General features: G+C 40.3%; 1 protein-coding gene across 1 annotated transcript; it reads left to right on the forward strand.

Moving 5' to 3' along the window:
- The first annotated feature begins 551 nt into the window (after positions 1-551).
- On the forward strand, positions 552-12,490 carry LOC132099260 (tripartite motif-containing protein 16-like). Its single transcript, XM_059505698.1, has 6 exons — positions 552-1,124; positions 10,196-10,291; positions 10,386-10,619; positions 11,043-11,202; positions 11,429-11,476; positions 11,946-12,490. Exons 1-6 carry the CDS (start codon positions 552-554, stop codon positions 12,488-12,490), a joined length of 1,656 nt encoding a protein of 551 aa, XP_059361681.1.
- The last annotated feature ends 59,599 nt before the right edge of the window (positions 12,491-72,089 follow it).

Here is a 72,089-nt window from a genome sequence, read left to right on the forward strand (position 1 = left end):
AATATATGTACTGTAGAAAAAACATGGGTTATTTTGTAATGGTTCTACTGCAAATTCTGTTTTTGCATTTTGCAATTACTGTGGCTTTCTACAAACATTATAGATAAATCATAGTTACTGCAGTAAAATCATGGTTAATTTTATACTGTAGTTACTATGGTTTTACTATAAAAATAGTAAAACCATGGTTAGTACAAGAAAACCATGGTTAATTTTCTTAAGGGTTTGTACTAGCTGAATGTTTATTGTTAAAAAAACAGACCAGTTTTTCTACTTTATTTGGCACACACCAGTGACTTGACAAATACACTTTCACATTATAATCATTTCAGATAGTACCTGCTCCACCAATAGTCCAAATATCCCAGTTATCATTTATTTAATCTTAGATCAATTATCAATCCTTCTGGTGTCAGAAAGTTTTGCTTGTTTTTATAATTGACACCAGCTAACAGCAACCTACAAACCAATGCACTCACAATATAAGAAACATTTGCTGAAGGATGCAGTAAATATCCTTAAGTATTCTTAATAAGTATTCTTGCAGTAAAATGGCAGAAGCCAGATTTTCTCAGGATGAGTTCATGTGTCCAGTGTGTCTGGATCTCCTGAAGGATCCAGTGAGCATCCAGTGTGGACACAGTTACTGTAAGAACTGTATTACAGGTCACTGGAATCAGGAGGAACAGAAGAGAGTCTACAGCTGTCCTCAGTGCAGACAGACCTTCAGTCCAAGACCTGCTTTAGCTAAAAACACCATACTGGCTGAAGTAGTGGAGAAACTGAAGAAGACTAAACTTCCTGATGACTGTGACGCTGGAGCTGGAGATGTGCAGTGTTACGTCTGTACTGGAAGAAAATACAAAGCCGTCAAGTCCTGTCTGAACTGTCAGGAATCTTACTGTCAGACTCATTTTGATCATCATGAGGAGTTTCATTCACGTAAACCACACAAAGTGACAGAAGCCACTGGACGACTGCAAGAGATGATCTGCCAGAAACATGAAAAGCTCCTTGAGGTTTTCTGTCTCACTGATCAGAAATGTATTTGTGTGCTGTGTACGATGGATGAACATAAAAACCACAACACTGTATCAGCTGCAGCACAGAGGACAGAGAAACAGGTATGAATCAGTAGTTCACAAAAAAAAGGTTCTTCCAAACTCATATGATGTTTTTTTCCTGAGGATCAAAAGGGAAGATATTCTAAAGAATGTTTTGTTTTCCATACATTGAAAGTCAACAGGGTTCAAAACATTCAATCTAAATAAAAGGACATCATTCATACAACTCTGGAGCAATACAATCACTTTGTGAAATGAACAGTGAAATTTCAGTAATTATTCACTCTCAAATCCAATTATTTTGGCATGTTTAGTCATGTGAGCCAGTGAGGTATGATTTTGTTGACTCGTGTGATTTGGCCTCGGGATACAGAGGCATTACAGAGTTTGGAACAACATGAGAATGAGTAAATGATGACAGAATTCCAATTTTTGGGTGAGTTATCCCTATAAATTACTGATAAAATAATGGTGGCACTTATGATTGAACCTATAACCTTAATACACAAAATCTTTAACCCCTCGGACTCACCACTTCACCAATTATGATTTAGTGATTGTAGTTGTGTTACGTCCATAGGGACATAAGTTATTCTGTCATATGATTTAATTAACAATTGTGGTTACTCTGTGTGTGTGTGTGTGTGTGTGTGTGTGTGGTAGACTGATCTTGTCTCTTTTTACTCCTCCTGCTCTCTCTGCTTGGCAGGCTAATGAGTGTCACCTGATTCCTGTTTTGAGCTCGTTAGCTGGAGTATAAAGGAACCGGCAGAGCTGCAGCCCAGAGAGAGAGGCTGAGGTGTTCCATCCTTGCAACTGCCATCTTCCAGTCCCAGCGTTGCAGTTTAAGCTCTGGTTTAAACTCTTGTCTCTGTGTTTGTTGATTGCTTCACCTATAGATTTGACTTGAAGTTATTGAGATCTATCTCTGTGTTTGTTGATTGCTTCACCTATAGTGTTAGCTTGAAGTTATTGAGATCTATCTCCGTGTTTGTTGATTGCTTCACCTATAGTGTTAATGTGAAGTTATTTGGAGTAGCAGAGTGTTTCAGTTTTATTTTATTTCTTTTTGTAACTGTTTAAGTGGATGTGGAATATCTTTTTTTCTTGTAGGGAGGTGGATGTCATTTTATTTTAGAAATTACCCTTTTTTCTCCTGTGTTTAAGTTAGAGAGGAAGTCAGGGAAGCATCTCTGTAATTTATTTTTATTTTCTTTTGATAGGTAAGTTACTTCATAAAAACTTAGCCAGAGGAATATATATATATTTTTTTTGTTGTTTTGACCTTTCCCCTCCTGAAGCCTTAAGTATTTTTTTTTTCATATTCTGTTTAATAAATACCTCTGTTTGTTTGCTCAAACTGGTGTTACTGAGCTTTCTTGTGTATCAGCCCTGGGACTTGGAGACGGCAGTTCTCTCAGTCTCTCCCCACCGTTTATTTGTTACACCCCTTTCACCCCTAGATCTTTTTTTTTTAAAAAGGGGCACGTAACAAGTGGGGGCTCGTCCGCCCGTTTTTTTTTTTTCTCTTTCTATATTCTTACGGCTGCGTTGATTTGGTGAGTACATTGCTCTTTTCTCTCTTAACGTCCAGTTCTCGCTGTCTTTGCTTTAGAGTGGGGGGGGGGAGAAGGAAGAGAGTCTCTGTGGTGGTGGAAATGGAGTTTGATTTGTTGGCGTTTACTCGGTCTCCCTCCACAGAGGTCTTTCAAAAGTGTAGAAAAAAAGATCTGATTTTGATTGCAGAATTCTTTAATATAGAAATACTAAAAGAAGAGAAAAAGCAAGTGATTAAGAATTATTTGTTTGAGCAGCTGGTAGGCATTGGTATTTTACCAGAAGTTGACGAACAACCTGCGGTTGCAACAAATGCAGTGACTGAAGAGCTTGCTTCTGGTATTGAAAGTGCGAACTTTGATCCGGCCATATCCATTCGTCTAAAGGAATTAGACCTTGAAGTTAACCCTCTGGAGTCTAAGGGTATTTTTGGGGCCTGGAGAAGTTTTGTCATGCCCTGACATTTGTGCTTTTTTCAGTTTCTTATAAATATCTAAATGGGTAAAGTCTAATCTCACTGTAATCAGCACAAACTGGGCTATAATAATATAAGAAATGCATGTATGTACATGATTGTGTTTTTGAGAAAAAAAATATTATGCGTGGTTAGTGAAAAACTAAAAATGTTAAAACACTTGAATAAGGCAAAAAAACACATAAAGAACAATGGTTCCCGGGATTTTTGAGAACTGGAGCTTGTAGCCTAGAATTTTTCTTTCTAAATGATGTGAAAATCATCTTGTTTACTCACTCACAGAGAACAATATATTGATTTAAATTTTCTAAGACACTTTTTGTTGGTAAAAGTCATATGCGAGTAGGCGTCAACTACCATGAATATCATTGTGATTTACACCTGAGAAGACAAAGGCCTGCATAATGAGCTGCATAATGAGCCATTCAGTCATCTGTGCCACTGTGAGTGAGGAGTTACAAGAGAGAATGTGAGAACAAAATAAATCTATATAATTTTATGTTTGTAGTTTATTTAGAATATATTTAATTATCCCACAACATAATTTAATATCCACTTGGGGGAGCAGTTAAACAGTTTATTAGAAACAATCAAAGCTGACTTTCAAACAAATTGTTTGGCATCCTTACTCCAGTCACACAATCCTTCAGAATCCTTTTAACAATCTTATTTTCTACAAAAAAAAACATTTATTGTTATTATTATTATCATTATTATTAATGTTGAAAAGAGCTGAGAATATTTTTCTGGGTTTTTAGGGGGAATAAATTGAACGAAAAGCATGTTTTTACATTTGTGACAGTTATCTATTTGTTACATTTATATTATTTACATCAAGCTTTTGAATGGTATAGTATTGTATATTGTTATTGAAACTTCATAATGTTTCACTTGATTACTATACATTTAGTCAGGAATTATAGTTTGGAAAAAGTATTTGGAAAAAGTCTAACTAGTAAAATGTTTACACGTTATGTATAAACTAGTACAAGTATATAAATCAATAAAAAGAGACTTACTCATGTTTATGATCTCTGCTGAATAAAGTGCTGCATTCTTTTTTTCTGAGGAAATCCATTTCTCAAATCCTCAACCACATGACATCTTTTTGGGGTGAATTATGTCTTATTCCTCTCATCGCGAAGCAAACAGTAAAATAAACACTTGAAGAACAGGCTCGCTGCTTTTTCTTCTGTTATGGGCGTATTCAAGCCGCGCGCTTCAGTTTGAATCTGAATAGCGCGTTCAGCGCGGGGGCGTGGTCACATTAGATATAATGAAGGGAGACTTGAAAAACAGACATCGCGTTGTTTTCATATGGATTACTTTATCACAGAATATCTGTTTTCGGCGGCACTTGTTTAGTTTAAAAATAGACATGTCAAGCTTTCTATAGATATCTCCCCCATGTATTTTCGTTGAGTATTCACGGAGTTACAGTTCATTTTAATGACTTGTTTGTAAATGAAGATAAGCGCAGACAAAGGCTGCAGACAGCACACCTTGTTTGTTATCTTTATTTTATAAGTGCACAAAGTTTTGTTGTTATTATGTCTGTATCCAAAAAAAAGTAGACCCTTTACAGATTCGATTGATGTATTGCTCTTATCTGTACGATTAAAACTGAAAGTGTAATTTAAGGTCTTTTCGGGGTTATCAGGAGAAAATGACTCAAAACGCGTATCCGCGTTAATCGACTCGAAAGGGTTAAAAAGCAAGAGAATGAGAATTTACGGTTAAAACTCAGAGTGGTAGAGGCAGAAACCGATAGAGAGGTTAAACTCCGTACTATAGCACTACGGTCGGCGGAGGTGAGCCGGAAACCTATTCCCGCTCCGCGCTCAAGAACTCCCTCTGTTTCTTCTCCTCCTACACCCGTATTCTCACACATAAGGGGTGCTCAAGAGTTTGATGTCAGCAAATACATCAAGCTTGTGCCTCCCTTCCGCGAGTCGGAGGTTGATGCCTACTTTGTCGCTTTTGAGCGCGTCGCAGGTAAACTGAAATGGCCGAGTGATATGTGGGCATTATTGTTGCAATGTAGCTTAACGGGTAAAGCTCAAGAGATTTGCGCGTCGTTGCCAATTGAGCAGTCTCTCGATTATGATATCCTTAAAACCGCTGTTCTCAGAGGCTATGAACTAGTTCCTGAAGCGTATCGTCAAAAGTTTCGAGTGCATGCAAAGTCAGAGAGACAGACGCATGTGGAATTTGCGAGAGAGAAAAGAGTAATGTTTGAAAAATGGTGCCTCTCCAGTAAGGCCACTACTTTTGAGCAATTACAAGAATTGATCTTACTGGAGGACTTTAAAACCTGTCTTCCCGAAGGTGTCGTCGTTCATTTGAATGAACAAAAAGTGAATTCGTTGTTGAGTGCTGCTGTGTTGGCAGATGAGTTTGTTTTGACGCACCGCAATGTGTTTCCGTCTGCTCGATCCTCAAACATGCCGTTTGCTAATAAAAACACTATGCAAGATTTGTCACGTGTAGCTCCCTATACGGCAAAAAGTAACGGAAATAGGGACAAGTCCACCTCTTCAGGTGGAAGAGACAAACGTTCACGTTTTTATTGCCTTGACGGAGGTCATTTAATTGCTGATTGTCAGGCTTGGAAAAAGAAAAATTCCGAGGCTAAAACCAAAAAGGTGGCGTTAGTGCAAACCATGTCTGTAATTAAGGATGAGTCTATGAAACCTTTTCTTCTTTCTGGCACTATTTCCTTGTCTGATAATGCGCAGCAGTCTGTTGTGATTTTGCGTGACACTGGCTCGGCACAGTCCTTTGTCTTAAAAGATTTACTGCCCTTCTCACAAAGCTCGTACACTGGCACGGATGTGTTAATTCGTGGTATTGAAATGGGGTGTGATAGTGTTCCTCTACATCGAGTACACTTAAAATCTGATCTTGTGACTGGATTAGTTCATCTCGGGGTGCGGGAGCAGTTGCCATTTGAAGGGGTGGGTCTCCTACTAGGAAATGACCTGGCAGGTGGTCAAGTTTTTCCCAGACCTATAGTAGGGAACGACGGTAAAGCTGATGATACTTCTAGTCTTTTCCAACAGTTTCCGTCTACATTTTCTGTGTGTGCAGTGACCCGAGCACAGTCCAAAAAATTTGAAGACGTTGTAAATCTTACTGACTCATTCTTACAAGTGCCCTTTGAACCTCTCAAATGTGAGTTAATGATAGAACCTAAGTTTGGGGAAGGTGTTGATGTAAATAGCCCACATGAGACTATTGGCGTTGACCGAGCTCAGCTAATTGCTGCACAGAAGGCAGACCCATCTATTACTGCATGTTTTGATGCTGCCCTTGCCTGTAAGAAAGTGCCCGAAGCTAGAATTGCCTACTACTGTGATAACGGGGTGTTAATGAGGAAGTGGAAGCCAGAGGATAGTGATTCTGACTGCCATGAAGTCCACCAAGTCGTCCTCCCTGCTGCTTATCGTCCACAGGTCCTGAAGCTTGCTCACGATAATGTACTTGCAGGGCATTTAGGTGTCAATAAAACCTTTCACCGTGTAACCAAGTACTTCTTTTGGCCAAAGTGCAAGTCCTCAATAGCTGAGTTTTGCAGAACTTGTGAGATATGTCAGAGGACTGGCAAACCAAACCAGAAGGTCCCCGTTGCTCCTCTGCATCCAGTGCCAGTGATGGCTGAACCATTTGAAAGGTTGATCCTAGATTGCGTAGGTCCACTGCCTAAAACCAAAAGTGGTTACCAGTATGTGTTGACCATCATGTGCACCGCAACCAGGTTCCCTGAAGCTGTTCCCTTGCGTACAATTAAATCCCCTGCTGTGATTAAGGCCCTGGTGAAGTTTTGTACTACGTTTGGGTTACCCAAAGAGATCCAAACAGATCAAGGATCAAACTTTACCTCAAAGAAATTCAAGCAAATGTTAGTTGAAATGGGAGTGTCGCACCGCATGTCAACTGCATATCATCCTGAGTCGCAGGGGGCCCTGGAGCGGTATCATCAGACCTTAAAAGCCATGATCCGTGCATACTGTGTTGAAACTGGGAGAGAATGGGATGAGGGGCTTCCTTTTCTTCTGTTTGCCACTCGTGAGTCTGTGCAGGAGTCAACTGGATTTAGTCCTGCAGACCTTGTGTTTGGCCACACAGTTCGCGGCCCGATGAAAATGCTGAGTGAACAGCTGCTTTCTCAGAATCATTCGCCTGTGTCAGTGTCAGAATATGTCAGTTCTTTCAAAGAACGCCTGCATTGTGCCTGGGACATTGCCAAAAGGCATTTAAGTGATACCCAAGTAAAAATGAAGTCACGCTTCGACAAGAAAAGTGTTACCCGCAAGTTCAATCCTGGTGATCTTGTCCTAGTCTTTTTACCCGTTCCAGATTCTGTGTTTGCGGCAAAATTTTCAGGCCCATATACTATTGAAAGAAAACTGAGTGACACTGATTATGTGGTTGCCACCCCAGACCGGAAAAGACGTAAACGCGTCTGTCACATAAATATGTTGAAAAGATATCTGAAACGTAGTGAGGAAAATTGCAAGGCTAATCCAAATGTTACCCCTGTAGCTGCGATCTCAACTGCCAGTTATTGTCTTGCTGAAGATGGCTTGGTAGATAAAGTTCCTGTCAGCTCATGTGGAAAACTTAAAAATTCAGTGATTCTGAAAAACTTGCCTGATACTCTTCCCTATCTTACAGTCTGTCAACGTAAAGAACTGCTGCAGCTGATAGCCAAGTACCCTTCACTGTTTGCTGATGTACCAGGCAGAACTTCAATGCTGACCCATGATATTGATGTGGGTGATTCTTTGCCAGTAAAACAGCATGCCTACAGAGTGAACCCAAAGAAACGTGCAATAATGAAGGAGGAGGTGGAGTACATGATGCGTTATGATATTGCAGTGCCCAGTCAGAGCCCGTGGAGTTCCCCCTGTTTACTGGTGCCAAAGCCAGACTCCTCTTTTCGGTTCTGCACAGACTATCGCAAGGTGAACAAAATCACTAAGGCAGACTCGTTCCCGTTGCCACGAATGGAGGATTGTGTAGACCGGGTGGGCTCCGCTAACTTTGTATCAAAATTAGACCTCCTTAAGGGCTACTGGCAAGTTCCCCTAACTCCCCGTGCCTCTGAAATTTCCGCCTTTGTGACACCAGATCATTTCATGCAGTACAACGTTTTAGCGTTTGGGATGCGAAATGCCCCCGCTACATTTCAACGCCTGATGCAGAGGGTCTTGGCCGATGTCACACATTGTGAGGTCTACATCGACGATGTTGTTGTCTATTCAAGCACATGGGAAGAGCATGTTAAAACACTTGAGAGTGTGTTTGATAAGTTGGCTATGGCGTCACTAACTTTAAATGCTGCCAAATGTGAATTCGGAAAAGCAGCAGTCACTTATCTGGGAAAACAAGTGGGTCAGGGATGTGTGAGACCTGTGGTTGCCAAAGTGGAGGCTATCTTACAGTTCCCTACCCCCAGCAATAAGCGCGAGTTGCGCAGATTTCTCGGAATGGCTGGTTACTATCGAGGGTTTTGCAGAAACTTCTCTGCATTAGTTTCTCCACTCACTGACCTCTTGAGTAATAGCCGAAAGTTCATCTGGGGTTGTGAATGTTCCCTAGCTTTTAATGCAGTGAAAGACCTGTTGTGTAACGCACCTGTGCTTCTAGCCCCCAACTTTGAAAAGTCATTCAAATTGCAAGTGGATGCCAGTGCCACAGGGGCAGTGTTATTACAGGAAGATGAACGTGGTATTGGTCATCCGGTGTCCTATTTCTCAAAGAAGTTTGTGTCATATCAGAAGCAATATAGCACCATCGAGAAAGAAGCTCTTGCTCTCTTACTTGCGCTTCAACACTTTGATGTTTACGTAGGAGGTAGTGCAAACCCTCTTCTTGTGTACACCGATCACAACCCCTTAACTTTCCTAGCCCAGATGTCTAACTCGAATCAACGCTTGATGCGATGGGCATTAGTTGTTCAGGAGTATAATCTTGACATTCGTCATATGAAGGGGGCTAAAAATGTAATTGCCGATGCGCTGTCTAGGACAGGTGGTACTGAAATTTAAGTGTTATGCAAGTTTTTTTTTTTTTTTCCCAAGTCAAAGGAGAAAAGAGGAAAAAAAAAAATATTTAGTGGTGGGGGTGTTACGTCCATAGGGACATAAGTTATTCTGTCATATGATTTAATTAACAATTGTGGTTACTCTGTGTGTGTGTGTGTGTGTGTGTGTGTGTGTGGTAGACTGATCTTGTCTCTTTTTACTCCTCCTGCTCTCTCTGCTTGGCAGGCTAATGAGTGTCACCTGATTCCTGTTTTGAGCTCGTTAGCTGGAGTATAAAGGAACCGGCAGAGCTGCAGCCCAGAGAGAGAGGCTGAGGTGTTCCATCCTTGCAACTGCCATCTTCCAGTCCCAGCGTTGCAGTTTAAGCTCTGGTTTAAACTCTTGTCTCTGTGTTTGTTGATTGCTTCACCTATAGATTTGACTTGAAGTTATTGAGATCTATCTCTGTGTTTGTTGATTGCTTCACCTATAGTGTTAGCTTGAAGTTATTGAGATCTATCTCCGTGTTTGTTGATTGCTTCACCTATAGTGTTAATGTGAAGTTATTTGGAGTAGCAGAGTGTTTCAGTTTTATTTTATTTCTTTTTGTAACTGTTTAAGTGGATGTGGAATATCTTTTTTTCTTGTAGGGAGGTGGATGTCATTTATTTTAGAAATTACCCTTTTTTCTCCTGTGTTTAAGTTAGAGAGGAAGTCAGGGAAGCATCTCTGTAATTTATTTTTATTTTCTTTTGATAGGTAAGTTACTTCATAAAAACTTAGCCAGAGGAATATTTTTTTTTTTTTTGTTTTTGTTTTGACCTTTCCCCTCCAGAAGCCTTAAGTATTTTTTTTTTCATATTCTGTTTAATAAATACCTCTGTTTGTTTGCTCAAACTGGTGTTACTGAGCTTTCTTGTGTATCAGCCCTGGGACTTGGAGACGGCAGTTCTCTCAGTCTCTCCCCACCGTTTATTTGTTACACCCCTTTCACCCCTAGATCTTTTTTTTTTAAAAAGGGGCACGTAACAGTTGTGTGTGACATTTCCCGTTATTGGTTTGTCCTACAGCACCAGCTGAAGGAGACTCAGAAGACGTTCCAGCAGAAAATCCAGCAGAGAGAGAAAGATCTCCAGCAGCTGAGAGAGGCTGTGAAGTCCCATAAGGTGAGTCTGGAGAAGAAGAGAAGTTTAATCATCTCAGGACTCTTGTCTTTCAGTACCATTGAAGCTCACTGTGATAGTGATGTGTGTCTAACAGCGCTCCGCACAGACAGCAGTGGAGGACAGTGAGAGGATCTTTACTGAGCTCATCCGCTCCATTGAGAGAAGCCGCTCTGAGCTGATACGACTGATCAGAGATCAGGAAAAGACTGCAGTGAGTCAAGCTGAAGAACAACTGGAGCGACTGGAGCAGGAGATCAATGATCTGAGGAGGAGAGACGCTGAGCTGGAGCAACTTTCACACACACAGGATCACATTCTGTTCCTGCAGGTAACACAGATCTAGAAGAACAGGATCAGAGTGGACTTGAGCCAGATCCTGCTATGATGTGACTCACAGAGAAGCATTTCATTAAAGCATTGTTATAATATAATCATGGAAGCTATATATAGCTACCAAACACCACTTGTTTCACCAACAGTACAAAACTAATATATCCTATTATATTTAATATATTACCTATATTGTCTTTCAGATTTCTTATTGCATGGTGAACTCAATAGTACCAAGTAACATTTATCAAGTCTTGATTACACACACACACATATGGATGGATGAAAGAATGTACACATTTGATGCTGTAAAAGTGCTGGATTTAGGTGATGCTAAAGAAAAGTCAAATCAACTAGTCACACAAATCTGATAGTAGTGCAGGTTATTGGGTTTAATAGTTTTGATTTCCGTTTTCTGTAGAGTTTCCAGTCTCTCTCAACACCTCCTGAATCTACAGACAAAAATGACATTCCCTTCACTTCTGTCCTCTCTTTCGATGGAGTAATAGCATCTGTCCATCAGCTGAGAGACAAACTGGAAGAGTTTTGCAAAGAGGAGCTCAAAAAGATCTCAAACAGAGGTAAAGTCCTGGAGATTCATCTGCTCTCAGAAATGAGTCCTCCATCATCTCATATCATGGAGAACATCATATCAGAAATATCTTATAATTCATAGGTCTTCAACCCTGCTCCTGGGGACCCACTGTCCTGTAGAATTTAGCTCCAATCCTAATCAAACATACCTGAAGCAGCTATTCAATTTTCTCTTGACATGATATTTACACGGTTTATGTCTGTTTTTCACAGTCATATTCGGCAATGTTGTTTGCAGGACCAGGAAATACTTCCTACAATGTAAGTCAAAGAAAACAAGCAGAAACACTCACATAGGCTACATTCACACTGCAGGAAAATCTGGTCAACATCCACATTTTTTGTTCATATATGTGACTTACATTACTTTGTTTTATGACACCACAAACCACATGAAATCTGATAATTTTGATTCTGATTAGGGCCACCTTCATATGTGGTCCTACATCTGATTCAGGTCAGATGTTCTGCTATGTGACCTCAGTCTGATCTGAGCAATAATGCTTGCAGTGGGAATGCCAGCCTCAGTGTGCTAATGTACTACTTGTAGATGTTGAAAGAAAACATGAAACAGGAGTTTTATAACTGATCATGTAAATGATGATTTGCACAAAAAAAACTCTGTATTGAAGCACTGCTGTGCTGATACACTGAATGTGAAGATTTCAGTTACATTAATAGACCAAAGACATTCATTATTCCTTATTGTTTTGTGTTTTATCTTCATCAGATTCCCATCATCTCACTTTGGATTCAAACACAGTAAATAAATATCTCCGTCTGTCTGAGAAGAACAGAGTAATTTCTGGTACTCTCACAGAGCAGAAGTATCCTGATCATCCAGACAGATTTGATGGATATAATCTTCAGGTGTTGTGTAGAGAGAGTGTGTGTGGACGCTGTTACTGGGAGATTGAGTGGAGTGGGATGTTTGGTGTGGAGATATCAGTATCATATAAGAACATCAGAAAGAAGGGATGGGGTGATGAATGTTGGTTTGGACATAATGATCAGTCTTGGAGTTTGTTCTGCTCTCCTGACAGTTACTCATTCAGACACAATAACATAGAGACTGATCTCCCAGTGAAGCCCATCAGAAGCTCTCATAGAACTGGAGTGTTTGTGGATCACAGTGCAGGAACTCTGTCCTTCTACAGCGTCTCTCACACAATGAGCCTCATCCACACAGTCCAGACCACATTCACTCAGCCGCTCTATCCTGGGTTTTATGTTTTTATTGGATCATCAGTGAAAATGTGTGATGTATCAGAATAGATTGTAGCCCTAATACTTTTTTAAACTGAAATGTTTATACATATATAAGTTTTTTTTTTTTTTTATATGGTACAAGGTTTTCCTATATTTTCCCATTAATTAAATCATAACAACAAAAAGTTTAAATTAATAAATATAAAAAAAATAAAACATTGAAATTAAATTATTTATTAATTACTAATGAAATTATATTTTACTTGCTTACCAGCATATCATGTGACCAGTAATGCTGTTGGATATCAGAAAACCTAAGTCAAATTGGACACATACGTTGTATGTACCAATAAAAGAACATTTTTAAAACCTTATTCAAAATGAAAGAAAAGAAAAATAAAACCAGTATGTGAAAGAATCAAAGCAAGAAAAACAGCGTACAGTGAGGACCACATAACCACCACATTTACATGCACAGATGGTGCTAATTCCTACACTTTTGAAATCTGGTTTTGAGAGTTTAATTGAATAACCAATGACAGACAAAGCAGAATCCCAATAAAAGACATACATCTGAAAGGGGAAACATATCCTGTTACTAATTTACATGCATATATATATATATTTTTTATTATTATTATTGCCCATGTCTGAATTGAAGATATGTCATAATATCTGTACTATGAATGTAAATGTAATGATTTCACTCAAATAAACTTACAGGTTTTAATAAAAGTGAAGATGTCTGAAATGCTCATCTAATTAATTTAAATAGTAACCCCGTTAATTACAGTAAGAATTGAACTAAGGAGAGATACTCAGCAGTGATTAAAGCAATCATCTGTTTGTTGCTGCCATATGCCTCGAGTTTGAGCTCCGTCACGTTAATTCTTTATCGTCCATTTTTTAATCTTGAAATCTATTTTATACACCATCATTTTCATTTCTATAAAGTGTGAATATATCCTCTATCGTATTCTACAACAAAAACAATCAGACCGCCTTGTTATCACTATTTTTATTTTGATTTCCAGAGTCCACTATTAGCTTATAGCCCGTTAACATCGCCAGCGTGGTTGCCACTAAACCCGCGTGCATTGCTAATACTCTATACACACACATTACCATTGCTTTACTCAATGTTACTTGCTTTAATGGCGGATGTATGTCTAACTTTGAGAGCAGGTGACGACACATTAGAGCTGCAGGCCGTGGAGAAGCAGTATACAGCGCGCTGCTAACAGTCACACCACCTCTACCCCGTGTGTTTCTCTGCACAGGACACCCAGGACGTGATCTTCCCAGATCCTTCACCCACGGCCCCGGGACACCATGGACCCTGGGTGCATCCACAGTGGAGGACGTGAGCCAGGCCCCGGGCTACGACTAGTCCCCCTCCAGTCTTCGAGATCTCCAGCCGGAACCGAATCGCTCCCCGCCGGCAAAACGGAATGCGACACTGTGATCGTCGGAGACTCCATCGTCCGACACGTCCGTGCTACGCTAGCCAAAGGTAAAGTGCACGCTCACTGTTTCCCTGGTGCTCGTGTTCTCGATGTTTCTGCGCAGATACCCGCGATACTGAAGGCCGCCGAGAGACCTAGAGCGGTCACACTTCACGCCGGTGTTAACGACAGCACGCTGCGATAGACGGAGACACTGAAGAGGGACTTCAGGAGCCTGATCGAGACGATGCGCAGCAAAACGCCCGTGACGACGATTATCGTGTCAGGACCACTGACGAGGACACGAAAGTTTCAGTAGACTTTTTGCTTTAAATGAATAGTTATTGTCATGGTGTAATGAACAGAAACTGCTCTTTATTAATAAACGGAATCTTTTCTGGGAGCGTCCTAGGCTTTTTCGAGCAGATGGCCTGCACCCCAGCAGAGTCGGAGCAGAACTCCTCTCGGACAACATCTCTAGGACTCTACACTCCATATTAGGGCTGTGCAAAAAATCGAAGGCGATTTTCATGCGCATCTAGTCAGTAAAGGTGCTCCTTGTATATATCCGGCACGTGAGTTCAGATCAGGATTGCCAGGTTTTCAAAACTAAATCTGCCCAATTGCTTCTCAAAACTAGCCCAATCGCGTTTTGTTCCGGGCGATAAAATACACATTTTTTTGGCGGGGTTCCCTTGGTAAAATTTGCATTTTAGGGGCTTAACATCACGTTATTGGGATTGGGGTCGCTTCAACCCGAGGACATGCAAAACTACCGCAGACTTAGCAACCTACTGGTTAGCATTTACTACACAGAGCCGTAGTTCACTGACAAAAAATTGATATCAAAATCGCAGGCGATTCTTTGCCGATTTTGAAAGTGATTTTGTGAAGCTTGTCAGTGAACTACGGCTCTGTGTAGTAAATGCCGCTCCACCTGAACCAGTGTTACCAAGTCCGCGGTTGTTTTTCATGTCCGTGGGTTGAAGCGACCCCAATCCCAATAACGTGATATTTAGCCCCTAAAATGCGAATTTTACTAAGGCAACCCTGCCAATCTATTAAGACTGTGTCTGTTCCCCGAAGAGTGAGGTCAAAATATAAATTTAATGTAGGATCTAGAAAAAATCTTATCGTGATTAAACCAGAAAAACGTAAAATAAATGGACAAAAACAATTTTCAAAGTTTGGGCTCATTAACATTAGATCACTCACACCCAAAGCAGTTATTGTAAATGAAATAATCACAGATAATAGTTTTGATGTACTCTGCTTGACTGAAACCTGACTATATTGGTCTAAATGAGTCTACTCCACCAAACAACTGTTATAAGCATGAGCCCCGTCAGACTGGTCGTGAGGGAGGTGTTGCAACAATATATAGTGATATTCTCCATGTTACCCAGAAAACAGGATACAGGTTTAACTCATTCAAAATACTTCTGCTTAATGTTACACTGTCATATATGCAAAAGAAATCTATTGTATCTCTTGCTCTGGCTACTGTGTATAGACACCAGGGCCGTATACAGAATTCCTGGAAGAATTTGCAGATTTCCTCTCAGAGCTTTTGGTTACAGTTGATAAAGCGCAAATTTTTGGAGATTTTAACATTCATGTTGATAATACAAATTATGCTTTAGGACTTGCGTTTACTGACTTAAACTGTTTTGGAGTAAAGCAAAATGCCACTCATCATTTTAATCATACGCTAGATTTAATTATATCGCATGGAATCTTATTGATAGATTCCATATTAGTGATTAAGTTACTGACCATTTCCTTGTATCGTGCATTCTGCGTATTGATGATATTAAATATATGGCTTCGCGTTATCGTCCGGGCAGAACTATTGTTCCAGCAATAGACAATAAACCAAAGACAGATTCGCAAATAACCTGCCTGATTTATCTCAACTGCTCTGTGTACCCATAAATACACATGAACTAGATGAAATGACTGGCAACATGGGCACTATCTTCTCTAATACATTAGAAGCTGTTGCATCAAATTTAAAAAGGTTAGTGAAAAATGTACTGTGACATGGTACCAGAGGTGGAAAGTAACGAATTACATTTACTCGCGTTACTGTAATTGAGTAGCTTTTTTGTGTACTAATACTTTTTAAAGTAATTTTTTAAATCTGTAATTTTACTTTTACTTAAGTATATTTTGTTTGAAGTATTGTACTTTGCTACATTTTAAAACACATTAGTTACTGAGTAAAAAAAATAAAAATAAAAAAAGAAATGCTCCCTGGAAACTACGGCAGTAAATAATGGGCAGGAGGGCAAACTGGCGCTAAAATCACAAGAAAGATGCAGACGGACAAAACAGGCAATAGTGGTGCAGACACCGCTGAAAACGAAACCCCGTCATATTCTGAAATTGAACTCGAAGGAAATGAAGTGAACCCCTGGCCATATGTATGCTCTATTATGCAGTGTAAGCTGTACTTGCCTAGGAAGACCAAACTAGCAGCTTATACAATCTCGACAAGACATCAACCCTTCGCAAGAATGTCGAGAATTGCATTGGTGGTTAAAATGAAGCTTTGACATTTTAGCAAGAGGTTTTGCACAAATTATCCAAAAAGACAGTGGTGAGGAGTGTGCTATTTTTGTTTTAATGATGTGCGCGCGCATTTATAGTGCGTTCTTTCACTGTGTGATTCAGTCTCCTAAAATGCATTTAGAATGATCACAAAATTTAAGATATAGGGGCAGAAAATTCACATATTTATATAATTTCATATATTAAATCAAAATCACACAAAGAATGCCATCTTTTCCTCCAAAAATCATCATGAATATATACATACATATATATAACAGTTCAGTAAACAAGTTAATTAAGAGACTTGCGTTTTAGACACCATATTGCCTTTTTTAGCTCTATTTCTACAACAGAAAATAATTCCAAACACAGCCACCAAAGCACAGTTTTGCGTCTCTGAGCAATGTGACAGTGTTTCGTTCATGAATGAATCAACCGTTTAAATGATTCGGTTCAATCGCAATGACTCACTTATTAACAGTGTCTTGCTGACACATACTGGCCATTTTAATTTCACATTTAAAGTATCTTTTGATTTTTTTTTAAATAATTAATTCTTATAATTTCAAATGAGTATTCAACATTTTATGTCTTGTATATCAAAACATTATTCATGCATTTGTAACTGCAGGTTAAATGCATTCTTGTCCTATACATCTAAATGCCACTTCCAATGAATCTTCTGCATTTCCTCTGCATTAAAAGATGAGTTTGTTGATACTGATTTGCCTGGTAACAGCCCAAATGTTTTATTATTCAAAATAACTGATTCCTTTAATTAAAAACAACTAGTTTGAGATTAATAGACCTATCCCAGGGGTGTCAAACTCAGTTCCTGGAGGGCCGTAGCCCTGCAGAGTTTAGTTCTAACCCTGCTCCAGCACATATATCATGTAGTTTTCAAATAAACCTAAATGATTAGATTAGCTGGATCAGGTGTGTTTAATTAGGGTTATATCTAAACTGTGCAGGACCGTGGCCCTCCAGGAACTGAGTTTGACACCCTTGGCCTGTCCCATTTTTGACTCCCTCCCACTGTTAAAATGTAACTAAGTAATTTTTACTCTGAGTAAATTTTAAATGAGCTACTTTTTACTTTTACTTGAGTAGATTTTTAGACTGGTACTTTTACTTGTACTTAAGTAAAATTTCATTAATGTAATGGTACTTTTACTTGAGTAGAATATTTGTGTACTCTTTCCACCTCTGCATGGTACAACAGTAATACCCACTGTCTCAAGAAAGAAACTCATAGTCTTGAGAGCAAATGGAGAAAAACTAACTTGGAAGTTTTTAGAATTGCTTGGAAAAACAGTATGTCCAGCTATAGACAAGCTCTTAAAACTGCCGAGCCCGTTCTCATCCCAAGTCGTCATATACTGACCCTTTTGACATTTCGTCAACATCCTACGCACATGGCACCCTCTAGCGTCAATATTAGATGCAGATAAATATGGGCCAGAAGGCACCTTCTAGCGGTCTAACCCTAACCCATAATCTGTGTCTCATATTGACTCTTGAGGGTGCCATGTGCGTAGGATGTTGACGAAATGTCAAAAGGGTCAGTATATGACGTCTTGGGATGAGAATGCGTTAAACTGCCAGAGCCGAGCATATCCACAAACTCATAGAAAATAACCAAAACAATCTAAGGTTTTTATTTAGAAAGCTTCCAGACGCTCCTCAAGGGAACATCAAACACGGGACACGACTGACTGGGACAAAGACACAAACCAACAAGACATGACAAATAGCACTAAAGGCAAACATGAAAAAACAATCACAGGGTTAGGGTGCAAAATCAAAAACAATAAACAAGGCAGAGGAGGTGGGGGAAGCACAAAGTCCTTAGAGGGCAGTCCAGGGTGGATGGGAGGACTGGGGGTCTTGGGTCTCCGGGACGAGGACTGGGAATCCGGGGGAACTTGGCTGGAGACACATGAGGGGATGACTTGGGGGAAACTGTAGGCAGCTTGACAGGGGAGACAGGAGGCGACACAACAGGAGACAAGACAGGGGATACTGCGGGGTGACTGTGGAGCGAAAGCAAGAATAGAGCCCCCCAACGACGGCTCAGTATCAGCGCTCCCCATCTCTTAATCGGGGAGATCATCGTCTGCAGCAGACTGGGGTACTGCGCTCACGGCAGCTGACTGGGGTACGGCGCTCACGGCAGCTGACTGGGGTACGGAGCTCACGGCAGCTGACTGGGGTACGGCGCTCACGGCGCTCGTAGAATCAGTGGACTCTGACTGACATGACTGACTTGCCAGGGGCTTCAAGAATCTGGACAAGACGCTTTAGGTATTCAGCCAAAGTGTCAGCAGCGACGAGGACAGGCATCTCTTGATGCGCGGAAACAGCCCGCAAGACAGCTTCAGCAGCTGAATCGGCCGCGACTCTCTCTGCGGTACTCACGATAGCGGGCTCTGGGACAGCGCTTACAGTATCGGGCTCTGGGACAGCACCTGGGAGAGCGCTTGCAGTAGCGGGCTCTGGGACAGCGCTTAGGACAGCGCTTGCAGTAGCGGGCTCTGGGACCGGCAGAGATGAAGGGCGAGAGGCTCCCTTTCTCCTCCTCTTCCTTTTAGGTCGCGGTGTGGAAGTCATAACCGGACATGTGGCCGGTTGGAGAAACTCAGCGGGATCTGTGACTTGCGTTGGAAGGGCAGTCTCAGACAGCGCTGACTCAGTCGATGATGACTCCGACAGAGAATCCCACGAAGTCCATCTTCCTCGATTGCCACGAAGATCCACAGGAGTGGATGGGACCTCGGAAGTAGTGGAGTGAGCCTGGTCCCCTAGAGAAACAGCAGCCAGGACCCGACCCTCCAGGATCACGGGCAGCTTGGCTGGTGGCGACAACACGGTGGGACTCTGCGGCTCCTCCCGAGAGAAACGATCCCAGAGTTGGGCATAATTACTCAGGATCCACTCACCCTGGGACGAGAATGGAAGGTCGACCCTCTCTCTGTCGGTGGGGGCCGACAACCAGCATTGTTCACGGATCTCTGATTGTCGCTGGAGCAGGGAGGACATACGGTCTACTGGGTTCCTTTTTGGTCTGTTCATTCTGTTATGTGGGTGGAGGAGGATGAACCCAATTGCAGACAGAATGCTCTCACAAGATTTATTGAGGACAAAAACAGAAAACAAAACCCACGAGGGGGCAAAAGAAGACAAAAGGCAAAAGCCTTGACTAAGACTTGACGATGACTAAACAGTAACCTACAACAAACAATTAACATTATACGTAGAACAGAACTCTAGACAAAATACTCACAGCAAGATATCATGCTTGACAACAGTTGGCAACATTTGGCAGTATTTGACAATGAACCGACGAAGGACAGAGAAACACAAGAGGTTTATAAAGGGAGGCTAATAATGAACACAACAGGTGAAACTGATACGCTAATAATTACAAAACGAGGATCACAAGGGGGCGGGGTTACATGACGAGACAGCGCAAGCACATGGCCCAAGGACAAGGCCATGTGCTTGTACACAAAACATGGGCCTGTCATGATCCTGCCACAAGACTAGAGAAAAATCAGGACATGAAGGCAGAATCATGACAGTTATTACCTTAATGCTGGAAAGACCTTTATTTTATTTTATTATTATTATTTATTATATATTATTATTTATTATTATTTATTTTTTGTTAATACTAGCCCATCAGCTGTGCACATTTTGTTTGTGAGGAAAATAACAGTACATTTTGTCAGTTATTTTATCTAAACAGATCAATTAATTTCTTCAAGATTTCAAAATCAAATAGCCTACTGATAATGTTGTAGCACTGTAAGATTACATTTGTTTGAATGCATTATTGCTAAAGTGATTGCGTGTGAATGTGCTTTATCTGTTTAAATCATGCTTTAACCCGAAAATAATCAGTAAAAGAAACAGACAAACTCATATAGCCTTTAACATCCCGCTCGATTATTGCAGTCATTATAACCTGATCAAGCCATAGCTAAATATGTTTAACATGAATTCTTGCTGAATATGCAGTTATATCACGGGCTCCAGTCAGGCCGGGTTCACACCGCAAGCTGCAGCAGAGCAGAAGCAGCGCGTTAGCAGCAGGTAGGCAGAGCAGAAGCAGCGCGCGCCTATTTTGCTTTCACACCGGCAGCGGAGGCAGCGCGCAACTGAACAGCGGATTTTGGTCAGAGTACTCTATAATGGGTACGTTCGCATTGCTTTATTTCCATTTAAAATACATTTAAATAAAAAGACTTGGCAAGAAGCTTTTTTAATTAATAATTTCATTGTTACTTTTGTTGCATCTTTGTTTTGCTGTCTTTGTTTTCCGTGCAGTACGTGTTATTGATAGAAGAAAGGCCATCGCGCTATATTTGTTATTAAGGAGACTATGAAAAAGACGCATACTTTGGGTTCATCCCATTAACCGACGTAGGAGAGAACATGGTGCATATTACCATCTTGTCACTGGGTTTGTTTGCAATCAAATTAACCAAAGGACACCCTGAAAACCAATTTAATAAACGGTTTTAAATTATGTGTATATTGTAAATAGTTCACAGCCTTGACTTCCTGCTCATCTTGAAATCAGCATTTACTTGTTTATTATATATGCATGTATCACCTGCTTTTGTTATTTGTGTGCTTATGTGTAATTGAGAAATTGTAAATAAATGGTTCCAATTGAATTAATTTTGAATCAAATACCCTATTGAGTTGTTCGCTCGTGTGTCAGCAAAAGCGTCAAAAACACTATAAAATTACTTACCATCTGCAATAAGAGCCGCTGCAACTTCATCCCATGCTTTTTCCTTCTCCTGCAAGTCTATGTAAAGTACATTGTGGATCATAAAGAACTTGATATTTCTCAACTTCCACGATGAGACGAGTGTCATCCATTATTGTCTTTCCAGGTGCACTCACCGCCTGTGACACCACGTGCTGTTGTTTATGATTGTCAGCACGACATCCGTTCTTCTGCCAATATATAGGCCTAGTTATAAGAATACGACTACTACTAATAATAAATAAATCTCCAAGGCTAAACTAGCAATATAAATTATTTAAAGTTGTTTTTGTATTTCGGCAAAAAACTTTATTTTTGGATAGAACTGTAAGTACTTTAACAGATTTTGTAAAAAAAAAAAAAAAAAAAAAAAAATTATAAAATAATAATAAACCTAAAAATTATAATAAAAAAATAGAAAAATGTGATTTTAAATATCATACATTGTTATGTAATTTGCTAAGAACACAGTAGATATCATTAATATAAATTTTGTGCAAAATTCCTTTTTCGTTTCAGTACATGTGTATTTTGGCCCTGATCATTGTCACTTTATCTTCTATACATATTTTTTTATATTAATTTTCTTTCCTAACATCCAGTTCTTGTTAAAACACCCTATATGTGCTTTTTTGTGCATTTAGAGCACTGTTTGTGTGAAATCATATTTATTTTGTCCATCAAATGTGTACTTTCACTTTAACTGAGCGTCAGCAGCGCAGCAAAAATAGACCCAGTGCCGAAACGATCGCGACACTGCTGCTTCTGCTACGCTCTGCCGCGCAGCCTCTGCGTGCGGTGTGAACGCTCTCATCTGTTAACATAGGCACCGGAAAAAATACGCGCTGCTTCTGCTCTGCTGCAGCTTGCGGTGTGAACCCGGCCTCAGAATCACATCGCTCAGCTCATCCTCTGCTCGGCGGCGTGTCTCTGTCTCAGACGCGCGGGGAGGGTTGAGCCACTCTGAACTACGGGAGCCTGAGTGGTGCGTCGGTGGATGTTAAAAAGAAAACCGATTTTCATTCAAACAAACCGATGTAAATTACAAATTCGAGTTAATTGATCAAATCGATTTATCACCCAGCCCTACTTGCTTTCATATTATTTAATGAAAAGAAAAAAATGCAGGTGTGTAAAATATGTGCAAGATTTGCACTGCAGGTGTGATGGTAGATGTGCAGCTTTTATTCTTATTTATTTTATCTTCATTACAAATCTTGTTTGGTTTCATTTTGGATAATTGCATGTAAAAACTAATATTCGTTGTAATGCAAAATGTGAATTAATATTTGTGCAAAAATTATTAATTCGCATTAATGACAGGGTGCATTAATATTCAACATTCAACAATCTGTGAATGTTGCATTTCTCTGTCGGAGAGAGCCAGCACTGTGAATTTCATCTTGCAGCAGACAAGAAAACATTTGTTTATTAATAAATAATTAAAATGTCTAATTTTTCACAATTATTAGGCTACTTCTGCATGTACTTTGTGGCAAACTTAATGCATGAGCTTGAGCGTGGAATATATTAAGATTTGATTATGTAAATTTAATATAAACCTCTGATTAGTTTAATATAACAAATGAACGACTAGAACTAGAAAAATCTTACGTGGGGACGGTTCAGCAACTTTGAAAGCCTCATAAGACACTGTCCATATGAAAGAGCAATTCACACCTTTATATCGACCCCCACAAGCCACACATAACTAACCCCAAAAACCCAACCCCCTCCAGCTGAACAGAATTCGGTCTGTGTTTTGGCTCTGAGGAACGGTGTGTTACTGGGCTGAAACATGCCTGCACTCAGCAGCACTACTCTTTGTATTCATTATATTCTCGCAGCTCATATTATTATAGAAAAAAACTAAACATATGCACACAACTTTTTAGCTCATAAGTACTGGAGGTTTCGATTTTTTCTTGACTGATACACACAAACACACATTCACACAACAAGCCGGGTCGGGCTTTCGCAGCGACAAACGCGTCCTCGAGTTTAACTTGTACGTCGGAGATAATTTTTAATCAGTTTAAGCTTTGAGAAACCGCGTTCTCCAGAGATCACAGTGACAGTGAGAAGCACTCTCAATGCTACAAAAACATTTGGAAAACGTTATTCCATCCCTTTTTCACAGATGAATTTAAGCGCATCCAGTGGTTTAGCAACCAGGCGTCTACCCAAAGTCAGCTCTTCGAACAATTCATGCCCATCAACGTCCCGCGAGTCTCCATGAGTCAGGGCCTTTTCCAGTCTTAAGCAATCCTGAAGAGTCTTAAGCAATCCTGAAGATCTATTGTATTCTCCTTTTCTTTGAGAGATGCGATGTCATTTTAAAAATCCAAATACGCGCCCATGGTCTCGAAGCAGCGAAAAGCGCTCTTTCACAGAACGGAGGCGATGAATTTCAAAAAGGAGCCTCATTGTTTCTCATTTAAAAGAGGTCGTCTTTTTTACTCATGACCATATGGCCTAATTTTATTCATTTTGACATTTTTGAATATACATTAAAGTATTTTGCACGCATATACTGATAGAGTGCGGCCAGGCGGGAATTTTTATTCTAAATTTAAAGTGAATTTAAATTTATACTAATGGAGTGGGTAAAAAAAATGCTTTTGATATAAGTGCGATAACTGTAACCTAATGTAAAACAAACAAATAAATTAATAATTTTCTCTTTCTCTCTCTCTCTCGCATTCTCTCTCTCTTGCCGCCCTGGCTGAGCTGCCGCCCTAGGCGGCTGACTAGTTCGCCTATAGGCACGCGCCGGCCCTGTGTGCACGAGACACCAGTGCGAACAAACAGCTGAAACAGAAAATACTCCATTTTTGGACACACATAAGGCATAATTCAAAAATGTAAAGTGTTAGTAGTTTGAAAAAAATCTAGAATAAAAACAGAGTTGCATTTCGCTCTGCATATGGAAACTGAAGATTTTTTTTTAAACCAAGAATGAACCGAAATGAAAATGAAATGAAAACATTTAGCTTTTTATCCGTATATATATATATTTTCACAAGACCATAATGATAATAACAAATCATCAATTAATAATTAATAACAATGATTTTCGTAAAATAATTATTTGTGATCGTGGATATTTGAGGAAGGCTTTAAGACCAAGCGGAATCCTCTGTTCCCGCCTCACAGTGAGTCCCGCGCGCTCAGTGATGCAGCTTCACTGTCTGCGGTTTGACTTTACTGAATCAGATTGAGGCGAATACAACTTATTGATCATGAGCCCAACATTTAGCAAGCAGGAAAACATTCATTCTACCTTAAGGAAGACGTATTTCATTGAGCTAATGTTGTTAAATAGAGAGAGAGAGAGAGAAAGAGAGAGAACCAGTCTAGTGCTATTCTTAAACTTGGAGCTCATTATATTGAAGTACAAATCCAAACACCAGAAACGTAATGCATTATATTAGGCCCAGGTTCTGCTCTGAAGTATAAAATTTTAACGGATTAATCACCTATTTTCATTTGCTGCATGTCTATTTTATTTTTTATTTTTTAAACACGCTAAAAAATAAATTAAGTTTGTCAGAGGAAAAAATATATAAGTTGTCTATAGTTGCATTTTAACGGATTCATCACCTATTCTCTGTTTGCTGCATGTTATTTTTTTTATTTTTTTTAACACGCTAAAAATATTAATCAGAGTTTGTGAGAGGAAAAATATAAGTCAGGTATAAGTAGGGATGTGTACCGAAACCCGGTATCAAACTGGCCCCGGGGCTAAATTATGAAAGATCGTATCAGTAAGATCTGACGCTATCGTTTCTGCTTTCGGTACTGGAACAAGGGAAAAAAATAATGTACTATGTATTTTTGCTTAATAATGTTATCGTGCACATCTTATCTCACCAAACATATCTAATGTGCGATTATATCAAGACGTTTGTCTGTGAGATCTCTAATGCGCGCCGCGGAGGCTGTCTGTCAGTCACACACACACACCACAACGAGCGCGGCGCACGCACACGCATTAACTGTACGTAAACTCCTGCTTAATAATAAAGAGTGACGATGGCGAAGAGATTTGCTTAATGTTATCGTGCACTTTTTATCTCACCAAACATTTCTAATGTGCGATCATATTAAGACGTTCGTCTGTGAGAACTGCGATTAATAAAAATAATAAAACCTATATTTCCCTCAAGACTAGTCATGTGGTTGTTTTAATTTAAATGTGTCTGCTTCTATTTTAGCCAATTTATTTTCAATAAACTAAAACAAAAATAATAATAAAAAAAGGAAAACGAATACAGCTTGTTTTTAGACTGTAAAAAAAAATATGATGAAAAAGTCATGACAACACATTTTTATGGTTGGCTACTTTAACCTATAGAAATAATTTAAGCAATTTAATGCGTTTTTATACTAGTTTAAATCTGAATTTAAAATCTCATGGAATTTTAAATTTAAACGGGTGAAAATGCCACAGTGAATATTAAATATAGCCTATATAACAGAAGACCTTGATTGCATGTTACCATGAAACTAACAGAATAATTAGATTTTTTTTTAAATTAACAAATCCATGTATAAAATCCATGTTGTTCACATGTGTTTCAGTATCGATGGAAAAAATATTATAATGAGCAAGAATATGTCACAGTAGACCGCTGCTCATGCTGAACTGCGCTGTTTACAGTGAACATGTGCGTGTGAGGCACCAGCGCATAAAACAGCAGAAATATACCATACTCAATTTTTGCTCACACAGTTAAGGCATAATTGGAGACAGTTTGAAAAATCAAGAACAATAGCAGTTAATAAGAATTATTGCTGTTAGTGCAGTCTTAACGCTGGACCATTCTCATTTCGTTCTGCATATGGAACTTGAAGGATTTTATTTATTTATTTTTGCTAAGAGCAAACCAGAATGAAAATATATATTTTTTTTTAATCCTTGTGTGTGTGTCCCTATATATATATAAATATATATATATATATATATATAGGAACACACACACGGATTAGAACATTTAATATTTTTATTCTGGTTTGTTTATATATATATATATATATAGTTATGACTGTTTAATGACAATAGCATGCAGTAAGGCTTTGTGTAAAGGTCTTTCTTTTATATTTTTACTGCAGCCTAAAACTATCCCACGTTTTTAAATTAACTCTAAACTCTTTTAATTTACTCTTTATATTTTTTTAAATTAACTCTTTTAATTTACTTTAAATTTTATAATGGATGTTAAAATGTTATAATATAATGCTATTGAGGTTTTTCGTGTCCTTTCATCTTCGTTTACAAACCCTCATTTTATTATTACAGTCAGTTCAAAATTCCGTCCCTTTGCGCCACCTGGCGGTAGTTAAGCGAATTATTTTAACACGCAACTGAATTCAGTTAATGCCGCGGCACCGCTGACTCTAACTCCTCCTAGAGCTTTAACTCTACAGACTCCAAACTCAGCCCAGCTCTTCAGACTGATCTCGACGGGTGTGCTATATCTTTTCTAACTGATCGGACTTACGGTTTTCATAAAAATTAAGATTAAAAATCATAAAAACTCCCATAGACTTACATTGAAAAGTCTCTGCTCATCTAACATTCCGTCAAACTCCAACTGTCAAAATTTCTGATCTAAACAAACTGAAGCCCATTAGACTCAATCAGACTTACCTTCTATGTACTATTACTAACCCATTCAAACTCATTCAAACTCATCTATCTATCTATCTATCTATAATCTGACTATATCTATCTATCTATTTATCTATCTTCATTCAAACTCATCTATCTATCTTCATTCAAACTCATCTATCTATCTATCTATCTATCTATCTATCTATTTATCTATCTTCATTCAAACTCATCTATCTATCGCCCAAATAGGCTGTCAACCTACTGTAGCTTCATTGCCCCAGCTCGTCTCATGGAGTGCAAATTTGAATGCACCACGCCTCCGCAAGTCCAAGCAACGCAATGATGTTGATGTGGCAGACAGAACATGTAACAAATATGCCTCAAGTATGCCTCGTCTCCTGCGGCATCTCCTCTTCCAGCACGCACATCCAGTTACCTGACAGACTTTAAAAGGTGTCTGGAACATGCATGGCTGTTCAGCAAACAATTTCAAGTTCAAATCACAGCTGCACATATCCAAGGCCGTAGATTGAAGACTTAGCAACGAAAGGCGATCATAGATCAACTGTGAGCAATCCAATTAAATTATAAAACATAAAAGTAAAACAAATAAACATGAAACAGACATCCTAAATGTGGAGCGACGGCAAGTCAACACACAACCTGGTGCCATCATGAACTCAAACTTCCCTTTGAACTTTTGAACTTTACATTGAATGATTCGTTTGCGAACCGGATATCACAAATTGCTTTGTTTTGAACTCTTTCATAACAGACATGGAAGAGAAGACAATGCTGAATAAAGTCGTAGTTCTCTTACGAGAGTTCTCTCGTACTGCGTCTTTGCTAAGACGCTATGGGAAAAGTCTCTTTTCACGAAATACTGAAGCAAAAAATTATCCTTAATTTTGAATTTTTGTAAAGCGCATTTGCAGCAGTACACAGCCATAGGCGAGACGGCTCGCTCGCTCATTGGCTGCTTCTGCGGCAAGTGCACAGCCTATCGAGCGCAGGCTGATGCCATATCAGACCAATAAGGCGAAACGGGTGTGGCCCAACCTTATAAAAGGAGCTCGAAAAGGCTGACTCACCTGATTTTTCATCTCTTCAGCGAAGCTCACGCATCGCTGGATCACGGAGGAAGCAAGCGCCGTCTGAGAGGCATATCAGCGGGACGAGCCATTCTGAAGCTGCTGGCCTTCGCCGCCTTCCACTGCCGTTCCTGCTGCGCTGTTCGGCGCATATATCCTTTCAATTCTGTTATATCCAGCTGTTCTTTATGCGTGTGTGTGTGTTCGCCCTGCGACACACACTCGTAAAAGAGCTTGCGTCTTTTTTAACCCCTTACTAGGCACCCCCTTTTTTGGCATGGAGACAGAAATGACATACCCAAAATAAAAAGGTTTCTGTTCATGATTCTTTCTGACTAGATACATAATCAACATTTGTTCACAAAGCTGACACTTCAAAGTTTACTGTTCAGGAATCAGAATCACTCAGACTGTTATGATAATAGAGATATATAAGCTCAAACATAAAAACAAAAATATTAAAAACATATTTTTTAAATGTATTTAAAAAATTGTTGATGTAGGATATGAGTTTGTAAACACAGTGTAGCTAAAGCCACAAGTCTTCCAGAACTTCATAAAAAAATTCATAATCGAATCTGTAAAACTGTGAATTTTATGAAATATTTTCTAAGGCCATGTCATGTGTGTTTTAAGAGAAGGCTAATCTGATTGATTTATGGCACTTGTCATCTCTGTAAGATCTCGCATGTAAACTCTCCTGTGTTCTCTGTATGCATGTTGGCTTTGACTCCTCGTTTTCATGTTTCTATTGTTCTCACGAAACGAGTCTTTCACACCTCCGCCAGGTATGACACATTATCCGCATTATTCTTTTATCATTATTCTATTGTTTTTATTCCACCTTTATCAGCCTTTATTGTGGTTTTTCAGGCTTTACAAAAGACACAAAGCAGCGATCTCACTTCAGTCTCTGTTTGCATTTAGCCCTTATTTATCAAAAGTCTTACTATAAAAATACAACAAAACATTTTCTTACGACCTTACGTGAATTATTGTGACAAAAATGCATTATGAAGAAGAAATGCACCTGCTATTAGTAGCATTAGCTAACGTTAGCAGCAAGCTAACGTTACATCAGACAATTTATGAAATTATTAGTACACTTTTACTCAAAACTCACTTTAAACCCCGATCGAGTGTTTATAATAACTTCCTTTAGCGATCAGGGGTGGAATTTGGTCATTTACTGTTGTAAAAATATGCTATTTATAGCCTTTTACATCGCTGCACAAGTTAGCATCTCAGATGTACATTTTCAATTTTTTTTATAAAAACACCCCAGATCTCAAGAAAATCTCATACCAAGCTTTGCTATCGTAATCGCGGGTTTATTATTCTGATATTTCGTGTGTACAGAGGTGTTTCAGTGTTGTTTTGGTCAGATAACTACCAGGAAGTGTACAGGAAGCATGATGTGGCGGTGTCCGGTTATGACACTCTAAGATTGACAAGGAGAAGGACCAATAGGAGTCTGACTGACACACACACGAGCTCCCAGCTCTGCACACACACACAGAGATCGCTGGGAGAGGCTGTTTATCATCAGATCGCATAAATCAGTGGAAAATAAATATAAATGACGATTCTGTCTTAAGAAATATTAAGTAAACATAAGTAAATATATCCATATATCTCTGCTGATAGGCATCTTTGGTCTATAAATCCTTATTGACGCTGTTCAGTGAGTCTATGTGAACACAAATAAACCGCTGCAGACGTGACTGAATATGAATGAGTGGTGAATTTCTATTCAAAATGTGGCATAATACGGATTTATTATTTTGCACTCCTGACATAAATTACTAAATAACTGTCACTGCAACAATGTTTTATCAAAATATTGGTCAAATATCGAAGCTAGAGTCTTTAAACTTTCAATTGATGCACAGTTTGTCCAGATCAAGTAAGAGAGTGATGTTTAACGTGCTGTGAAAGTGAAACGATAATAAACTGGGGCCGTCGGCGATGTTTGCACGTAAAGGGGTTAAAATGCCTTCCTGCAGCTCGTCAGAGCCCCACTCAGCGAGGGAGACAGGTACGTCATCTGTGTCTCCTGCCTGGGTGAAGATCATGCAGCGCTCGCGCTTGCTGACGGCGGATGCCCTCACTGCGAGCTGTTGCCATGGTGACTCTGAGGACTCGCCTGGCCTTTTTTCTCTGAGCCTGCATTCTCCGCTGCGCTGAAGGCGCCGTAAAAGCGCCGTTTACAGCGGATTCCGGAACCGTCTTCAGCTCAACCGAGCTCGCCGGTTCGCCCTGCTTCACCGGCCTCCCCTGCATCGCTTCCCGATGGGCAGCGCCCGCTATTTGCCACCGCGTCGTCCAAGGAAGTCGATCTCAGGGCCGCGTCGGGGGAAGAGGACACGCGCTCTCTGCTAGCTTCAGATAGTGAGGGCTGGGCGAGCTCCGAGGATCTCGCGCCTTCTGCTCAGAAGCCCAGCAGACGAGCTGACATCGAGAAGGAGCCGGGGCGAGTGCTCGCGATGGCCGCGTTGAGTCTCGGCCTCGAGTGGTCTGCACCAATGCCCCCCTCTCGTTCCCGGCTGGATGGTATGTTCCTTTCGGATGAGCGTACTTCTCAAAGCCCGCCTCATTTCTTCCTGAGCTTCACGAAGAGGTGGCAAAGGGACCACGGCAGAGGATTACGGTGAGGCCGGGAGCCCCGAAGCCATCCTAGGAAAGCGCCGGTGTACGAGTCGCCGCGGCCGAACTCTCACCTAAGTGTGCCACTGTTTCAGTTCCAGGGATTGTGACTGTTTCAGCGTCTTTTGCAATGCGCAAGCCTGTACAGTTGCCCGCTTGCCTGCACACAGAAACCGTTATCACGGCTACCCAGATATTTCCCGAAAAGGTGTAATTTCTGGTGTCCCGGCCACGGCCGATGGTGCTATAAATGTAGTGACGATGCCCACTGCTCAGTTCCCATCTCCACATGTAAGCACAGCCCTTCACACAGGGCTCGCGCCCATAAAAGCGATTCAAGTCGATCGCGCGCACTACATAGTAAACGTGCCCACTCCTCACTGCCCACAATCACTATGTCACGTGCGTCATGTGGTTTCTGTTAAAACGAAACCCGTGCACGTTCGTCCGGCCATGGCCGACGGTGCTATAAATGTAGTGACGATGCCCACTCCTCAGTGCCCATCTCCACATGTAAGCACAGCCCTGCACACGGGCCTCGCGCACATAAGATCGACTCAGATCAGTCACGCGCGCCACATAGTAAACGTGCCCACTCCTCAGTGCCCACATACACTGTCACACACGGCACGTGGTTTCTGTAAAAACAAAACCCGTGCACGTACGCTCTGCCCAGGCAGACAGCGAGTCGAAAGTGGTAAATGTGCATTGCAGCCCACAGTTACTCGCAGACATCACGAGTCCCACGGGACCCGCTCAGCCCTCCCCCAATCGGTTAAGCACCGGGATGGGGTCGAGGACGAGCGATCTGCCCGCTGTGATCAGCGCGCTCCCCGCCTCAAATGCCACAGGCGTAACGCCCATGGTGCAGTGCACCCAAGCACCGCCGTTGCCCAGTCAACAGAGCGCGCTTCGCATCCAGCCCTTAGCCATTCATGCAGATGCATGGTCAGCGCTTCCAGGGGTTTCAGATTGGGTGCTAGGCATTATAAAGGCCCATACTGGATCTAAGACAGGTGAACAAGGCATTGATGAAACGCAGTTCAGAATGCTTGCGACCAGGAAGCTCCTCGCGCAGATTTGCAGAGGGGGCTGGTTCATGTCAATAGATCTGAAGGACGCGTATTTTCAAATACAGATAGCGTCAAGTCACAGGCGATATTTGAGATTCGCCTTCGAGGGCCAGGCATACCAGTTTACAGTCCTGCCGTTCGGCTTGTCCGTGGCTCCTCGTACATTTACGAGGTGCATGGATGCAGCGCTCGCTCCTCTCAGAGGCATGCGAGTGCTGAATTATTTGGACGACTGGCTGATTATGGCTCGATCACTCGGAAGCTCGTGGAGCACAGGGCCGTTTTACTCGATCACCTCGAGAAGCTCGGTCTCGGTGTCAAGTGGGCGAAGAGTTCGCTGAACCCCAGTCAGACGATTCTGTTTTTGGGTATAGTTCTGAACTCATGTTCCATGACGGCGCGGCTGTCACCACAGCGCGCGTTGGGCATTCAGCGCGCAGCGAGTTCTCTCCGCTGCGGCGCGACCGTTTCGCTCAAGCACTGTCAGAAGGTGCTGGGTCTCATGGCCTCAGCATCTCCGGTTCTGCAGCTGTATCACAGCCCTGAAACCCTGGACAGCAAACGGCTGGTACCAATCAGGTGTAAGCCTGGGGACTTCCTTGAATGTGAAGATGCTGTCGACGGACGCCTCCACTTCGGGATAGGGACCGCTGTTCTAGGGCAGACCGTCCTTTGGCCTGAGGTCAGAACGGGAAAAGCTCCATCATATCAACTGTCTGGAAATGCTGGCAGTGGCGAATGCGCTGATGCGCTTTTGTCCCCAAATCAAGGGCCACCATGTCTTAGTCCGTTTGGACAACATGTCAGTGGTGTCCTACATAAATCGCCAGGGCGGTCTCAGGTCTTGAAACCTGTACAGGCTGGCGGAACGCCTCCTGGTTTGGGCTCAGCGCAACGTGCGTTCAGAATCTGGGTCCAGACAGGCTGTCCAGAAGCAACATTCCCACGGGCAAATGGTCTCTACACCCGCAAACAGTCCAGCTGTTGTGGGAGAGATTTGGCAGGGCAGAGGTGGACCTCTTCGCGTCCCACGAAAACGCTCACTGCCCCGCGTTCTTTTCCAAGGACGAAAGCGCGCTGTCACGGAGATGGCCGTGCTGCCCGCTTTATGCTTTCCCTCCCGTCTCCCTCCTTCCGCAGGTGATGCAACGGGTGAGAGAAACGTGATGTTCAATACTGCTTGTAGCACCTTTTTGGAAGAACCAACCATGGTTCCCAGATTTGATGCAGTTAGCAGACATCGCCCCGTGGCCAGTGCCGTTGAGGAGGGACCTCCTCTCGCAGACCAGGGGCTTGATTTGGCACCCTCAACCGGAGTTGTGGTCCCTCCATGTGTGGGTCCTCAACGGTTACCCGCTGATCTCTCAGTGGGAGTGCTAAATACCATCACTCAGGCTAGAGCTCCGTCTACACGGCGGCTGTATGCCTCGAAGTGGTCTGTGTTCTCCAGCTGGTGCACGGCTCGGGGATGTTCACCCCTTAGTTGTGAGGTGACGGAGGTTCTCACCTTGCTACAGGAGCTGTTGGATAAGGGCAGAGCCCCATCCATGCTCAAAGTTTTTGTGGCGGCCATCACAGCGTTTTCTGAACAGCGCTCAGTCAGTCAATAGGAAGGAACGATTTGGTCATCCGCTTCCTTAGAGGAGCTAGGAGGCTGAATCCTCCCAGACCTCCGTCAGTCCCTATATGGGACCTCGCGGCGGTTTTGGAGGCCATGAAGGGTCCCCCTTCTGAGCCTATCCAATCGGTTAGCTTCCAGCATCTGTCGTTCAAGACAGTATTCTTGTTGGCTCTCGCTTCAGTGAAGCGTGTGGGTGACCTGCACGCGCTCTCGGTGAGCCTGTCGTGCTTGAAGTTTGGGCCTAATGACTCAAGGGTCATACTCAAACCTAGGCACGGTTATGTGCCGAAGTCCCTCAACACGCCGTTTCGGGCTCAGGTTATTGCCCTGTCTGCCCTGTCAGTGTCAGGAGAGGATGGAGACTCGAGTCTTCTTTGCCCTGTTAGGGTTTTAAGAGCTTACGTGTCTCGCCCCGCTGTCTTTCGACAGACTGAGCAGCTGTTTGTCTCGTTCAGTGGACGTTCCAAGGGAATGGCTGTTTCGAGACAGACTCTATCCAGATGGATAGTTGACGCCATAGCGTTAGCTTACGCTTCCAGGGGCCTTCAGTGCCCACTGGGCGTCAGAGCACACTCCACAAGGGGCGTCGCCTCATCGTGGGCGTGGTCTACTGTGATCTCCTTGCAGGATATATGTATGGTGGCAGGTTGGGCCTCGCCGTCTGCATTTATCAGGTGCTATAACCTGGAGGTTCCCGCCTTGGAAGCAAGGCTGCTGTCGGTATAGCCAAATCAGGGCCCTGATGGGAATTCTGAGTTCGTGAGCGTTATGCGCTGCCGACTGTTATATGGGCAGTATTGCGTAAGACCCGCATTGCCACATTGGTCAGGCCTTGCCTCGACTGTGTGATGTTGTATTGCCGCATCTACGGGTGCTGCTAGATATGGGACGGAGGGCTCCCCCCCCTCTCCTGTCCTGGGCTCTCTGTGAGTCCCCCGGGTGACTGTGCACTGTAAATCCTGGGCGTTGCTTCAGGTTTATTGGTGTGTGATCCCTGCGCGCACGGCGTTTTACATGGGGTTCCCATAGCGTCTTAGCTCAGACGCAGTACGAGAGAACTCTCGTAAGAGAACGTACTCTGTTACTAACGTATCCTCGGTTCTCTCTAGAAGAGGGAACGAGTACTGCGTTCTCTGCTGTGTGTACGATTCACTCTGGTTCGCTTTGGCGATGAAATAAATCAGGTGAGTCAGCCTTTTCGAGCTCCTTTTATAAGGTTGGGCCACACCTGTTTCGGCGGGAAGTCTGATAGATATGGCATCAGCCTGCGCTCGATAGGCTGTGCACTTGCCGCAGAAGCAGCCAATGAGTGAGCGAGCCGTCTCGCCTATGGCTGTGTACTGCTGCAAATGCGCTTTACAAAAATTCTAAATTAAGGATAATTTTTTGCTTCAGTATTTCATGAAAAGAGACTTTTCCCGTAGCGTCTTAGCTAAGACGCAGTACTCGTTCCCTCTTCTAGAGAGAACCGAGGTTACGTTAGTAACCGAGTACGTTTTTGCTATTTTTGGACCAAAATGTATTTTCGATGCTTCAAAATATTCTAACTGACCCTCTGATGTCACATGGACTACTTTGATGATGTTTTTCTTACAATTTCTGGACTGAGAGCTCTCGGACTAAATCTAAAATAATCTTAAACTGTGTTCTGAAGATGAATGGAGGTCTCACGGGTTTGGAATGACATGAGGGTGAGTTATTTATTACATAATTTAGATTTTTGGGTGAACTATCCCTTTAAGCAGAATGGTGATGGTCCAAGGCTCTGACATTGAGATCAAAGAAGTAGTAATCAGGGATGAGACGGGCGAGATCAGCATGATGTTGTGGGACAGCTACGTTAACCAGGCTGAGGGTGGCAAGTCATATGCATTTAAGAACTTGTGTTCAAGAGAGAGAGATGGGAGCATCCGTCTGTGTACCGGCCCGGCAAGCACCATCGAGCAGATCGCAGATTTGGAGGTTCCATACGGAGAAGGCGGCAAGAAGGAGCACGGATCAAAGGCGCTTTTCAGTGCCACTTTAAAGGGCGCTGTGACGTCGTGATTCAGCGAAATTGTTCCAGCTGTCAATTTAAGCAGACAGAGTTCGTAGAGAAGTCCATGACACACAGGTGTGAGAGATGCAACCTCAAGCAGACGTCACCAGCTTTCTCGACCTGTTTTGGAGAAAAAGCTATCTTCTCGACTGCCGATGGTGAAGAGAGAGTGCTGCTGACCAGCTCTGCGCTGACGAGCTACCTGCACACCGCCAGACTTAGAAGTGCGTTTAAAATGCATTTAACTTTCTTCAGTCGGCAGTTTGACGTAAAAGTTAACGTGGATGGCTTTCTTCTATCTATCGAAGCTGCGGATGCGAGACGTGGTTCCGGCACGGATGACCAGCGGGCTGGAGGTGCATCGCAGGTGGTAGAGCATGTTGAAGGGCTGGTCGCAGAGAAAGGCGGCGCAGCAACTCCTTGCTCGGTGGCCTAAACAAGTTTGGCAGCTTCGTGAAGTAGAGCATGGTTTGAGGAATACGTTTTTGTAATAACCTATTGTGTTTGATTTTTCACTTAAAGTTTTCTGCTTGTTTATAGGCTGTAATAAATGTTAAATAAATATATTTCGTTTATCTAAATATTTGTTGCATTGTGTGCTTATTTTACCCAAGTAGGCTACAGGTGTCAAGATTGATTTGTTTCAAATGTACAGGCCTATGCCATAATAAAGACAGAAGCTTGAATAGAAAAGTAGATTAAGCTTAAATAATTTTAATACAGCATCTGAAATTGAGTTTATGTGCTGAAATGGATGGTGTTCGTTATAATAAATATGGACAACATACATTTGGGCTGAGCGCTGCCGTCAGTTTTCTGTGTTTATAAGATTTAACAAACGTTTAAAAAAAAAGTTCAATAAAAATTATTTTTTTGACATTGTCAGCTTATTTAACTAGACATGTTAGGAATTCATTTTTAATGTATTTGTCACGGCGCGGTAGGACGCGCAGAGGAAGAAACAGTGTCTGGGTCCAAATGCAGGGAAATTATTTATTAATTATAAACCGCAACAAAAAGGCCAACACGGCAAAAACAAAACAGAAATAAATCAGGTAACAAGCCAAGAAGCAAACCACGAGTACCAGGAACCACAGCATATACAAACAACGATTAATACAGCCAGACAGAGTGGGATCTTCTTGCAGGATATATGTATGGCGGCAGGTTGGGCCTCGCCGTCTGCATTTATCAGGTCACAAAACATTAAAATATAATCTCTCAATTGAAAATGTTTATGCATTTTTACGTGGAGATGTTGCGGGAAAAGGGGAAACTCCTTTTCCTCGATTTACTAAAGCCTATTGAGTAAAACGCATTTTGCAGCTGCACAGTAAGGCTCAGTCATTGGCTGTGCTGTGGCCGGATGCGTCAGTACCAGAGTGTTCGCTGGGAGTATGTACCTGACGACCAGCCGAAGAAGTGAAATCAAACAAGTGGCCCCTCTCCATGGTCTGAATGATGTAATTCAATTCAGAATTGACGAAGGTCAAGTCGTTGTGCTGGAAGGAATCATTACCTCAGTAGAGGTTGCGCTTTCACGTCGGTGTTCCCGATGCAATGCTTGGCAACAAGATTTTGAGACGAGAGGTCAATTCCATCGTTGTTTTCGCTTCAACTTGTACAAGCATTCCAACCAACAGTCAATGCTTCAGTGACCTTTGTTGGTGAGTTGACCTTGCCGAACTCATTTATTAAAAGGTATGTTTAACATTTATATGTAATTTATTGTAATTGAAATTAAGTATTATGTGTTGTATGACTGCATAATTTGGAGAAATAATAATAATAATAACAATTGTTAGATACAAATGTTATTAATTTATAATAATGGAAACAAATAAAAGTATTAAGTAGTTGTAATTTGTTTCTCAAATAATAATTATTACAATTGTTGCTGAAGAATTGTAATAAAACATTAATACTGCAGTAGTATTTTGTTATAAAATAAGTAAAGATCATGCATTGCTAACTGTGCATTAAATTACTTTAAATGATTAGTTAACAAAAAATAAAATTAGCTAATAATCTATTCACCTTGTAGGCATCTTAGGTATATATGACTTATTACTGGTATATGATTAATATAATTAGATTGGATTGAATGTTTCTGTCACTGTGTTTGTTTTTCATTCTGTTTGTATGTCTCGTTCTGTCTGTTTTTGTGTGAATGGTGTGTGTGGGTTTGTATGTATCAATTAAAGCAGTGTATTCATTTAAAATGGTGATTAAGTGGTTTGGAAGTACCTGTGCATTTAAATGATTTACTGCCAGCCAATCAGAATTATTTAGACAGCGTGGTTCTAAAGCATTTAATTGTAATGTAATAATAGTTTTATAGATCTTGTATAAAATGTATTATTCTACAAGTTGTTAACATGGAAAGTTTATAAACCGTAAAATGTATTAGTAGTTTTTTTTAAATGTTTTTTTAAGCTTAATAAATGTTAGATTGATAGCTCTTAATTATAATGTAATGTTGAATGGCTATAAATGATTAAATTAAAATTTTTATAGGGAAAAAATAATATTGTTATTCGTAATACTGACTTTAAATCATAAAAATGACATAAAAAATATAAAAAATAAGCTGTCTTTTGTTGACATTTATTTATAGATTGAATGTGAAATTATTGCAATATAAATGTACATTTAAAAATGTTAATGTTAGGTGGGGTGGATTATAATTATTTTCAAGAAAAAATGTGTGATGAATTACTTTTTACTTATTTTAATCAATTGATAGGTAAAGCAAAAATAGAATTAATGATGATACAGTAATTACATGTTTTCAATATCATTACAGTTGGTACAGAAGATACGTTTTGAGTAATGTTGGTTTTGATAATGATAAATTATGTAGCTTTAGTTTATGGTATATGATATTGTAAGATAGTTTTTGCATGTTTTTGTTAATTGTTGTTGGATAATTTTTTGGGTTTTGTGCAAAATTTAACATGGTTAATGTTATAAATAAATTAAAAAAAAATAATAATAATAAATATATATATATATATACTTTTATACAGGTATGTGCAGAAGGAGAACCTGTCTGATCTGTTAAATGAAGCACAAGATTTTGAAGAGCACTTGATGACCAACATGGTGTTCAGGATGTCACTGCAGTGTGATGTGGTGACTTCTATGGAGAAAGTGCCTGAGAGAAGTGTGCTGCAAGACACATGGATGCGTTCCATGCAGAATTGGTTGCAGTGGATACATCAATCATTTTTTTTCATAATAAATTTATTTCAGTACAAAAGGTTATGTTACAAATTAATGTCTTACACAATATTTGATTCAATTTTAAATGACAAAAGCATTTGAATTCTAGGCATATTTCACTCCAAAATGAAAATTTTGTCATTACTCACCTTCATGTTTTTCCAAACCCATAAGACCTATGTTCATGATCAAACACAACTTTAGATTTTGATGTAACGTGATGGATTTCTGAGTCTCCATAGACAGCATGGATGATTATATGTTCAAGGTCCACAAACATGGTTAGATTAAGGAGATTGGTAAAGCAATTCATGTGACATCAGGGATTGAATCGTAATTTTATGAAACTAAAATAATATCTTTTGTGCATAAGACAAAAAAATAAATAAAATAAAACTATTCAACAATTTATCTCGTGTCTTACCCTGGTGTCATTATAGAGACTATATAGTGAATGTAAATGTTGTACATTTTTATTTGTCAGGTTTCACTTGCTGAACTGGTTTATATAGGACTGGTGTTTTGGTTATAGACTAAAAAATGGTCTGTCCCCACGTAAGATATCTAGTTGTTCATTTGTTATATTCAACTAATCAGAGGTTTATATTAAATTTACATTATCAAATCTTAATATATTCCACGCTCAAGCACATCCATTAAGTTTGCCACAAAGCACATGCAGAAGTAGCCTAATAATTGTGAAAAGAGACATTTTAATTATTAATAAAACAAATGTTTTCTTGTCGGCTGCAAGATGAAATTCACAGTGCTGGCTCTCTCCGACAGAGAAATGCAACATTCACAGATTGTTGATTGTTGAATATTAATGCGCCCTGTCATTAATCATAAATGCTGCACATCTACCATCAGTGCAGTGCAAATCTTGCACATATTTTACACACCTGCATTTAAATGCAGCTGCTTTTTTTCCAAATTAAATAATATGAAAGCAAGTAGGGCTGGGTGATAAATCGTTTATATATTCAGCAAGAATTCATGTTAAACATATTTAGCTATGGCTTGATCAGGTTATAATGACTGCAATAGTCGAGCGGGATGTTAAAGGCTATATGAGTTTGTCTGTTTCTTTTACTGATTATTTTCGGGTTAAAGCATGATTTAAACAGATAAAGCACATTCACACGCAATCGCTTTAGCAATAATACATTCAAACAAATGTAATCTTACAGTGCTACTACATTATCAGTAGGTTATTTGATTTTGAAATCTTGAAGAAATTAATCGATCTGTTTAGATAAAATTATTGACAAAAATATACTGTTATCTTCCTCAGAAACACAATTTGCAAAGCTGATGGGCTAGTATTAACAAAATATATATATATAATAAATAATAATAATAAAATAAAATAAAGGTCTTTCCAGCATTAAGGTAATAACATCACAGTTGTTTATCATCTTGTCTCAGTTATAAGTTTATAACTATATTAAAACTTGTTTTGAAAAATTTCTTTGTCATTTGAATATTGATTTTAAAATCGATTTAAATCATAAATCAGATTTCTTTTAGACCATATGCTATCGCTCAGCACTAAAAGCAAGTAAAGAAGGCTCCCTTTAAAATCACTTATGTTGTCAGTTAATGAAGCTCTTTTTTACATCGTGTGTATTTTGTTGATTATAATGAGAGATCTTGAGTTTAATTGTGAGGACGTTTTATTAATCCGTCCATTTATTAGAGTTTCAAAGATTTAATCTATTTAAATTTAGGCTAATTAGGCATAAATTATGGGAACGAAATTATACAGTGCTTCATGTTTAAACATGCAACAATTTCTTAATCAGTTTACAGACAAATGTTTTTTCCCCAATAAGTTAAAGGACAGGTAACAAATAACAATAATGCATGTTGTTTTATTAAAGGAAAAAATATATTTATATTGAAAATATAAATTAAAATATAGGCATAATATATGAAAATATTGACATTTTGCATATTAATTAATCCATGTAGCCTACCCCCCTAAAATAGGCTACCACTTTTAATGCTCTAATGCAAAGTTAACCACAATTTCTTTGGAATAATATAACGCATAATGAATATAGTATAAACAATACTGAACACCTTTTAAATGTGTCAAAACTAAAATATGGTTTAATACTATGTAGATTAGAGAAAATATAATCACAGGTTCAGGCACAGGCTTGACATTTATCCTGCTTGAATTCGTTCTAAGAAATGCACATAACTTCATAAATACCAAACTTTCATCTGTGAATATTAAATATATTAAATATTTTAACTACAGTGCTTTTCTTTCATTTTCCCTGACTGAAGCAGTCAAATGCAACACATCAGCGAGGCAAAACTGACTTCTATTAGCGAAAATGTGCTTTGATGCGCTTGTTTGATAACTTGTGGTTAAAGCGTCACTCAGCGGTCAAAGGCTGCAAATGCACTTTATACCGCCGCATGTACCGCGGCGGTAAAAAGGGCCTTTTGAATGTCTACTTAGTGTACATTTATTTGTTACATTTATATTATTTACACCAAGATTTTGAATGGTATAGTATTGTATATTGTTGTAAAAAATGATACACTTTGAACATGCAAAATGTGAAGCTTCCATCTTATTCGCAGTCTATAGCATTTTATCATTCTTGGAACAATCGGTCTCGGTTGTAGACTTTTTTTAATTCGGATCCCATACTTTAACTGAAAGGAAATGTGCTCTATTGTTATTCATATTAAAGTGTTTGCACAAAAAATATTAATGCACATGTGGTACGAACCTCCAGTGAAGAGTCCAGAGGATGAGAAGGTTTGCAACACTAATAATAATAATAAAAAAAACGAATGCTCCTTCAGTAGCACCAGGCTCTAGTAATCTGTATGCATCTAGGGGTGCTTCTCAATATCCCTACTCGTCTCCTCGCTCCTCCGTCCTCCATTCTATGACTCGGAAACCGATCGAACACAGCCATCTTGAAGGACATCTCAATTCTCTAATTGCACCACGAGGAGACGAGGATCGAGGAGGGAGGAGGCTTCATGAGGAGAGAGGAGCAAGGATACACAGGTGTATCCTATGCGGAAGTATTTTATCGACTTAACGTGACGCACGTATAAATTCTCCTCCCCCTTCACATCTGTTGTAACAATTTTTATTTATATTTTACCTTTTCACTTCAAATAAACCATGCATGTCATATATTTCAAACAGGGCATCTTGCTTTATTAATATTTATTATGAATGTCTTAATTAACAAACTTTAACAACATAAGTGCAGATCCCTTTAATCACAGCTGATGACGCTTTGAATTAACGCTGAAGGGAGTGAGGATAAATCATTTCACTTGATTCAAGTCCTCCATCCTCACGTCTTTTCCTTGCGTCCTTCCCTCGCATCCTGAAAGGGTGGAGCTAAGACACGAGGAAAGGAAGCGAGGAAAGGAAACGAGGATGCACAAATATGAATTGAGAAGCACCCTAGATGTCTGCTCTCCACCTGCTTCACAAAACAACTTCTTCTTCTTGTTTAATGGCGATTAACTCCAAAGGAGCATTATCGCCACCTATTGTGTTAGATGGCAAATTAACCTTGGGTGACAAGTCTGAAGTTTAAAACTATTTCCTCTTCCTTCTTTCACAAATGGACCATTAACTATGTTTCCTTGTTGAACCCTACTCTATCATCCCACATACATCATTATTATTTATCATACCTGCAATAGAGGTTTCATTGAGCTTCATCCGGCGCTGCGTGTTCAGCTCCTCCGTCCACACTCAGCCCCCATGGCAGGTTCAACATTTAAAGTATATCATATTCTAAATCCCAAACCTGAATCATATATAAACGTAATTAGTGCTCTATATATCTGTCTATCCATTAAACCTTTTCCTAAAATATCCTCATTCTTCATTCTATCCTCTCCATTCTTCAAATGACTGAACAATACATCCCGGAAAATATTATATGTACTACAAATAAATAATACATGACATACATTTTCAGATACACCACACACATCACATAATCCATTTTCATGTAACCCCATTATTGCCAGTGTTGAGTTTAACCCTGTATGTCCCAGTCTTAACCTAGACAGCAATACTTCTTTTCTATTTCTTCCCTGACAATGTATCCTCCCTACTGTCTGTGTGATACTATAACACCATCCCACTCTCTACTACTGTCCCATCTAGTTTGCCACTTATTCATTAACTCTTCTCTTCTCTTTCTCTTTAAAATCGATTTTGCCTCATTTTTCCCCATAGGTACTTTAACATCCACCTCCCTCTTGTCTAGTGCTTTTTTTGCTAGTTTATCAGCAACTTCATTACCAGATACCCCAATGTGTGCTGGTACCCAACAGAAATACACCACTATTCCAGCCTCTTTCAGTCTGTATAGTGATAAATATACTTCCATTAATAAATAATCTCTGTCTGATCTTGCATGTACTATACTAATTAAAGCTGAAAAAGAATCTGAACATATTACCACTTTATTTGGTCTGACTTGTTCGACCCACTGTAGTCCTATTATTATAGCTGTTAACACTGCAGTGTTCACAGACATCTCATCAGTCAACCTCAAACTAATCTGTTTTTTAAATTGTGGAATATATACACCTAATCCAACCTTTTGACTGATAGGTTCCTCAGAACCAGCTGTAAATATTTGTAATACTGAATAAAATGTGTTATTTAAAAAAGCATTAACCTCATTTCCAATGTACTCTTCTTTGGGCTTGTCTAGTAAAGTCAAATCTACAAGCGGTTCAGGGACCTTCCACGGTGGAGTATCAGTAAGTGGTATACTGGGACAGAAGATCTTATTGTCCATGCAACATTCCTTAGCCCATACTCTGCTCTTCCATCCAAAACTGTGTCCTCCATCATATGAGTATTCCCAGCACTCCTCCAATATTTTGCGAGTAAGGTGATTATTTGCTGATTGCTGAAGATTTACCCAGTATGTAATTGCCAGTTTTTCCCTTCTAATATCTAGAGGCATTTCTACTCCAATTGCATCTACAGGGGATGTTTTAACTGCTCCAAAACATATTCTTAGTGCTTTGGATTGAATTATATCAAATTTTTTCAGTAAAGACTTGGATGCCGAACCATATACAATACATCCATGACCAAAGCAAGAACGAATCAGTGCTTGATACATGCACAACAATGCACTACGACCAGCTCCCCAATTGTGACTAGCAACCGTACGCATGCAATTCAAGATCTTTTTACATTTTGACTCAATTTTACTGATATGACATTTCCATGTTAATTTTCCATCAAACCATAATCCAAGATATTTAAAAACAGGTACTCTTTCCAATATTTGATCATACAACTTCAGTTCTAAATATTCATTCCTCTTGTTTTTTGTGAATAACATATATTGTGTTTTTGAGACTGAAAACTTTAGACCCCAATCCAATGACCATTCTTCTACTTTAATTGCACGAAACTTCTGCCTGTTCTCTTCCCTTTTTACCAGCTCTCGCTCTCTTGCTGATTGCCAACAGGTGTTCCTCTAATTAATTGCCAACTGAAAATAGGTGTGCACACAGGACCTGTGAAAGATAGACAAGCAGCAGTACATCTAGGCAGACACACACACATATACCCACGCATGACACGGTCTCGATCACTTGACTTTTTTTTTTTTTTTTGATTATGAAATAACTTAAAATTAGGGTGCCTCACATACATGAGAAATATATCTACAGAAAGCTTGAAATGTGTACTTTTAAATGAACCAATTCAAAACAAAAGCAAATACTCCCTGATTATGCGCATCCTGTGGAGATGAGTCAACACTGTGAATTTCATCTTGCAGCCAACAAGAAAAGATTTGTTTATTAATAAATAATTAAAATGTCTCCTTTTTCACAATTATTAGGCTACTTCTGCCTGTGCTTGTGCTTTGTGGCAAACTTAAGGCATGTACTCTTCTGCGCAGAATATATTAAGGCTCATCATGGATTATAGATGTTAATTAATATAAATGTGCGATTAGTTGAATAATGACTTAAATGCACGACTAGGCCACTAGCGGCGCCAGGATTTTTATTGTAGGTGGTCCTCCAAAAAACTGGATGGGCCAGTTAAAATGAGACGTCCACCAACATCATTCATTTCATTGGATCACTTTTCTTGGTGACGATGCAGAGTCCTACCAGTGGGGTAGAAGCTGCTGATTGGCTGAGAAGCTTTCACTCAAAGCTTTCCTCGGGCTGCTTATTGGATGAATCGCTAGAATGAAAATCACTCACTACTCATAGGCCTGGGCCAAAATGGGTGGGCCCGGACTAGGCTACTAGTAACTAGAAAAATCTTACATGGGGGACAGACCTATTAAATACCCTCTAGACATCTCTGTTAAAGTTAAACAAATACATTAAGAACAAGTGCTTTACAACTATAGGACAGGAAGAGCTAAACAAACTTATCACTGTATCTAAACCAACAACGTTTATTAGATCCTGTACCCACTAAATTACTGAAAGAGTTGTTACCTGTAGCCGAAGAACCGCTTCTAAATATCATTAACTCGTCGTTATCTTTAGGTCACGTCCCAAAACCATTCAAGCTGGCGGTTATTAAGCCTCTTATTAACAAACCAAAACTAGATCCTAGTGAACTGACAAATTATAGGCCTATTTCAAATCTTCCATTTATGTCTAAAATTTTAGAAAAAGTTGTGTCTGCTCAATTGAGTTCCTTCCTGCAAAAAAATTATCTGTATGAAGAATTTCAGTCAGGGTTCAGGTCCCACCATAGCACAGAAACTGCACTTGTTAAAATTACAAATGACCTGCTTCTTGCGTCAGATCAAGGCTGCATCTCATTTCTAGTCTTACTTGATCTTAGTGCTGCGTTCGACACCATAGATCATGACATACTCATAGATCGATTACAAAACTATACAGGTATTCAAGGGCAGGCTCTAAGATGGTTTAGATCCTACCTGTCTGATCGCTACCATTTTGTTTACTTAAATTGGGTGTCATCTCATTTATCATCAGTAAAATATGGAGTGCCACAAGGATCCGTCCTAGGTCCCCTTCTATTTTCAATATACATGTTGCCCTTTGGTAATATTATTAGAAAATAAGGGATAAGTTTCCACTGTTATGCTGATGATACTCAGCTATATATCTCAACGAGACAAGATGAAACTTCTAAATTATCTAAGCTAACAGAGTGTGTTAAAAATGTAAAAGATTGGATGACCAGTAATTTTCTCTTATTAAATTTGGATAAGACAGAGATATTAATTATTGGACCAAAAAACAGTACACAGAATCTTGTAGATTACAATCTGCAACTAGACGGATGTACTGTTACTTCCTCTTCAGTCCAAAATCTGGGTGTTATATTAGACAGCAACTTGTCTTTTGAAAATCATATTTCCCATGTTAAAAAAACTGCATTTTTCCATCTTAGAAACTTTGCCAAGCTACGAAACATGTTATCTGTTTCTGATACAGAAAAGCTAGTTCATGCATTCATGACCTCTAGACTGGACTATTGTAACGCACTTCTAGGTGGTTGTCCTGCTTCTTCAATAAACAAGCTACAGGTAGTCCAAAATGCAGCAGCTAGAGTCCTTACCAGGTCAAGAAAATATGATCATATTACCCCAATTTTAAAGTCTCTGCACTGGCTACCTATTAAGTTTTTCACATTTGGCTCCCAAACTCTGGAATAGCCTTCCTGATAATGTTCGGGGTTCAGACACACTCTCTCTGTTTAAATCTAGATTACAAACGCATCTCTTTCACCAAACATTTGAATAATGTATTTCTTGAATTGTGACTGCAGTTGTATCTGATCAAATGTGCATTCTTATTCTCTAACTTGGGTTAAACTAATTAATTTTACTTGGTTGGATCAGCAGCTATGCTAATGATGTCTCTATTTTGTTTTCATGTTTTGCCACGGGATTTACATAAGCTCCAGTCTGGATCCAGAACACCTGAGAAGAGATGATGCTGACCCTCAGAGGATCCCAGATGATGCTAAACCTGAATCAACAAACAGAATCAAGAAATATTGCTACTAGTGTGACTGCATCATATAATAACTGAGGTTAATAATGTTCATCGTCTGGCTGACTACATCTGATATTAATTTTTCTGAAAAATCCTGTCATATGTGCATAGACTGACAGTCACCACTTATAAGCTACTACTAAATATTGTAGAAACGTAATTTTCTGTAAAGTTGCTTAATAATGATTTGTATTGTAAGAAGCGCTATACAAATAAACTTGAAATGTTTTTGTCTCTTTGGCAGATGTGTGTCTCTTTCGCCAGTTTCTTTGTCTCTGTCTCAGAGGCGCCTCATCTGTCCTGAGGAAAAAACAAAACAAATTATATTGTAATGTATGTAATACTTTGTATGCAGTTGCAAAAAAGACAAAAGCCAAACCAAACGAGGCATTTGTCCTACTTTGCCTAAACCTGGCCTGGTGCAAGTTTGAAACTCTCATAAGACACTGACTGTCCATATAAAGAGCAAGAGATTAACACCTTTATTTCAAACCCTACAAGCAATACAGAACAAACCCGTACCCCCTCCAGCTGAACTGAATTCGGTCTGTTTTTTGGCTCTGAAGAACGATGTGTTTTCATGTTACTGGGTTGAAATTGCTGCCTGCACTCACAGCAGCCTTACTCTTTTTATTCATTATTTTCTCGCAGCCCATACTACTATTTTATTTCCACAAGACCATAATGAAAATAACAAATTATCAATTGATAATTAATCATTATTTTACGAAAATCATTGTTATTTGTGAACATAGGGTTGCGGAAGGCTTCCTCTGCAGCTCCCGGTGCTCCCGATGGCCAGTCCAGGCCTGCTGTAACGTTATGAGTGAGCACAATGTACAGTACAGAGTCAAATTCCTCTTATGTTTAACGTTACACATAACTCCCTTTAGCACAGTTTCCTCAGGGTTAAAGATATATTTGGATCCACTATGAACTCTAGCTGATCATTACAGCAATAATCACTATCAATGATGACAAGTGCATTTTAATTTACCCTACCTGTCAATAATTGATCAATCTTTTTATATATATATATATATATGAATTAAAATCCTTTCACCTTTTTACCTAAAAATTGGTGCAAAGAAAACATTGATTTGACGTATCTGTTTTAGTCCAAAAGTGCATGGTGCACATGCCCAAGTGTGTGATAAACTCATCAGTGAATGTTTATTGATTGTACAACATCCCACTATATGATCATCATGTTTTGATCAGAGGAATGATTTGGCAAAAGGTACAATGCAGCCAGTTCACATCATGCATTGGCCCACTCCTCTAACAACAGCCTAAATACAGAATGACAATACCAGTACACAGAGGGCATTAAGAACAGAGACAGTAAAAATTGAACATAATAATTACTGTGTGTTATATTACAGACACAGATCTAAAAAATGGATGGATACAGCAGAAGGTATTGTTGCACAGTGTAACTAAATATACAGTTATTGTACAGGAAATAATTGCACAGCTTAAATTTATGTCATTAATAACTCACCCTCATGTCGTTCCAAACCCGTGAGACCTCCGTTTATCTTCTGAACACAGTTTAAGATATTTTAGATTTAGTCCGAGAGCTCTCAGTCCCTCCATTGAAGCTGTGTGTACGGTCTACTGTCCATGTCCAGAAAGGTAAGAAAAACATCATCAAAGTAGTCCATGTGACATCAGAGGGTCAGTTAGAATATTTTGAAGCATCAGAAATACATTTTGGTCCAAAAATAGCAAAAACTATGACTTTATTCAGCATTGTCTTCTCTTCCGTGTCTGTTGTTAGAGAGTTCAAAACAAAGCAGTTTGTGATATCCAGTTCGCGAACGAATCATTCGATGTAACCGGATCTTTTTGAACCAGTTCACCAAATCGAACTGAATCGTTTTAAACGGTTCGCATCTCTAATACACATTAATCCACAAATGATTTAAGTGGTTACCTTTTTTAATGTGTCTGACACTCCCTCTGAGTTCAAACAAACCAATATCCCGGAGTAATTCATTTACTCAAACAGTACACTGACTGAAGTGCTGTGAAGAGAGAACTGAAGATGAACACCGAGTCAAGCCAGATAACGAACAAAACATTGACTCGTTCATGAGTCAAGAACCGTTTCTGTCGGACGTGTCCAATTCGAGAACCGAAGAGCTGATGATACTGCGCATGTGTGATTCAGTGTGAAGCAGACCGACACACAGGGCGTCTGAACCGAACTGATTGTGTGCTAATGTTATGAGCGCGGGTAAACCGAAGGCTTGAATCAAGGGCAATCATCGCTAATGACGCCATTACGTCGAGCGCAAAAGAACCAGTGAACCGTTTTCTTCAACGGGTTTATTGAATCGAACTGTCCGAAAGAACTACTGGTGATCCGAAAACTTGACTCGAGAAATAAAGAGTGCCGTTTTACTGTTTACAATCGTTCAATAAACAAGAAGTTAAGAGTGTTAAGTGTTGTTTTAGACACAATATTTCCTGTTTATGTTGTATTTTGACACAAGAAAATAATAATTTCAAACACAGCCACAGCACTGTTTTGAGTCTCTGAGCAACACGAAGGTGTTTTGTTCCTGAATGAATGAATCGTTTAAATGATTCGGTTCAATCACATTGAATCACTAATTAACAGTGACTTACTGCCACCTACTGGCAGTATTAATTTCACATTTAAAGTATCTTTTTATTTACATTTACAAATATCAGTATTCAAATTTTTATGTTTAATATATCAAAACATTGTTTATTGATTTGTAATTGCAGGTTAAACTATTCACATCCTGCACAAAACAGTGTGTAAATACATCAGATGCCACTTCAGATGCAGTTTCTTTGTTTTCCCCTGCATTGCAAAGATACATTTTTTAGTAAAGATAAATTTTTTAATAGATTAGTTTTTACCAATTTCATAATTCACTGATTAAATTTAAGAATTTGACTCAAAAGATAATGGACACTTTTAGAAAAAATAAAAATGCTTTACAAAGGTACAAATGTTCATAAAATGTAAAAATAAGTTTAAATTAATTGATAATTAATATATAATATATATATATATATATATATATACATATACACACACGCACAACACACTCAGCAAAATAATAATATATAGTATATATTATTATTATTATATTAATATATTATTAATATAGTATATAGGGCCTTATACAAATAACAAATCTTTAAATATTATATTCACTAGATGTACTACATTAGATATTTTAAACATTAAATGGTCAACAGTCAGAATACACCGAACCAAAAAAAGGAAAGAAAACCCTATAACACTTTTAATGGATGTATAATAAAGGTTACATAAAGCAAGTAGAGGGTGCGAATTCGGATGATATGAAGATTGTATGTCCACGCACACGTCACGAGTGAGTTTATCTGAAAATCATATGGACAAGATGATATAAGACACGATTTAACGGCCTGCGATCTCCAGAAGCAATCGCACAAAGTTGATAGACGCGTTTGACTTGAAGCACCGCTGCACAGAAGGATCAATGTATGCCATTAAAGTACCGCGAGAGCACACGGATTCAATGCATTCGAATCGCTCTCGCGGTACTTTAATGTCATACAGTGATCCTTCTGTGCAGCGCTGCTTCAAGTCGAACGCGTCTAATATAACTGCTCTCCCTCTCTCATAACTGCATATAAAATATTGATACGAGCCATGACTGTTTCCTACACGTACAGGTTCTGTTTCAGCAACAGGAAACCGGGACGTCTGGTCGCCCTAATGTGTGTGTGTGTGTGTGTTCTTGTATATGGTTTATAAATATCTGACATAGGTATTACAATGTAAACATGGTTTATGAGGACAACTCCTGTGCCCTCATAAACCTAAATGGCTTTAAAAAATACTAAACCGTGTTTAATTGAAATTTTAGGTAGGTAATGTATGGGGATATAATATACAGTATAGAAAACCGTTCTATACTGGGGAGAGTCCCCATAAACGTGTGTGAGAGAGAGAGAGAGAATTAAAAAGCATGGTACACGTTGCTAGAAAGATCATACAGCGCTCGCTGTTCCTCTCAAGAGTTCCTGGGGTGCGTTTCCCAAAAGCGTAGGTGTTAACCTGTTAGCAACTATGCATTTGGGAAATGCACCCCTGGTCAATAGTCCACATACGCCGTGTTGCTGCCGTCTTTGTCTTTCTTCTTCTGTGGTTTCTCTAGTTCATGATTGGTCAACTTCAGCTAGATCAACAAATCGGCTCGTTCAACCGCACACACAAACCGATAGATCACAAATTTTTTAGACATGTTTAAAAATGATCGGGAGGATGGGAAGTGCTCGTAAGCCACTCTGCTCGGCTCGTATTTCCTCACACATGATACAAGTCGCGACCATACGAGCATACACGATTTCCATGCAATTAAAACAAAACGCATTTGAACTCGTACGACGACAAAAATCGCACCGTGTACGTTCAGCTTAAAGTTGAGCATCACTTGCTTGTTTACTACTCACATTAGGATGTGAAATTTATTTTAAAAACACTTCGTCTTAGTGGCATGACATGTTTTCCATACTTTTGGTATTTAAAAACAAAATTGACCACAATAAAAATGAAATGGAAATGTCTATAAAATAAGAATGATTTCCCCATATCAAATGTTTGGGAGGGTTTCAAGGAAAAAATAATAAAATCCTGTTACAAAAGCAAACTCCAGCATATTCAGTTGCCTGGTCTAGGTGAGCTACGACAGTGAAGGACGAGAGAGGACCAGGCTTGGGTTTTATTTTGTGGTTTGGTTTTGTTTGTCCACGGCAGTCGACCGTGGGGGGGTTGTCGCGTTGTTGTGTTTATTTTATTATTAAAGATTTCATTAAAGGGGAAGTCGTGGCCTAATGGTTAGAGTCGGACTCCCAATCGAAAGGTTGTGAGTTCGAGTCCTGGGCCGGCAGGAATTGTAGGTGGGGGGAGTACATGTACAGTTCTCTCTCCACCTTCAATACCACGACTTAGGTGCCCTTGAGCAAGGCATCGAACCCCCAACTGCTCCCCGGGCGCCGCAGCATAAATGGCTGCCCACTGCTCCGGGTGTGTGTTCACAGTGTGTGTGTGTGTGTGTGTGTTCACTGCTCTGTGTGTGTGCACTTCGGATGGGTTAAATGCAGAGCACAAATTCTGAGTATGGGTCACCATACTTGGCTGAATGTCACGTCACTTCACATTTGAATGTCCACTGGTACCCGCCTCCTTCCCATGATTGTGAAGTTTTTATATGTGACAGTGGGAGAGTTTGGTTACAACTTACACCAGTTCCTCCATTTTCTGTGAGAAGCTCAGAAGTGGAGATGCTGGAGAGAGGGATAATGTGTCTGGTGAGCGAGGCTCTGGCTCTGGTGTTTCCGGTGACTGTGATGTGTTGTTCTGGCTTGCCTGGCTGTTTTCCAGAAAATCATCCATGATGTGGAATTATTAAAATTAAGTTCTCTTAAGCCACGTTTCCACCGCAGGAACTTTACCCCGGAACTAGGGACTTTGGGGTGGTACTTGATGTGTTTCCACCGCGGGAACCAGGAACTAAATAAATGGGACTAGGCGCTGAATGTGCTGATTGGTCGGAATCACGCCGCATTTGATTGGTCGACTCCAGGCAGCAGTAAGTTCCATCCGCCATTTTCAAACATTTGTTGCGGTGCAAACAGAAGTAGTATTCAACAATGGAGTCTAATAAAAAATACGATTGTTGGACCGACGAGGAGGTGCAGGCTTTATTAAGCATATTTGCAGAAGAGGACATCCAGTGTGAACTGGAAACGGCGACCTGCAATGAAAAGGTGTACTTGAAAACGTTGAGTCGGCAATGCGAGCTTGGTATAGTGCACACTAGAAAACAATGCAGAGAGAAGTTGAAAAAAACTAAAGCAAGATTACAAGAAAATAAAGGATCACAACAATAGTGGTGTATCCGATCGGCGTACTAACAAGTGGTTTGACCGCCTGGACGCGTTACTAGGACACAGACCGTCCTTTTCTGGTGCAGCGGTGACAAAAAACTCCACTACTGCATTGTTGGAAGCCATGCCGGAATCCGATGACCAGCGGGTTAAAGATAAATAAATATATGTATATATCACATCTAAATGATATCTTCTTAAACTCGTTATAGTGATGAATCTATCTAACTTTTTTACACCATGTTTTTCCAGATGAAACGAGTGGGCCGAATGAATTGCAGGCAACAGAGGCCAGCGTGTTTTCCCCTGCCATCACCAGTAGCCCTCGTCCCATGTTTCTGAATCACACACACGCCAAGGTATTACCCACGTTTGTCCTTTGTCCAAAATTATAATGTTACTTCAAAACTGACCTATTTGAAATGTTAATGGTTTTGTGACATTGTGTTTATTTTATATTTAAAACTAACATTGTCCATGATCAAACATTAAAATATGGCACATGATGGGCAAACACAAATGGTTTAAAATGAAGATTTTTCAAAAAAATCCATTGAATAATTTTTGATGATTCCTTTTGTGTCAGGGTGGACTTGTATGTTTATTACCATATGTTTTCCTTCCACTTTAGGCAAGAGGAAAAGGGATAGTGACTTCCTTGATGCACTGAGAGACAAGGAAGATGATAACCGAGCCGTCCTGCAGCGTGGACAAGAACAGCGAGACCAGTACATGCAGCTGTTACTCAAGAGCCAGGCTGAGGAGAGAGAGATGAGGAGGCAAGAGTTGGCATTCCTCCAGTCAGAAGCTAGAGAAAGCAGACGCCAACAGAGAGACTTTCAGGCTGGGTTTCTGTCTGTTCTTGGAGAGTTTGTACACTCTTTCACAAAGTAGCCACTTGACTGAACACAGATTCTCGTTTGCACTTTAAACATTTGTCTTTGCATGCCTGCACATATATATATACTTATATATATATATATATATATATACAGTACAGAGCAAAAGTTTGGACACACCTTCTCATTCAAAGAGTTTTCTTTATTTTCATGACTATGAAAATTGTAGAGTCACACTGAAGGCATCAAGGGCTATTTGACCAAGAAGGAGAGTGATGGGGTGCTGCGCCAGATGACCTGGCCTCCACAGTCACCTGACCTGAACCCAATCGAGATGGTTTAGGGGTGAGCTGGACCGCAGACAGAAGGCAAAAGGGCCAACAAGTGCTAATATATATGTGTGTGTCTGTGTGTATAAATGATTGTTTCTTTACACTGTTGGGAGTTTATATATAGTAGTCAACATTTGAAGTGGATTAAAATCTGTAATCTAAGTGGTCCTAAAATCTTCTTATAAAGTCAACTCTGCACTTTTGATCCACGTGAAATGATGACTACTGTATTTTATTAACCGTTGGAATTACTGCGGTCAGGTTTTGTTTTTTGGCTGGGCTGGGGCCTGTTATTGGTCAGGTTCTTAAATACATTTGCAAATTACTATTTAACTGTTCCAAAGTTTTATTTCTATTTGTACATTTTTTTATCTTTTAATTTTGTCAGAATTACTAATGTAAAATAAAGTTTGAAGTGTGACTTCCTTGTTTTCCAGTGTCTTTTGTTTTCAATCATTATTCTAGCACTTGTGGTACTTTTTAAATGTTCTGGTTAGAAGTTAAAACATGTAACACAAAATACATTACACAGACAATATGTAAAAGGAGATACTGCTTGAATTCCCCAATACTAGTAATACTCATAATGCTGTGAGGAAGTACTGACTTGCAGTTTATCCATTAAATTAATCTATTAAACACTAATAAGCTGTGTATTTAAAGTTAAAATCAAGCACACATTACAGACTCATATTACAATGATAATGCAGTTTACACTTTAAGTCAATTGTATTTATTAAAAGAAAGTTGTACATGGTTTTTGTTGCAATGTTGTATAACAGTTGTATCAGCATAAAAACAAGACACATTACAGCTGTTCACATTACATTGCAGTGATACTGCAGCTTACTACATTGTCGTCAAAAACTTCATTAGAGCTGTGTGTGTGCATCTAGTCCTTCAGCCTCTACAGTAGCCGACTGAGCACCGTCAGGCTGTTTAATGCACTTGTCACCCATTCTTCCCTGAACTCATCACCATTCATTTCACAAAGGTTATGCAGAACACAACATGCTATCACCAGGGATTTGACCTTGTGCATACTGCAGTCATTTCGTTTCAGCAAACACCTCCATCTTCCTTTTAGTCTGCCAAAAGCATTCTCCACCACCACCCTGGCTCTGCTTGTTTTTTGATTGTACACAAGTTTTTGGGGTGTCAGTTGTCCGTTGTCTGTAAAAGGTTTCATCAGCCAGCTCTTCAAAGGATAAGCTGCATCACCAAGGGCAAAGTACCCCACATCATGTCCACAAATGTTTTTTGTTACATCAGGTAGTAACAAACCCCTATCCACTAGGCCCCACAAACCTGACAAACGCAGCACTCTGGCATCATGCAGGCTGCCTGGTGCTCCAACAAAGACCCCTTCCATGCCTGCAGGATGATTAGCCGCGTTTCAACTGTCGAGCTTAAACCGGGCGTGCTAATGCGTGCCAGGGCCAGTCGCGTTTCCACTGTCACTTCCGGGGCTTGATCGTGCCTCGCCGGGGCTTCTTAGGGGCCAACGGCCAGGGTTTTTTGGCCCGACGAAAACCTTGGGCCAAAGCGGGCCAGCTGGGGCTAGAGGAGGGGTTATGAACAAAGGCGGAGTTTCTGAGTCTCCGCTGCGGATCATTTCAGATAACAGCTTTAACACCAGCATTAAACACTTTTTTTTAAATAAGTCAGGCTCAAAACTCACTCTTAGTTAGCAGCAAGTGTTTGAAATAACTTGATCCAATGTGGATTATAATCACCATACAAGGCAGAAATATTAATAATGCAAAAGTCTGTGCACGCTAGGCATTAACATTACCATAGTAAACATGGTAAATATGACCACTTGAAGAAATCAGACGTCAGCTTCTTATTCTCTATCACGATCGTGTAATTTTTTAGTAACTTATATTATGTCATAAGTCTAGTCTCGAGAGTTTAGCTCACGTTGCCCATCATAAAAAAATATAAAAAATTTTTTTGTTCGGGAGCTTTTATAAAAATAGAGATATTATCATTCATTCTAAATGTGACGGATAGGCTGTGGCTACAAATAAACAGAAACAGACTTGACTGAATAAGCAGGCTATTTCCATAAGCGTTAAAAAGAAATAAAATAGAAATAAGTGTATTTATGTGTGATTAATTTTGAGTCCTGATAAATTAAATCAATATGATCAATGTATCACTTATTCTACATCGATACTTTTGAATTTGAATATATAACAAAGCATGCAAACAAACGGCCGCTTTTATCATGTTCGTTTGGATCGAGCATGTTCCAGAGACTTATTTCTTAGTTTTCTGATAAATTCTCTTTGTTGGTGAAATGATGAGGTTGCATGACGTTGTTCTGAGAGGCGTGTCAAGGGTGTGTTTTAGTGACGCGCGGCGGAGCTTCAGGCTCCACCCTGGAAACCCTGTGCTATTTTGGCCTCAGTGCTACTGGCCCAAGGCTATTAGCCCCACCCGACCCGCTTTAAGCCCTGGCTCGCACTGGCCTGACAGTGGAAATGCGGCTATTGAATGCCAGCCATTTCGGTTGAAGTACTCTGTGTGGTATTCCTCAGGTCCAAGAAAGGGGATGTGTGACCCATCAATTGCACCTACACACTGTGGCAACCCCCATCTGCGTTCAAAATATGTAGCCATTTCTTTTAACTTTTCACTGTTTGGTAGTTTAATAACTTCTGGCCATGAGTACCTTCTCAACAGCGGAGCAAAAATCGTGAACACAGTTCCGGGTAATGTCGGTGGAAATGCAGCATTAGCCTTATTTTGGAATAATCTGAAGCATTTTGATATTTAAAGCCAGTCTTCTGTGGGTTTTAGAGAGGATTCCAGTCATTCATGCAAGGAAGAGGTCCCTGTGAGATTCAGGATGCCTCCGGACCCATTTATCGTGGGTTCACTGCCTAAAGTTGACAAGGAGTTATTTTTATACAGTCACTCGTAGAGGAGTATCTAGTTAACTCAGGCTTTCTGGTGTCAACTGACAGATCTCAGTATTATGGTCATCCAGTGAGAGACTCGGGGCCTTTTGGGCTGTTTTGGTGCTTTGTGCTGTTTTGGCAGTTTTGATCAAGTCTTCAGTGTCTGATTCGTTACAAAATCTTACATCATATACTAACAATATACATGTGGCATGCAGGGCTGAGAGCCGCGGGAACCGGTGAACATTCACACAACTTTAATTACAAAATAAAAAGTAAAGCGGCAGCTCTTCACAGACATAAACATAATAAACCACAACATAAAGTCCAGGCCTGTCCTCTCTAGTCTTGCACTCCTCCTTTTATCTCTCAGCCGCTGCACTGTTTGCCACAATGATGTTTGAGGTCTTCTTGATATATGAAACACATTTCTCACTGAAGACAAGTGAACGGTCTCTGCAGTGTGAAGCCTCATGTGATTATCAACGGTTGCTTTATGTCTGTAGCTCTTTCCACATTGATCACGTGTAAACCGCTTCTCACTAGTGTGACTGTTCATGTGATAAAGGTTTAGTTTTGTTGTGATGTTCTTCCACACAGTTTGCAGGTTTAATGCTTCTCTCTGGTGTGAATTCTCATGTGCCCGTTAAAGCTTGTTTGTTGTGTGAAACGGTTTCCACACAGTTTACATGTGAACGGCTTCTCTCCAGGGGCGGAGCCAGGACGTCTTCATAGGGGTGGCCAGGGAGGGGCCAGACACCAGTCTGGGGTGGCCCAGAAATCTTCATTATTTCAATATAAAAATGTGTTGGACTGTTTTCTTTCCAAAAACACAACTAAGTACAATAATTTCTACTAAACTGCAACTGAGATATTTGTGAATTAGATCAAGTAATAATGAGTGAATATGACAATTTTTGTATTATTCCCCACCTCCAGGTATTTTCTAAAGGGGCTCACTATAGCTTTATTGCTCATTCAACTTCTCAAAACTCCCAAATGCTTGCTCTCCAATATTGCATACTAATGGATGAGACACGCAGAAAGATGTGAAAATGGCTGGAAGTCAACAGTAGACATAAATGCCAGGATATAAAATTTGTTATTTTATGCATTTCAATTTTCATTTTCATATATGTTCTACTAGATTTGTAAAATTTGTAATTTAATGCACAAATAAATGTGAACAGTACACTTAAACTAGTATAAGTGCACTGTGCTCACATTTATCTATGCATTAAATTACAAATAAAAATACACATCAGTTTGTGCCTTAGGTATTCTCGAATTATAGAATATATTTTAGTACATGCATTTGAGCGACGTTATTGCATGCTGCGTATACATGCAAAGTTTGCAGCTTTAATCATCTTTTTGAAGATTGCATGACTGACGACAGAACTGGGTATGTATGCTCATATTTCTTGTGTGGGTTATTTATGAAGTGATATAGAGCGTGCACAACATATCTGCGTACTGTTGAAGAGTATGTGCCATGAGCAAAGTAAAACAGCTTATGGGACAGGATAGTGTGTTTTACTGACATATAGGCTAGTCTAGCAACATTTCATCAGACCAAAGTTCACAGTTGTTCTACTTAATCTGATTTGACTGCTGTAGCTTTTTTTGTAGCTCGTTTGACTCGCACCTGACGTTGAGGTGAAGCTGAAGTGTGCTTCTGAAAATTCTCCCGTTTGATGTGGTCATAAGTAGAGTTGTTCCGATTCCGATACTAGTATCGGAAATATCTCCGATACCACAACAAATTCTGGCATCGGCGAGTACATGAACCCATATACCGATCCGATACCATTTTCTTAAACAAGACCTAGTTATGACCGCTAGCTTTGCCTAACCGCTGCTCAGAATGCATTGCAAACACAGGAAGTTGTGCTGTGTTGCCACAAGCAACCCGTTTAGAGCAGCGAAAAAGAAATGAAAACGCGTTAGCAGCACTGATCTATATATGACTGGATCGATCATCGCGTTCTAAACTGCCAACAGACAGTGAAGCCGCTTCTATATTATAGATCAGTGGTTAGCAGTATGTCTCTGTAGTACCGGTAGTTACAGACTCGCGAGTATATTGGTTACCCACAGCTGCGTTCAGTCGCTTCCGTGTTAGTCAAAGCGCAGGGCTCCAGACAGTAGCTGAATATATACTAGTGTCTGTGAATATTAAACTGCAAAATACTATTTTAATATTACTCCAGCAAATTCTACATCTCTTTGGGTGACGGGCGCAGATGCGCGGGAGCTCGCTGTTTTGTAGTCTCTGCCGTGTGTCACTATATGAGGACACGAACACATATACAGTCACTTCATAAGAATTTACCGTTTCATTTGAGAAAACTGTCATATCATAAACACAGACACTCAAAGATCTTCATGGCAGCCCATTAAAATAAATGTTTGGTTTAACATGAGTAAATTCACAATATATTAAGCTACTGTTGTAGCCTACAGTAGATTTAGCTGTCTCTATGTAGTAATAATAATGCGTCTATATTAATAATAATAATTATGCCTAGACGGTTGCTTGTTGTTTACTTGTTTTGTTGTAAAGAGATTATCTGATTAATATATAATTTTTTATATTCCTAGACTTATTTGTTGCAGTTTTTTATACAGTTATATTGTAAAACTAAAATACCTTTTTTAGTTTGCAGTGTTAAGATTTTTGGCTGCATTTGAAGTTACTTTTTTGCTTAAGAAAATAAATAATACTGTCAAATTCATGTCAGATAATAAAAATACTGTAATGAATACAGTAGTTCACCATGTATTTGTTCATGTTTTATTAAGAGATCAGTCTGAAGCACACCATAAAATAATTCTAGCAATTTACACAAGGCTAGTTGTATATACAGCTCTATATACAGATACACATCCAGGTATCGGATCAGTACTCGGTATCGGCCGATACCCTGAGCCCAGGTATCGGAATCGGTATTGGGAAGAGAAAAAGGGTATCGGAACATCTCTAGTCATAAAGAGAGATACGGTGTTCCGCATCTTAATAAATGCATTTCTTGGTAACAAAAAAAGGGACAAAAACTGCAGTTCTGAGTGGGGTGGCCATGCTTTCATCAGTGGTGGCCATGGCCATCCTTGGCCACCCCCTGGCTCCGCCCCTGCTTCTCTCTGGTGTGAACTCTCTTGTGCCTGTTAAAGTTTCCATTTCGATTGAAACTCTTTCCACACTGAGAGCATGTGTAAGGCTTCTCTCCGGTGTGTATCCTCATGTGCCTTCTGAGGCTTCCTTTTTCAATGAAACTATTCCCACCCAGTTTGCAGGTGTAAGGCTTCTCTCCTGTGTGAATTGCCATGTGAACCTTCAAAGTGCTTTTATGAGTAAAACTATTTCCACATTGAGGGCAGGTGAAAGGCTTCTCTCCAGTGTGAACTATCATGTGCCTTTTAAAGTTTCCCTTTTTAGAGTAACTAATTCCACACTGATGGCAGATGAAAGACTTTTCTCCTGTGTGTATTGTCATGTGGTTTTTAAGGTATCTTTTTTGATTGAAACTCTTTCCACACTGTTGGCAGGTGAAAGGCTTTTCTCCGATGTGAATTCTCATGTGGACTTGAAGTTTTCCTTGTTGATCGAAACTCTTTCCACATTGATGGCAGGAGAAATGACATCTAGTTCCAGTATTTTGACCTCTTTCTCGTGACAAAGTCTTTGCAATCTGTGAGCAATTAAATGAGTTTTGTCCATTTATGAAATCATGTTTCTTACACTGATTTTTACCTTGTATTTCATTCAGTTCTTCACTCTCTTCTTTCAGATCTAGGATGAAAAGATATAAATACAAGTTAACACACATTTAAAAGCAACAGTAGAAGAGAAAACAATAATGGCCAAATCCTACATTTATATAAAAAAAAGTGTCAAAATCAACCATAGTCCTGCAGAACTCAGCTCCAACCTGTTCAACACCTTTAGTTTTCAAGAAATTAAGCCCCAGATGAGTGTGTTCAGTTAGAGTCGAAGCTAAACTCTGCAAGGTTGTGGCCCTTCAGGGACCTGTTTCAATAAGTAGTTACAACCAACTGAACCAAGTCTGAATTAACTTACTCTTGAAACAGTTGAAACCATTTTGGGCTCAGAACAGCTGAATTGAATTTGTTCAATAAACTCTGAGTAGGTTGACCGAGTTTAGAGAGTGCACAACTACTCTGAAAAGCCATGACCAATGGAGCTCAGAAATTAGGATTCACCATGTTAACAGCTCTCGACAAAAATACATCTGCATACTTCCGGATCAATACGCAACATATATTTTTAATCACTGTTATAGGGCACATCCAGGCAAAGGTCATCCTTACCATGAAACAAAAAAATACAAACAGACCTGTTCTTAAAATGATGTTTTGTACTGTTTTCAAAATGAGAAAAACCAAAGAATATATTTAAGATGTGCAGCAAAATTAAATTGGCCTTCACCATTTAGTCAAGTGGCTTTAAGGAAAGAGCTAGAGCAGTGAAAATTCCCATTTCCAACATCAGGGCAACAATTAAGAATTTCCAACCAACAGAAAATGCTACGAAACTGCCTGGAAGAGGACGTGTGTCTATATTGTCCTAATGTGCAGTGAGAAAGAGAGTTTGAGTAGCTAAAGACTCTCCAAGGATCACAGCTGGAGAATTGCAGAAAACAGTCTCAGGGTCAGAAAACCTTGAAAAAAATGGTCAAACAGTACCTACATTATTAATCAAAAAGTAATCGAATCCGAAATTTAGAACCTCTTACCGATGTAATTTTCCCATGTTGGTTATTTCCTGTGAATACTTCCCCCTTAAAAGCGTGTGTAGCCACATGATTCTGCCAGTCAGTGACATAAAAGCAAAACACGGTGGAGAACGCCGGTTCAACACATAGTGATGGTGCACGAGTCTTCACTTAACTTTGTCAAATGTATTTGTTTTATGGTTTGGACGTTCAAGCGATTAGACGATCGTGTATTATTATATCGAGCTACCATGTTCGTGCTGCTGCATTGTGGCACGAAAACTCATAGCTGTGAAGATCGTGCGCACAGAGGAACGCAGAAACTAATTGTCAGCGCTGTCCTGTGATTTATCACTAAAGTATCTTAGAATCTCAAAACTTATTATAGCATATTTTTCTACTTTTGAAGGAACTAGTCTATTTACATCCCCCAGCTTCACAATAATACAGAGACGGTATGACTAATTCACACGCGCAATCACTCGTACTGGTACTGTTTATCTTTAATCTTTATTTATCTCTTACACCGAACAATAGGCTAATATGTAAGAAATGTTACGAACATAGATAAAATAACTGGTGATAGTGAGCTATGATCGTTCTTTCAATAGGAACAAATATCCCACCTTTAATAGTCAATCTCAACCGTCTGGCTGAGACCAGTCTAAAAAGACGCTCAGGACAGTTGACAGGACGGTGCTGCGTGTCGACATGAAAGCATATCATTTTCATGTGTTATTAAGCCTTGCCACCTACAAATGTAACCATTCAAAAGACTTTAAAGCATTCAAACACCAGACGCAGAAAAGCTGAACTGAGCAGCTGGTTACTCGTGCGATGTACTCGGTGCGCACGCGGAGAGAGAGCCGCGTCTCACAGACAGCAACACTGAACTGACCTCTTGTTTGTGAAGTTCTCCTTTAAGTTCCTCCTGCACCTCAACGAAAAAAAAACAAATCGCAGTTTAAACAAACAGAAAAGGATGTGTAAGAGCCCACTTCAGCACCGCGGTGTTCTGAACACCAAATTTGTCTGTTTTTGCTCTTGTTCCGACAAATACTTAAAAAATGTGAAAATACCCATCTTGGATGGTATGTTCGAAAAAACTGTCAGTTATGTCTTAAGTTAATGTAAAAAGTTGAGAAAAAAAATCGTATGTGTATTATATTGGATGCATTCATTGTCCCCCTCCTTGAACTGCCACCTTAACGTGGTGGAGGGGTTTGAGTACCCGAATGACCCTAGGAGCTATGTTGTCCGGGGCTATATGCCCCTGGTAGGGTCTCCCAAGGCAAACAGGTCCTAGGCGACGGACCTCCCCCCACGGGTTCCGGCCGGGCTCAGCCCGAAGGAGCAACGTGGGGCCGCCTTCCCGTGGGCTCACAACCTACAGGAGGGACCGTAAGGGGCCGGTGCTTAGAGCCGGTGCTCTGGAACCACACTCCTCGAGAGAGGATGGACTCTTCACCACTCTGGAGTTGCCCAGGGTGAGAGGCGGCGGGCTGGTGTGGGTTTGCTTATAGCCCCCCAGCTCGGCTGCCATGTGTTGGAGTTTACCCCGGTGAACGAGAGGGTCGCTTCCCTGCGCCTTTGGGTCGGGGATAGGTCTCTCACTGTCGTTTGTGCCTACGGGCCGAACAGCAGTGCAGAGTACCCAGCCTTCTTGGAGTCTCTGGGAGGGGTGCTGGAAAGTGCTCCTACTGGGGACTCCGTTGTTTTACTGGGGGACTTCAATGCCCACGTAAGCAACGACAGTGACACCTGGAGGGGCGTGATTGGGAGGAACGGCCCCCCTGATCTGAACCCGAGCGGTGTTTAGTTATTGGACTTCTGTGCTAGTTACAGCTTGTCTATAACGAACACCATGTTCAAGCATAAGGGTGTCCATCAGTACACGTGGCACCAGGACACCCTAGGCCGTAAGTCGATGATCGACTTTGTGGTCGTTTCATCCGACCTCCGACCGTATGTCTTGGACACTCGGGTGAAGAGAGGGGTGGAGCTGTCAACTGATCACCACCTGGTGGTGAGTTGGATCCGATGGCGGGGGAGGAAGCTGGACAGACTTGGCAGACCCAAACGTACTGTGAGGGTCTGCTGGGAACGTTTGGCCGAGTCTCCTGTCAGAGATCTTCAACTCCAACCTCCGGCAGAGATTCGACCGGATCCCGAGGGAGGCTGGAGATATTGAATCCGAGTGGACCATGTTCTCCACCTCCATTGTCGAAGCGGTCGCTCGGAGCTGTGGCCGTAAGGTCTCCGGTTCCTGTCGAGGCAGCAATCCCCGAACCCGGTGGTGGACACCGGAAGTAAGGGAGTCCTATCGGGCCTGGTTGGCTTGTGGGACTCCTGAGGCAGCTGACAGGTACCGGCAGGCCAAGCGGACTGCAGCCCGGGTGGTTGTGGAGGCAAAAACTCGGGCCTGGGAGGAGTTCGGTGAGGCCATGGAGAAGGACCATCGGTCGGCCTCGAAGAGATTCTGGCAAACCGTCCGGCGCCTCAGGAGAGGGAAGCAGTGCCCTACCAACGCCGTTTACAGTAGAGGTGGGGAGCTGTTGACCTCAATTGGGGATGTCATTGGACGGTGGAAGGAATACTTTGAGGATCTCCTCAATCCCGCTGTCACGTCTTCCATTGAGGAAGCAGAGGCTGAGGGCTCAGATGTGGACTCGTCCATCACCCAAGCTGAAGTCAACGAGGTAGTCAAGAAACTCCTCGGTGGCAAGGCACCGGGGGTGGATGAGATCTGCCCTGAGTACCTCAAGTCTCTGGATGTTGTGGGGCTGTCTTGGCTCACACGCATCTGCAGCATCGCGTGGCAGTCGGGGACGGTGCCTCTGGGATGGCAGACCGGGGTGGTGGTCCCTCTTTTTAAGAAGGGGGACCGGAGGGTGTGTTCCAACTACAGGGGGATCACACTTCTCAGCCTCCATGGGAAAGTCTATGCCAGGGTACTGGAGAGGAGAATCTGGCCGATAGTATAACCTCGGATTCAGGAGGAACAGTGTGGTTTTCGTCCAGGCCGTGGAACACTGGACCAGCTCTATATCCTCTACAGGGTGCTGGAGGGTTCATGGGAGTTTGCCCAACCAGTCCACATGTGCTTTGTGGATTTGGAGAAGGCATTCGACTGTGTCCCTCGCGGCGGCCTGTGGAGGGTGCTCCGGGAGTATGGGGTCCGGTGCCCTTTGCTAAGGGCTATCCGGTCCCTGTATGACCGGAGCAGGAGCTTGGTTCGTATTGCCAGCGGTAAGTCAGACTTGTTCCCGGTGCGTGTTGGACTCCGGCAGGGCTGCCCTTTGTCGCCGGTTCTGTTCATGATTTTTATGGACAGAATTTCTAGGCACAGCCAGGGGCCGGAGGGGGTCAGGTTTGGTGACAACACGATTTCGTCTCTGCTCTTTGCGGATGATGTTGTCGTGTTGGCCCTTCAGCATGCACTGGGACGGTTTGCAGCCGAGTGTGAAGCGGCTGGGATGAGAATCAGCACCTCCAAATCCGAGGCCATGGTCCTCAGTCGGAAAAGGGTGGCTTGCCCACTTCAGGTTGGTGGAGAGTTCTTGCCTCAAGTGGAGGAGTGAAGATAGTGAAGATAGTGAAGAAGAAGATAGTGATAGTGAAGTGACATTCAGCCAAGTATGGTGACCCATACTCAGAATTTGTGCTCTGCATTTAACCCATCCGAAATGCACACACACAGACACACTGTGAGCACACACCCGGAGCAGTGGGCAGCCATTTATGCTGCGGCGCCCGGGGAGCAGTTGGGGGTTCGATGCCTTGCTCAAGGGCACCTAAGTCATGGTATTGAAGGTGGAGAGAGAACTGTACATGCACTCCCCCCACCCACAATTCCTGCCGGCCCGGGACTCGAACTCACAACCTTTCGATTGGGAGTCTGACTCTCTAACCATTAGGCCACGACTTCCCTAGTTTAAATATCTTAGGGTCTTGTTCACGAGTGAGGGAAGGATGGAATGGGAGATTGACAGACGGATCGGTGCAGCTTCTGCAGTAATGCGGTCGATGTACCGGTCTACCGGCGAAGCTCTCGATTTACCGGTCAATCTACGTTCCTACTCTCACCTATGGTCATGAGCTTTGTGTCATGACCGAAAGGACAAGATCCCGGATACAGGCGGCCGAAATGAGCTTTCTCCGCAGGGTGGCTGGGCGATCCCTTAGAGATAGGGTGAGAAGCTCAGTCCCCCGGGAGGAGCTCAGAGTAGAGCCGCTGCTCCTCCACATCGAGAGGGGTCAGCTGAGGTGTCTCGGGCATCTGTTCTAGATGCCTCCTGGACGCCTTCCCGGGAAGGTGTTCCGGGCGCGTCCCACTGGGAGGAGACCCCGGGGAAGACCTAGGACATGCTGGAGAGACTATGTCTCCCGGCTGGCCTGGGAACGCCTCGGTGTCCCCCCAGAAGAGCTGGAGGAAGTGTCTAGGGAGAGGGAAGTCTGGGGTTCTCTGCTTAGACTGCTGCCCCCGCGACCCGGCCCCGGATAAGCGGAAGAAGATGGATGGATGGATGGCATTCATTGTCCCTTAAAGTGAGCGCGCCTTATAGGGCTTGGGCGCCGCGTTGCATTGCGTTGCACAAATTAAACACTTTCAAACAGGGCCCACTGCTACAACCTGAACCAGGGCCCCGCAAACCCCAACTATGGCCCCGTTTACAATACAAACCTTTTAAGTGAACTATGAGGGCAAAAAAACAAAAAAGAAACAAAATAATCATTCATTAATCGAGGTAAAATGTTCAATTAATCGAGTTTTTGAGTTTAGGCCATAATCGTGCAGCCCTAACCTACATCAGCACATGTTGTTTTGGAGTGTTTCAAGAAAAATTCTCCTAGCTCATCCAAAAACAAACTAAAGCATATTCAGTTATCAGACATGACTGGAGCTTCAAATGGGACTGGCTTCTATGATGAGATGAAACTAAAAAATGAGCTTTTTAGCAGCAAACACTCAAGAAGGGTTTGGTGAACACTGAGAAAAAAAAAGTACCCCATGTGTACAATGAAATATACTGCTGTATTTTTATGTTGTGGGCCTATATTAGGTCCTGGACATCTTGTTTAGTCACATGGCATCTTTGATTCTATCAAATACCAACAGATGAAAAATCAGTAAGTGACAGACTCAGAAATCTTATGATGGACCATGTTTGGATCTTCCAACCATACAATAGTCCAAACACAAACCTCAAAAACAACACAGAAATGGGTCACTGAGCTCAAAACCAAGCTTCTGCAATAGCTATTCAAGTCCTCTGACCTGGACCATATAGAAAATGAGAGGAGTGAACTGAAGAGGAGAAGCACCAACATGGAGTTGGGAATTTAAAGGGTCTGGAGTGATTCTGGATGAAGGAATGGTCTCTGATCTCTTGTCAGGTGTTCTCTAACCTCATCAGGCTTTAATAGGAGAACATTTAGACCTGTTAAACTGGCACATGGAGGTTTCAAAAAGTATTGAATAAAAGGGGGCTGTTAATTGTGGTCAGTGTGCATTAGAGAAAAACATTTATTTCATAATGATATTTCCCCCCATTTTAAAATCTTATTATACAATGAAAGGATACATTTTTGTAAAAAAATAAATAAATAAAAGATCAAAAGGATTAACAATGCAGATTAATTTTCACAGCCTTCTTTGATCATATTTACAAAGGGTGCCAATATTTTTGGCCATGACTGAACATGAACCACATGTTTTCAACTAGTGTTGGGCGATATGGCTATTTTTCAGATCGTCATATCATCAGCCTGTGAGATCGACGATACACGATATTATTGTGCATGGGTGGAGCAAGAGAGAGACTCTTTTGTTCTTGTCATAGCATAAGTGTTTGGTGTTTTAAATCATGCAGGTGCACGAGAGAGGGTCTATGGAATCACGAATAATCAAAAAATATACTTTCAAACATACTGATAAACTAATGTCAAATATAAAAATACTCTATTTAAAACAGCTGGTTCATATATAGTCTAAATATTCTGCAAAATCAGTCAATGTTGAAAATGAATAGTATATTTTATTTGAAGTCCAACAGTTCAACACTAAGACGAACAAGTGCATAAACGAACAAGTTAAATATAAAGTATTCAAAACAGTTAAGTTCATATATTTGGAGTAAAGTTGAATTGAACTGCTGCATCAGTCACACAGCGCTCCGGACCGAGCGCCTCATGACGAGACCAACGCACCGCCACAGAAACAAGAAACAAGAATGAGATCCATCTAACATAACTGTGGCATTAAACTCGGTTAGTGAGCGATTGATTAAAATATTGCACATATAATACAATATATTGCATTGTTTGAGAAGAGTATGTTGACTGTTAAAAATTAAAAATTTAACGGAGTGAAGAGGGAACCGTATTTAACCCAACAATTAGGTTATAATTAAAAATAACCCAACAACAAAAAATGACCCAAAAAATTTTAAGAGAACCCAACACAGTTACCCAATATGTGTAACCCAATGGTAAGTCGCACCTAAGTATAAGTCGCATCAGTCCAAAAATACGTCATGACGAGGAAAAAAACATATATAAGTCGCACTGAACTGTAAGTCGCATTTATTTAGAACCAAAAACCAAGAGAAAACATAAAAATCTACAGCCGGGAGAGGGCGCTCTATATTTTCAGTGTAGACTACAGGAGCACTCAGCAGCATAGAGCGCCCTCTCGCGGCTGTAGATGGTAATGTTTTCTCTTGGTTCACTCTCTTAGTTCATTTCTCTTGGTTCATATCAAATTAATTTTGATAAATAAGCACCTGACTATAAATCGCAGGACCAACTAAACTATGCAAAAAGTGCGACTTATAGTGCAGAAAATACGGTATATAAAATTTAAAAAAACTATGTTTTTTACTGTGTGTACCAATTAAGTATAAAAACAGTACAAATATATTTCCAACTGTCAGAGGGCCCATGCTTGGACCATTTACTCCCCAAACAAAGGTACAATCTTGTGTGACAAAAGGAGTAAGCCAAAGTGTATGAAACGCTCACCCAAAATAAAACATAGCAAGATAATCATTTTCATGAGTTGTTGGTTATTTGGAAGAGATGCACAAAATAATCAAATATATTTAAAAGCTCACACATCTTAACTTACTAGTTCTGAACAGTACACAAGCACATGACATTTTAATGATTATTCAGAGCATCAAGATAATAACAAGAGATGCACGTATCAGGCCCAAACAAACTACAAACAACCACACTACAAACAACACAAAACTAAAATGCTATAATAAACAGAAAAGATTCATTCATTCTTTACCTGGGTCTACAGTCTGTTATTACCTCACCTCTTGTCTGACAAGTCTTCAGGTTTAAGTCATTTCTTAATCACGTGACAGAACCATACGCTAAACCAATGGGATCTTCCTTAGTTGTCAGTTATGTTCAGGGATGTTAATGTTAGTAAAGCACTTTTGAGGACGAGTAGAAAAAATCAATTACAGACAACAGATATATTCACTATCAATGCATATTATGCAAAACAAAGTGTTTGTTTGATATATTTGCATTATTAAGTGATATAAATGTATGGTTTTCATTGTTTCAGAAGTAGATTTGGGGGTTTAATGTTACACAAAATAACCATTTTGTTCAGACTACCTTTGTCCTATTTTTATATCTCTATTTCTGTACAGCTGGACATTTTAATAAAGATCAAATGAGAATGAAGAGAATGAAAACCAACCTGTTTGTTCCTCAGTATCTTCTTGTTTGACTCTGAATGTGTCTTCATTCTTCATTTCCTCTCTCCTCTTTAATAAACTCCATCTTTATAACAGTGTGTGTCACAGTCTCTTCATGTTTGACTCTGAATGTGTCTTCATTCTTCATTTCTTCTCTCTCCTCTTTAGTAAACTCCATCTTTATAACAGTGTGTGTCTCAGTCTCTTCATGTTTGACTCTGAATGTGTCTCCAATCTTCATTTCTTCACTCTCCTCTTTGATAAACGCCATCTTTATATTTTCTGTGTGTTTGAGCACTGTACTGTTTAAGATGAGAACAATGAACAGAAAGAAGAATAAACTCAATCTAAATCTCTGGGTGTGTCTCAATCTGCTCCCTAGTTCAGTAGTCAGCGCACTAGTGAGGGAGTCAGTCAGAGTTACTGAACTTAAATCACCCGATGAATAAAAAAAAAAACTAGCAAATGAAGGGACACAAAATAAAATATTTGGAGTAAACCTTTCTATTGAACTTTCCTAGTTCCTGAAATTGCTTTCTGACAATATTCATATATATAATTAGATCTAGTTCGCGCGAATGGTGCTTTTGTGCATTTAAGCGTTTGATGTGAATTCGTGTCTGCCGTCTGCCGAGTTGAAAAATTTGAACTTTGGCGTTAATAAAAAAAGTTAATTCGAAGTTCATTTTAAATAGAGCGTCAAATTCGCATCTACCGCGTCTAGTTTGCCGCTTGAACATTTTGAGATCATTCGCTTCATTCGCGCGTGAAAATAACTTCACAACATACGCGAACTCGCGTCATGGGGGGGCTTCTGTCAGCTGAGTTCACGCAGCATTTTCAACCGCCATTTTATTCGTATAATTTTCAAAATATTACTGTTATCGTGTCATGAAATGTAGTTTTAAAAGTATTTCAGGCGAGAATGTAGTTGCTTTGAACTCAAATATGCGGTTTATTTATAAAGACAGTGTCTATTTAAAAAAAATGTGTTTCGCCGATCTCGGAGATGAGCTCCATGCGATCAGCGGGAGCTCCGTCATCATGTATCCGCCGAGAGCAGCCTCACCTCAGCTAGACCTTCTGACATTTGCCGCTGACTCTGATGTCTCTTTAGTGGTTCAAGATAAAATATAATTCGTTTGGGGTAAAACGAAACGTTTCTTATCTTTGGCCTTTATTCAATTAATCTATTAATGTGTTATATATATATATATATATATATATATATATATATATATATATATAAAGGGCTCTCAAGTGTCACGCATTGAGCGTGACAGTCACTCATTTCGGTCTTTTGTCACGCACTTCCGCCAGAAAAACTATTTATAATATATTTAATATGCCGCAGCGCCCAAAAGTTATCTGGTCGCGCCGCTCTCACTATGGAAACCGGCCGGAATCAAGCACGTCTCCCCTGGAGTTCTTAATCGAGCCTGCCACTTATCAGCCAATCAAAAAAAAGAAATAGGCTACACAATAGCCAATCAGAAAATAGCACTATTGTATCTGGGTAAGATTTAATGCAACAACCAATGAAAAAAAAGCATCCTGGAATTGTTCACCATCTTCCTTGTTCACCCACAGAGGAAACCACTGGAGCTCCGAGCATCACTTTGAGCACAAAGTAATGATCTCCTGTTACAACAAATTCATAACTTGTTTGACACAAACAATGACAACTTGACTGCTGTTAGAGAATGTTTCCCAGATAATTAGCATCAGTTTTTCATGAGTGTCTGTTACTTAGCCAACAGTTTTACAGCCTGTTCACTGACAACATCTGCTCAGAACAAGTAACGTTAGTCTCGGCCTAGTCATATTTTCCTTATCACACGATGACTGACATATTGTCACATTATAAATATATCTCTCTCCAATAGGCTTTATAATTTTATTAGCACTAAATTAATCAAAGTGTATTGCATAGTCGATGTTATAGGTCACTTTTAAAATCATGTCATATTTTATAATTATGGGGGGGGTTGGGGGGGACTGTCACTCTTGCCTGTCTTCAAAACTTGAGAGCCCTGTATATATATATATATATATATCCTTTTTATTACGGTCTCTATAGAAAAATGAACTTTTGTCATATAGCTCCGGTTGACTGCTCACTGACAACATCAATCGTTCCGACATGTTGAATGAGTGACTCCTAGCAGGCTCCTGATTGGTTAACGCGGCGCGAATTGACGCCAAAGTTCACATTTTTCAACTCGGGCGGCAGACGCGAATTCGCGTCAAACGCTTAAATGCACAAAAGCACCATTCGCGCGAAACGCTCATTCGCGCCGCGAGACCTCCAGACGCGCGTAAACGCGCCTTTGCATTGACTTAACATTGAAATCATTCGCGCCAAACGCTCTATTCGCGTTTGGTGTGAACACAGCATTACTCTTGCGCTTTACAAGCACAAAATATCCTTCATTAATGACACTTAATAGAGCATGCATTACAGTAATACAGTCGGTAACAATTCATTTCAATGCAAGTTTTATATACAATTCTCTGATTTAAACACTAAATAATTAAAATCACACACCTCTCTTCAGCCGACTCACAGACGCGGGAGCGCGCGCAGCTTTAAGACGTCACATCTCTAGAGCAAAATAAAAGTCCTGTTCGTGAATTGAACTAAATGAACTGCAGAGCTGCCAAAAAAACAAAACTGATCTTTATCTCCAAAATAAAGGACTGGAAAGAACTTATGAATATTTCAAACTCAGAGATTTTGTAGAACAAAATTACATTTGTGGCTGCAGAGAGCTTTAACTATTTAATTTGGTAACTGAAACTGAATATTTATGCCAGTGTATTAATCTTATTCCATTTCAGTTTCTCCCAAAATATAAAGTCAATAAATCAAAGTTCAGCTTTATTTTGTATTAAAGTGAATTTTGACCATCTGAATGGTCAAATCTTTTTCTTGTAAACATGAAATGAAATGTGATTTATATTTCCCTAGATTAACTTTATAATTTTATACTGAAAATTACCAGTGAAAAAGATCAAATCATATTATATTATTCTTTCCATCCAATCCTTATTGTTAATGTTCTTTTACAACAGCATTTGCA

The sequence above is a fragment of the Carassius carassius genome, chromosome 22 (assembly GCF_963082965.1).
Source record: "Carassius carassius chromosome 22, fCarCar2.1, whole genome shotgun sequence".
NCBI lineage: Eukaryota > Metazoa > Chordata > Actinopteri > Cypriniformes > Cyprinidae > Carassius > Carassius carassius.

Bases quoted from the DNA above. Each gene is read 5' to 3' on its own strand.
- LOC132099260 (XM_059505698.1), top strand. From the start codon at position 552: ATGGCAGAAGCCAGATTTTCTCAGGATGAGTTCATGTGTCCAGTGTGT. The intron at 10,620-11,042 runs GTAACACAGATC...CGTTTTCTGTAG, and splicing joins ATCACATTCTGTTCCTGCAG to AGTTTCCAGTCTCTCTCAAC. The intron at 11,203-11,428 runs GTAAAGTCCTGG...TGTTTTTCACAG, and splicing joins CAAAAAGATCTCAAACAGAG to TCATATTCGGCAATGTTGTT.